The sequence below is a fragment of the Phocoena phocoena genome, chromosome 4, assembly GCF_963924675.1.
Source record: "Phocoena phocoena chromosome 4, mPhoPho1.1, whole genome shotgun sequence".
Lineage (NCBI taxonomy): Eukaryota > Metazoa > Chordata > Mammalia > Artiodactyla > Phocoenidae > Phocoena > Phocoena phocoena.
The window spans coordinates 8,560,316-8,632,404 of record NC_089222.1 but is presented as its reverse complement, the minus strand read 5'-3'; the positions used below and the strand labels follow the sequence as shown (position 1 = coordinate 8,632,404).

Below are 72,089 nucleotides of genomic sequence, written 5' to 3'. Positions count from 1 at the left end.
TCTTTCTGTGAATGTGGTTTTTGTTCCACAGGCTGCAGGATTATAGTTCTTCTTGCTTCTGCTGTCTACCCTCTGGTGGATGAGGGTATCTAAGAGGCTTGTGCAAGTTTCCTGATGGGAGGGACTGGTGATGGGTAGAGCTGACTGTTGCTTCCGTGGGCAGAGCTCAGTAAAACTTTAATCTGCTTGACTGTTAATGGGTGGGACTGGGTTCCCTCCCGTTAGTTTTCTGGCCTGAGGCAACCCAACACTGGAGCCTACCTGGGCTCTTTGGTGGGGCTAATGGCAGACTCTGGGAGGGCTCACACCAAAGAGCACTTCCCAGAACCTCTGTTGCCAGCGTCTCTGTCCCCATGGTGAGCCATAGTCACCCCCCGCCTCTGCAGGAGACCCTCCAACACTAGCAGGTAGGTCTGGTTCAGTCTCCCCTGGGGTCACTGCTCCTTCCTCTGGGTCCCAACGCACACACTACTTTTTGTGTGCCGTCCAAGAGTGGAGTCTCTGTTTCCCCCAGTCCTGTCGAAGTCCTGCAATCCAATCCCACTAGCCTTCAAAGTCTGATTCTCTAGGAATTCCTCCTCCTATTGCCGGATCCCAAGTTGGGAAATCTGACGTTGGGCTCAGAACCTTCACTCCGGTGGATGGACTTCTGTGGTATAAGTGTTCTCCAGTCTGTGAGTCACCTACACAACAGTTATGGGATTTGATTTTACTGTGATTGCGCCCCTCATACCATCTCATTGTGGCTTCTCCTTTGTTTTTGGATGTGGAGTATCTTTTTTTATGAGTCCCAGTGCCTCCTGTCGATGATTGTCCAGCAGCTAGTTGTGATTCTGGTGTTCTCACAAGAGGGAGTGAGAGCACGTCCTTCTACCTAATATAATATTATATTTCAGTTATACATCAATAAAAGTTTTAACATTTGGGAAAATTATAGCGCCGTAAAAAAGTACATAAAAAATAAATGGAGTAATTTATAAATACTTCTTTGCAAATAATTACATCTCCATTGTTCTTTCCTATATTCATTATTCCTTTTGTGTTTTGTTTTAATTAATGGATTTTATTTTTCAGAGCAGTTTTAAGTTTGCAGAAAAGTTGAGCAAAAAGTACAGGGAGTTCCCATAATACTCCCCTGCTCCCTCTTCCCTTATTATTAACATCTTACATTACTGTGGTACACTTGGTACAATTAATGAACCAATATGGATGCAATATGATTAACTTAAGTTCATAGTTAACATTAGGGTTCACTCTTTGTTTTCTGCAGTTCTACAGGTGTTGACAAAGACATAATGTCATGCATGCACCATTACAGTATCATACAGAATAGTTTCACTGCCCTAAAAATCCCCTTTGTTCCACCTATTCACCTCTCCTTCCTTCCCTCTCCCAGAACCCCTGACAACCATTGATTATTTTATTATCTCTATATCTACAATTTTGTCTTTTGCAGAATGTGATATAGTTGAAATTATACATTATGTAGCTATTTCAGATTGGTTTCTTTTAATTTGTTTTATGCAGTCAAGATTCTTCCATGCCTTTCAATGGCTTGATAGCTCATTGCTTTTTATTTATTATTTCACTGTACAGATATGCCATAGTGTTCATCCACTTACCTGTTAAAGGACAATTAATTAGTTGTTTCCAATATTTGGAAGGTTTCTCATTCCTTTTTTCTGTCTTTCAGTGTGAATTTCATTAGTAAATAGGAAAGATGACAGTGGGCATCACTGTCATATTGCCCTTGAATTTAAAAGAATGCCTATACTTCATTCAAGTATTATGGTGGCTTTGTGCTTACAAAAGTTCATCATTCTTCTGGATTCTTAAAACTGCATATGGTTTTAAAATATATTTGTTGTAAAATGTCAAGAAGGGAGATTCTTCCAAGAATCAGTTTTATCTTTATTCAAATCTGCTTTAAATATGTCAATAAGGTTTTATACTTTTTAAAAAATCTACATAGGTAACTTTTTAAACAATATACATTTTCACCTATTTGAAATTTATGTTTTTTTGAACAATTTTACATATTTGTTTTAAAAAACTTTAAATGCTTGGAAGAATTAATATCATTAAAATGGCCATACAGGGCTTCCCTGGTGGCACAGTGGTTGAGAGTCCGCCTGCCGATGCAGGGGACATGGGTTCGTGACCCGGTCAGGGAAGATCCCACATGCCACAGAGCGGCTAGGCCCGTGAGCCATGGCTGCTGAGCCTGCGCGTCCGGAGCCTGTGCTCCACAACGGGAGAGGCCACAACAGTGAGAAGCCCGCGTACCACTAAAAAAACAAATACAAAAAACAAAAATGGCCATACAACCCAAAGCAGTCTACAGATTTAATGCAATACCTATCAAAATATCCATGACATCTGGAAACATTGTATAGATGATCTTATTGGCAAAGCAGAAATAGAGGCACAGATGTAGAGAACAAACGTATGGATACCAAGGGGGAAAGGGCGGGTGGGATGAACTGTGAGTTTAGGATTGACATATATACACTACTATGTATAAAATAGATAACTGATGAGAACCTACTGTATAACACAGGGAACTCTACTCAGTGCTCTGTGGTGACCTAAATGGGAGGGAAATCTAAAACAGAGGGGATATATGTATACATAAAACTGATTCACTTTGCTGTATAGAGAAACTAATACAACACTGTAAAGCAACTATATTCCAATAAAAATTAATTAAAAAAATACCCATGACATTTTCCACAGAACTAGGACAAATAATTCTAAAATTTATGTGGAACCATAAAAGACCCAGAATTACCAAAGCAGTCCTGAGGAAAAAGAACAAAGCAGGAGGCATAACCCTCCCAGACTTCAGACAATGCTACAAATCTTCAGTAATCAAAACGTGTGGTATTGGCATAAAAACAGACATATGGATCAATGGAACCAAGTAGAGAGCCCAGAAACAAACCCACACACCTGTGGACAATTAATCTTCGACAAAGGAGGCAAGAATATACAATGAGGAAAAGACAGTCTCTTCAGCAAGTGGTGTTGGAAAGTTGGACAGCTGCATGTAAATCAATGAAGCTAGAACATACCCTCACACCATACACACAAATTAACTCAAAATGGCTTGAAGACTTAAATATAAGTAAGACACCATAAAACTCCTAGAAGAGAACATAGGTAAAACATTCTCTGACATAAATCATACCAATATTCTTAGGTCAGTCTCCCAAGGTGATAGAAATAAAAGCAAAAATAAACAAATAGGGGGACTTCTGCAATGGTCCAGTGGTTAAGACTCCATGCTTCCACTGCAGGGGGTGCAGGTTCAATCCCTGGTCAGGGAACTAAGATCCCATATGCCGCACGACATGGCCAAAAAATAGAATAAAATAAACTTTTTAAAAAAGAGTAGGAAATTTCAGCATATGTAGGCATTAAAAAAAATGGGACCTAATCAAACTTATAACCTTTTGAATAGCAAAGGAAACCTAAACAACATGAAAAGACAACCTACAGACTGGGAGAAAATATTTGCAAATGATGAAACAAACAAGGGCTTAATTTCCAAAATATACAAACAGCTCCTATAATTCAATTACAAAAAACTCAAACAACCCAACTGAAAAATGGCAGAAGAACTAAATAGACATTTCTCCAAAGAAGAGATACAGATGGCCAATAGGCACATGAATAGATGCTCATCATTGCCAATTATTAGGGAAATGCAAATCGAAACAACAATGAGGTACCACCTCACACTAGTCAGAATGGCCATCATCAAAAAGTCTACAAATAATGAATGTTGGAGAGGGTGTGGAGAAAATGGAACCCTCCTACACTGTTGGTGGGAATGCAAATTGGGGCAGGCACTATGGAAAACAGTATGGATGTTCCTCAAAACACTAAAAATAGAGTTGTCATATGATCCAGCAATCTCACTTCTCGGCATATACCCAGACAAAACTATAATTTGAAAAGATACATGCACCCCGATGTTCATAGTAGCACTATTTACAATAGCCAAGACATGTAAGCAACCTAAATTTCCATTGACAGATGAATGGAAAAAGAAGATGTGGTATATATATACAATGGAATACTACTCAGGCATTAAAAAAAATGAAATAATGCCTTTTGCAGCAACATGGATGGACCTAGAGATTATCATACTAAGTGAAGTCAGACAGAGAAAGACAAATATCATGTGATATCACTTATATGTGGAATCTAAAATACAACACAAATGAACATATCTACAAAACAAAAACAGACTCACAGATATAGAGAACAGACTTGTGGTTGCCAAGGGGGAATGTGAGTGGGAGAGGGAAGGATCGGGAGTTTGGGGTTAGCAGATGCAAACTATTATATACAGGTTGAATAAACAACAACATCCTATTGTTTGGCACACGGAACTATATCAATATCCTGTGATAAACCATAATGCAAAAGAATATGAAAAAGAATAAATATATGTATAACTGAGTCACTTTGTTGTACAGCAGAAGTTAAACACAACATTGTAAATCAACTCTACTTCAATAATATTTTTTAATTTAAAAGTTTATCAGAGCAAGGTGATATATAATCTATTCATATTTTCTATCATGACTTTGAAACTTTCTAGTTTTTATGGTTAGTAAAATTCAATTTGTGTGTCTGTATATGTATATATATGTGTGTGTATTCATACATTATGTTCTTACAAAATTTTTCTAGTTACTTTCTCAAGTATTTCCATTAACTCTATGGGTTTTTTTTTTTCCCTTTAATTCTTACACTGTGATGTTTTATCAGGTTTGGGACGTAAGATTACATTTCCTCTATAGAAAATACTTTTGGAAGCTTCCAGCTTCCAAAATGAGCTGTGTAACATACCTTTTACTTTGTTGAGTGTGCTTTGTTTTTCCATGTATTTAATTTTTTCTCATTAGATCTGTAGTAGATTACAATGAATTAAAATCCTCTCCTTTTCCTTTTATTTCACATAATTTTGCTGCTGTTATTTTGTGCATACATCAGTGTTTTATTTGTGCATGTGTTAGTGCATTAGTGTTACACACTCATTATCATTTATACCTTATATGGTCATGATTATCTTTCATTTACAATATCTTTTCTTTGCATTTTACTGTGACATTTTTGCTACCCTTTTATACATTTGGTCTATTTGTTTCCAGCACATATCTCAGAGCAACCAATCACTGGGACCATACTCACCATAGTAGTCAAATCTCAGCCGGGCATGGCATTCTTGCATCACATCCTTTCCCTGAGAATATTTAAATACTATTCTATAACCTTCTGACTTTGATAGTATGATAGAGAAGTAAAAGCTATAAAAATTTTAATTCCTTTGGTCTTTAATTTTAAGATGGGAAGGGGATAAGAATTTTATACTCTGAAAGATATGAAACAGCCAGAATGTGTCTTGTAGAGTATTTTTCCTTTTTTTCACCTAAGATAGAGTAAGACACTACTGTCTCCTACTTCAGTTATTTTTTTAACATTTGTATTCCTCATGTATACTATTATCAATATATTCTCTTATTCTGACTTTTCATTAAGGAACTCCTATTTTCTCTCATAGTTATCTTTTAGTTAATTTCCTATGTTTCACCACATTATACTCCACTAGTCCAACTTTCTGAATCATTGTTTCTGCTGTGTATTGTTTTTAGAGATGATGTAAATTGATTAACAAGAGAATTCCTGCCTTTTCTTCCATATCTTCTTCTACCATTGCAAATAGATAACTACCTTCTTCTAAAATTCTATACAAAATGCATTTCAAGTATTATTATCTGAGTATTCAGAAAATTATCTTAGGAAATTTGAGGGAAAAAGTCAATTACCTGGTCTCAGTCATAAGTGAGTTCTACACTACAAATGAGAAAGGAAAAGGGAAAATGGAAAAAATTTAAAAGGACATCATTGTAGGGTACATAATCTTAATTTAATTAAATTTAGTTCAGTGGGTATATCATTGAAAGATAGGCACACTCTCAGTGTTGAAAGTCAAACCTAAGTCCTAACCACTTCTGGATGTTACCTACAGACTAGATATTGGAATGATTTATCCCATATCATCATGCCACACTGGTTTTGTACACTTAAGTTTGGGGCCACAGTTTTGAAAGACCTTGCATCAACTCTTGCCTGGAGAAGTGAGCAACCTGGAGCTATGAGGTCTGGGGGCGGTTTGCTACCAAAGCAAAGCTGACTAACACTGTTAGGTTTGGGGTTGTATCTGTTTGCTAGGACTACCATGACAAATTACCCCCAACTGGGTGGCTTAATCAACAGAAACATTCTTTCACAGTTCTGAAGGCTAGAAGGCCAAGATCAAGGTAATGGCAGGGTTCACTCCTACTGAGGGCTGTGAGGGACAATCTGTTCCATGTCTGTCCCCTAACTTCTGGTGGTTTGCTAGAAATCTTTGGCATCCCTTGGCTTGTAGATGTATGACCCTGATCTTTGTCTCCATTTCATGTTCTCCCTGTGTATGTGTCTGTCTCTGGGTCCAAATTTCCCCTTTTTATAAGGACACCGGTCATATTGGATTAGGGTCCACACTATTGACTTCAACTTAACTTGATCATCTGCAAAGAGACTATTTCCAAATAAGGTCACAGTACCGGGGGTTAAGATTTCAACATCCTTTTGTTGAATATAATTCAACCCACAACAGAAGGGGACATCAGATTAGCAAAGTTAAGTAAGGGTTTCAGTTTTGATCAGTAGCAAACTTCCCAGACTGTGTTTAGTCAGTTGTCACCAAGATAGGGACTAAATCAAGTTAGCTATTGCAGATGATTTTAATCCTGCTTCTTCAGTATGAAGTGTATAGAAATCCCTTCTGTGATTTTAAATATTCTTCAATGTTTTTATTTAGGCCAATGAAAACATTTTCCTTCTAGATTAAATGATCTCCTATGCTTTTTTGAGAAATTAGGAGAGGAGGCCTACTGGTGTTTTTCCCTAACTCAGCCATCTTCCTAGACATTATTCATTGGAGATTATTGTCAGGAAGAACAGTTCTCTGCCAATGTAAATCAAATTAAAACCGCAAACACATGGTATAATTTCTACTTTCAAAAATCCAATAGGAATGCTTAAGACAACATCAATGGTGATTATATAATGATTTTCATCGACTCATCTAACATTTTATTATGCCCTGCATTCAGTAAGGTGCACACACACACACACACACACACACACACTCAATTGGTAGTAGCCAATCCAAATTAAGTGGAAAAGGTCTGTATTCACCTGTAGCCTTCAAGCCAATTAAAGATAATAATAATGGAAACCCTCAAAGATACTCATTTTCTTTTTCTTTTATACTTTTATTTTGGCATGGATACTTTCATGCAGATACTTTCTTCCATGCCTTATTTCCACAGTTTCATCACATTAGACTCCAGTATTTAGGACTTAGGTTTTAGTGGTTGTGCAAGGAAATGGTTGTAAAGTAATAAGTGAATAAATGAATGAATACAAGATCAGTTTTACTGAAGAATATGGTTTTCAGCCAACATCATCAGTTCCCATTATTCCCTGTGATAGCACTAATTTCTAGGGCCTTCTATCATTAGAATATTCCTGATTAAATAAATTGAACTGATACTTATAAAAATACTAGTTTTGATTTAGGTTAAATTTATAAATCTTTCTACTAAGTTAACACATACTATATTATATGGAATATTATACCATCAAATTTGTATTCTGCCATCACATTTACTCTATATTAAAATATTTATTATTGGCCTGAAATCATAGGAACCCTTACCTCCACCACGGTTAAGTGAAGTGTATCATATCATTTACTGGGTTTCCAAAGCTCTAGGACCTAGAAGATAATTGGATGTTGGAAAAAGCAGTCTTAGTTCCAAGGTTTTCCCTCTACTGTGCAGAAAGATTGGCAGTCCCAATTCCATCACCCAGAGGCCACCCTGAGTCTGGAATTTCAAATGCAGTCAGAGTGGCTCTGTCTCTGGTGGTTGGAAATGATCATTGACATTCAGACAGATAGTCATCTTTTTAGCATTTCTTTTCTTTTCTTTAGTGTTTACCTTCAATATGACTGTCATTGCTGAAACGACCTAGGAAAACAAAAAGGATGAGGATAAAGAATGACAATGCAGTAGCAAGAATAAGGGCTGAGCAGTCAGAGCATGACTTTACATAATGTATGAAAGGTTATAATGCAGTTATCTTCCAGAATTATTTTCTGTACATACCTAATTGACTGCCATGTCATTAAGTAGAAGTCTCATTTATTTTATTGTTTTTTTTCTCAAGCTGCTACATGAATTCAATATTTCATATTCATCATATAACGTAGAGATACTTTCATTTGTCATGGATAGTACAAGGAATGAAAGAGGGGTAAAGATTCAGAGGCAAATAAAAGAAAGGAGAAAAACTCAGGATTCAGAGAATTCTAACTGTACAATCCAATACAGAAGAGGGTGTGGAGGTGGCTGGGAAGTAAACTCTAGAAGCCAATCTGAGACAAAACTTCCTCCTGTGCTTTCTGGGAATCAAAATCCTACCTGTCAGAATTATATTATTGAAATGGGATAAATGCCTGTGTAAACAGGTTAGAAGTGGCTCCTAGGAGTGATGAATGTGAAGCAGAGGATGGTGTGCAGAATCTTGGTCAGGGTCCATTGCCCTCAGATGATGTCATGGCTGTGAAATACAATTTATTGTGATACTGTTTCAATTGATTAAGGAGTCTACAGTGAGCTCAGAGCTCCCTCTAGCCTGTTACACTGGTCTGTTACACTGCCTATGAGTCATGAAATTGAAGTGCCAGTGATGTCATGTTGGTGTGACCATCAAAGGTTTCTGTGGGTTATAGTAATGTTGCACAGACAGACATACCCCTTTTGGGGGGTGGTGACAAAGCTATAGCAGTGAAGGAAGAAGCCTTTCCATATGCATATCTTCTATTCTAAGGTCATCTCTGTACGTCTCTGACTCCTAGGCACTGGTGCTCATGGACACTAGGGCTGAATATCCCTGAAGAGACCTTCTTGGGGTGAGAATGCCTCACTTGTCCCCAAATAATACAACCTAGACAACAAGACACCAACCTGGTCATTTCAGGTGTCCATCAAATATGCAATAGAGGACACTCAAGCATAGCCAATTGCTTCTTCACATCATGTAGACTTCTTGGCTGGACTGAACATAGATATTCCATTTCTGGGAATTCAAATGTTATTTCTTTAGATGGGTTCACTGGTGGTTCTACCACAGTTGCCACAGAAATACTCAAACCAGAGTTCCACATGAGGATATATTTATCAAGTAAACCCAGCAGGAGACCTGCAGTGGAAGCCCTCATAGAGGTAGGATTTGAACATGGTGGGCAGCCAGGTAGACATACTAATTAATGCCCTTCCTTTTATCACAGGCTGTACTTAGTTGGTACAACTACCCTGAATGCAAACCTACAGAAATGGTTCCAGGTTGAGGAACAATGGGATAGCAGAACTAGACTAGACCAGTTCCTTTCCACTAGTAGATTTGGTGGATTTCCCTGTGGTGAGGGTAGTTTCTCTTGAACCATGCAACCTGCCTCACCACAAATTTCACCTCAGCACCCTCCCATATTTGCCATCACTTGCAATGGACCTACTTTAGAGATGCCAAGAGCAAGGAGGAATGAACAGATACACTCATGGGATTTTTCTCTCTCTCTTCCTTGGACAGGGACCTGCCACATCTTCATGCTCCTGCAACTGAACCACCATCTCTGGCTGCCCTTCAGAGGAGGTGAGAGGAGATCCCTATTCTAGCTACTGTCTAGCTTCTCAAATGCCTATCAGTTCAGAAAATGCAGAGGTTAATAATAGTAGCAGTAAGATAGTACTGTAAAATAATGAAAAGAATAATAAATGTTACTAAAAGTTTATTATATTCCAAGAATGTGCCAGGTGCTTTACATATATTATCTTTCTTATTCCCACAAAAATTCCGTGAAGTAGATACTACTGTAATCTCAGGAATATGAGATGGATAGGCTGAAATCACTTCCCTGAGGTCACATATCTAGTAAGTAGTAGAAGAAAATTGAAATTCAATTCTGTCAGATACCAAAGCCCACACTCTTAAACATGTTCAGGAAATACACACACACACACACACACACACACACATTTTATATATACATATAATATACAGAAGAGAAAGATTATCCTCTGAAGAGCAATTTTGCAGGGCACTCTAATTACCTACTAAATATCCATTCTCCCCTTCTTTCTTACTAACAAAAAGCCTAATCTAGGGAGTATGTCAGATTTGTCCAACTAAAAATCTTGGTTTCCCAGCCGTTTTTGCAACTATGGGTGATCCCATGACTCAGTTCTGGCCAATGACACATAACTGGGAATGTACTGCGAATTTCTTTCGGGCTAGCATATGGATTTGTTGCTTGGAGGTGCAGAGCTATTCAGAGACCAGGAGGAGGGTATTCACACAATAAAAATGGTAGAGTGGGAAAATGGAAGAAACATGAGACCCTGATGGCATCGTAGTCCTACTGAATAATTTCTGGACTTTGTGTGAAGAAAACAAAACCAACCTTATTTGTTTACACCATTGTCTAATGGATTTTCTTCTGCTTTTAGCAGAGTACATTCCTAACCAATATAAATATTAATGAACACTAGTTTCATATCTCATAGCTCAAATTTTAGAATTGAAAACTCTTGTTTCCTAAGTCGTGTTGTAGTTGGGTCATCCTTGGTAGCGGGCATTTCTAGACTGCAGCATTACCCGTCCCAAACTACAAAACTTTTCTATATGCCTCTCACCGTGGTTAAAACAGCAACACAATTATGAATGAAAAAACACCATGTCACAGGCACATAACAGCTTTGGTGCTGCCACCTGATTAGTTAAACTAAATTACCAGAGACTGGTGGGGAAGAAATACTGTGATAGCTCCTGCTGCTCTCCAGCCAATTTGAATTTTTTCCTAGAATTATTTTAGATGTTATTATCACCCAAACACCTGCTGCTATGTAGGCAGGAAAACAAGCCCAAAACAAATGAGGAAGCAAAACATACTAAGTTAAAAACAAATGAGCACAATCCCTAAGTATAGGATACAAATCATAGCCTTCAAATTTGAGGGCCAGTTCTCCTAGTTATGAACCAGTCTCTAAGCTACTGTAAATGCCCAAACTGAAAAAAGGAGAAAAAAATCATCCAGGTAATTTCCATGTTGGTTTCTCTTCTTTTTTCTCTACGCTTTTTGTAGAATGGAAAAAAATATTTCAAAGGGTACATTCTTACCTCCTTTCCTCTTTTTGCAGCAAACTCAGCTGCAACTTTATTTACAGCAGTATTTTTGCCCAAAACATCTTTAAACTTCTCAAAAACCACACACATACAAAATAGTAGGTAGTAGGGGAAAACTGTTGATATTAAATATAACTTTATATGATTTGAACATGGAAAATTGTTGGGGTCTTTTTGAGCTCTGTTGACTCAGTGGACAGGGGCGGGGAGTTGGGAGAACTACTCAGAGCTTCTAAACTGAATAATTTAAGACTGGTTCTTAGAATAAATACTACATTTCCAGAGCCTTTCTTTATTCCTAAGACTGCCCATGAAAAGGGTTCTTCTTCACTTCCTTCTTAATCGAGTTTGGGAGAAAGGAACCAAAGGAGAAAGAAATCAAGATCCAGGGTTGGATGACCCGACTACAACACGACTTAGGAAACAAGAGTTTTTAATTCTAAAATTTGAGCTATGAGATATGAAACTAGCATTCATTAATATTTATATTGGTTAGGAATGTACTCTGCTAAAAGCAGAAGAAAATCCATCAGACAATGGTGTAAACAAATAAGGTTGGTTTTGTTTTCTCCATACAAAGTCCAGGGCTGTTTCTTGATGACAGCCCTTTGTATAGAGATAATTTTGTTCATGATTGTTCCAAAACAGAGTTGATGCCTGGTTATCATGCGAAAGGCCATCAGAACAGGGTACCAAACTATCTTCTCAAGGGTCACACACAGCTGTTCTGGGAAACTGTATTGCATACCGTGTACAATTGGGGAGGAGAAAGTCAGTGGAACACAGGGAGGTGGTGATGGAATCATATGAATGACAGAGATGGGGAAAGGTTTTTAGTAGTTGCCATAGTAGGAAAAAACTTCAAGGACAGAGAGATCAAAAGAGGATCGTTATAGAAAGCTTTCTGTATTGGATGAAAATGGTTGTGCTGTCCCTTGAAAACCTGCAGTGATGATAGACATGATCCTTTAAAGTTTCTAGTAATGAACAGTAATTCTTTGAATGTAACGTGAATCCTTAGGTGACCAGGATTACACTGGTTGTATATTGGGGGCCACCAGACAGGTTGTATGAATGTAGGTGCAGAGCTGGCCTATGCTGAAACAAAGCACTAACAAAAATCCAAGCCCCACCAAGCACACCAACTCAACTCCTAGAAAAATAGTGTCAAACAGTGTCAAAGAACAGACGCCAAACATATACAGTGATGGTTTTTGGAATATCATTGCAAACCCAGACAGACAATTTGGGAAGGAATACCATTTTAAATTGTGTGTTCTTGGTAGAAAACCAGATGTGGGCAGCATTATATGAATTTTCTAAATTTATGGGAGTCTAAAAATTTGCTTATGAAGTTACCTCCTGAAAATTGGTTTTTAACCTAGACTTGATGATCTTTCTCTTTCTTCAGAAATTAGTCTTCTTTTCCTAGAAGAATTGAGGGGGCAAAGGCAGATATCCTGAGACTGGATCCAGCCTTTTGCTCTTCCTAGCATACTGAGACCTGATAGTTTGGACTTTACTTCTACTCCAGATATTGCAGTTAAGGAGACTTTTGAATTGCTGGTCCTGTCTGCTGTCTTTCTTCAGAAACTGAAGAAAAAGATTTCGAAGCATGGTTAAAACATGTGGTAGGGCCAATAACAGCCCCATGATCCCTGCTTCCTTCATGCCTTTATATAAGTTTCCCCCCTTGAGTGTGGACTGAACCTAGTGACTCACTAGTGAATAAAATATGGCAAGACCCACATGATGTCATTTTCGAAGGTAGGTTATGAAAAGACTATGGCCTCTGTCTTGGGAAGCCTCTCTTTTTCTAACTTGCTGTGAAGGAATCCAGTTGCCATGTTGTGAACTGCTCTCTGCTGAGACCTACACGGCGAGGAGCTGACGGCACCAGTCAGCATCCAGGGGAGACCAAGGCCTGCCAGGATACATGTGAGAAAAGCTGGAAGCAGTGTCTCCCTCAGTTGAGCCATGAGGTGACTGCAGCCTTGGCTGACACTTGACTGCAGCTTAAAAACAGTCACTGAGCTAGAGGCATCCAGCTAAGCTACACCTGGTTTCCAGCCCATGGAAACTGTGAGTTAAATACATGCTGTTTCGAGTGGCTAAATTTGGGGGTATGCAGCAATAGATAACGAATACCACTATCATGAATGTAAATCCTCAAAGGCTGAGAAGTGCTACAGACTAGATAACAATACAGTTGACCCTTTAACAACATGGGAGTGAGGGGTGTTGAACCTCCATGCAGTTGAAAATTCACATATAATTTATAGTCAACCTTCTGCCCTCTGTACACATGGATCCTCCATAAACATGGTTTCGCATCCACAGATTCAAGCAACTGCAGATTGTATAATACTGTAGTATTTACTATTTAAAAAAACTCTCATGTAAGTGAACCCATGCAAGTTCAAACCTGTGTTGTTCAAGGGTCGGCTGTACACAGAATTCAAATTTCAGTGTTAGTTATGGACTCAGGTCTACCCACTAGGACTTCTAGTTTATTGGCAAGTTTTCTCTCCACCCTGGAGGATGTACCCTACAAAGTAGCAAATAGAGATTCAGGTCAAGCACAAGGGGAGGTGTCTTGTGTTTGGTTCCTACTGAACTTCTATAGCGAGCTCTCCACCAGGACTGTGGATCATGCTTACAGAACCAGAGAATCATAGTTCAAGTCCAGGCCCAGGTGATTTATGACCAGTGGTGTAGGGTAGCTGGCTGCAACTGGTCTGGGAGGACCTATGGTGCACATTTCTTCCCACTCCTACATCAGTGTCATGAAATGGATAGTTGGAGATTGAGTATGGTGGCAGTATTTTTACCAAAAAAATTTTTAAATGCTACAAATCAAGGTTTTCTCCAAAAAGTCAACTATTAAACATTTACCAGCAAACCACTGTTTGTAACCAAGAGCTGCTAATCCTCACAGACCCAAGGAGCCACCTGAATTCCATTTCTAGTGAAGTTAATCAAGGCTGAGGGAGAGAAGAAGGTGATCACAGCTGCCCTCAGGGAGGAAGACAAAATAGAAAGTTGAGCTGGGACTGGAAACGTCACTGCAGACTTGGGAAGCCTAAATTGATGCAAGATGCCTCAGTCTCTTGAATTTGGATTCGTATAAACATGATCCTGGTAGCTACTCTTATCACCATTTAGAAGATACGGATACTAAGAAGTAGAGGCTTTTTTTTTTTTTCTCTTTCAGCCATCTTTTTATTTATAGTTTGTGTTTAATGCAAATCAATTCCATAACAAGAGAAGTTACTATGAATCAAAACATAAATACACAATATACAATCCAAAATAGATGTACAGCATTCAGGTATGAAACAAAAGAGAATGTTCATTCACACACACAGTAGCTTGAGATCTGTTGGATATGGTTGTTCCAGTGTAGATTTCTAAAGATGGAAAAAAAAATGACTTTGGTTATCAAGACTATTGTGGCCATATTAGATTTCAGAACATCTAAGCATCAGTGTGTGACCATGTGTGACCAAGAGTGACCATGACTATTCAACAAAAGACTTTAGGGAGTGTCTATTTTAAAAAAGGTTTCTGTGCATCAAGGCAGTTGTGAAAAGATTTACTTTCCAAAATCAAGCCCACTTTAGGCTTTGGACCAGGTTCTAACTATCTAAAAATACTGAATGATAACATAAAGTGTTCCAAATGTGGCTATTCTGATTTAGTTTAAAAAGAAGTATTTACAGAAAAGAGTACAAAAGTTTTTCTGAATTTAATGTAAGCAAGCTTCCAGTCTTCTCTTACCAAGTATATTTGATTTATAGTTTAGCTCCCCCACATATTTGCCTTTTTAATTTCAAGATTTGTCAATCTTACCGTCAAAACAGATCATTTTTTAAACTGTAAAAAGTATTCGACATATGCAGAAATAAAAAGCATTTTGAAATTAGTTGAGATCAATGTAATTCTACTCTTTGTTATCTGTTTAGCTAAATGAATCTACTGCTCTTTTTGAATAAGAATAGTTGGTAAGTATATAAGCAAAATGTACTCATTATGCTTGGATTTGGGGTAGATTCCAATCCATCATTGCCCTGGTACATATCAATGACTATATAAAAATTCAAATGCAATGTCAAACCCAAACCCTAAGGGAAAGAGTTCAGTTCCCAAGAGAACAGCGATAGCTTAACATAAAATTTTCTCTAGAGTACATCAGCATTAAATTAGTACTGCTGAAACAACACATTGAGCATTTACAGTAACACCTGGAAGTTCCTTCTAATGTACATATAAATAGAATCACAGAAGCTTTGTTTTGCCTCATTGTTTTATGGCCTTATAAATTTAATGAACAAATGAAAACTGAATCTCTGTTCCACGTCCCAGTCTTTATCTCTAGGTAAGATAAAATCTATTCTCACTTTCAAGGTAGAGTTTTATGTGTCCATACTTCTTAAGCCACATTTAAGGAAATCATCTCTTAAATAATTTTGGATGTTGTCTCTCTTCATCTTGTACAGGAAACTCCAGCAGATTTAATATTGGCATTCATCTAGTCAAACCCTTCACATGCTCTTCAAACCAATCAAATTTGGGATCCTCAACAGTTTCTGTCAATAAAATAAGGTGTGTAACTAGCAGATTCATTCAATGAAGACCTGTTTTGTTTTTTGTTTTTCCCTTGTCACACTGGATGTCTGGATGCCATCTGAATTGGGTTTAGAGGATGGGAAGTATAGATGTTTCTTGGCCTGAGTCTCTTAACAGTAGAGATGTAGAAGGGAGACCGAGATCGCCAAGAGACTGGCTGTTGACTGCAGAGCACCGTCACTTGCCTTGGTGGTGGCATTTGCTGGATTGGGGGCAGCTGAGGTATGCTGGGAGGAATTACTTGAAGGTGTTACAACAGTTGTTTGATTTGAATTAACCTGCATAGGTAAGAGTAGTGCCAGGAGCAGCAGCCCCAGTCCGAGCCTGGCCACCATCGCTCTGCCCATGTCCGCTCCGTCGGTGCACAGCGCGTCTCACTGGATGCGGGGTGCGTGAAGGATTGCTGGCTCCCGGCGGACGCAGGCAAGGTCAAAGTAGAGGTATTAAGTAGTGTTCCAGGGCCACAGAATTAGTAAGGGCAGAGCCTACACCTGAAGCCTGGTCTGTGTGGCACAGCAGCAATATTAACAAGATGCTCTACTTGCCCTCACGCTGCTTTGTCTTCTGGCCCTCTGGCATTTTAAATCACAATAAAAACTGTAGGATCAATGGAAAAGGAGAAGTGGTTACAATGAAAGAGTCATTATGGAAACCTGGAACACGTCTGGGGACAATACCAAAATTAAAGAATTCCATTCAAGATGTTTTATAAGAACAGAGCATAAAGCCCACTGTACAGAAACAGCTTTGCAAGATGAGCCAACACAGCATATCCAACGGCTTTAGTTTTCCGTGTTCTCAAAACGAGAATGTGGCAATGTGTGGAACTCTCTCTGAAGTCATCAGAATCTGGACCGCATTTTCTAAGGTTCATAGTTCTGTCATTTGGAGTCCTCACTAGTGAATTTCATGAGCTACACAAACATAAAACTAATTTTTTAAAATTCAAAGTTCAGAAAAAAATTCAAAGCCATATAACAGACAAACATTAAGTAAGACCTGAAAGTCATACTAGCTTGAAGGCAAAACAAAATGAAATCAGATACTATTTGGCCTTTTTGGTTGCATTAGAACTATAAATGAAGCAGAATTCTCTAAGCCCAACCTTAATGACAAGAGAAACATGCATATATATGAACATGAATCAAGATTTCCATGGACAGCTACTGAGAAAGTGTGCTGCCTGGGTGACCTGAAGAGATAAAAGCTAAAGGTAGGATATCTAGGTGCTATATTTGTACAGAAAACACTAGAGATACCATAAGCAGTTTTTCTGATACTACAACATTTTTAAAAGGAGATTATAGAAAAAAGTATTTGCTAAAACACAGAAACTCAGATATCATAGGAAGATACAAAAAACAAAATTAAAAAAATTAATCCAATCAGATAAAACATAACAGAATGCTTTGCTTTCCATTGAGCCACCACTAGCCCCAATAAGAGGCCAGAAAATTACTTAGTCTGTGTGCAAGCCCATTCCAGGAACTAGATGATCCATACATCTTTAATATCCTTTCACGAGAGCATTCTTGGCTGAACACCTCATTAGGTTTTTACTCCTTGCTAGATTCTGCCCTGTAGCACAGCCTTAGATGCTTGTGAAGCAAAGTGTCAAAAGCTTACATCATGGGGGTCTTTTGAGCACATTGATGTAGGGATTTTATACCGTTAGAGAGCACATATTAAAAGATACGATACCTTTGTCAGACATTATTTAAAACAATAGCATCTTATAATGGTTACTTCTAGGAGTAGTGATTACAAAAGGCACAAAAGGGCTTCAGGGGGTACTGCTATGTTGTTTTTTGATCTAGGTGGCTTACATGGGTATTTTCCAAATTGTGAGACTACATCAAGCTATATACTTATGATTTGTGCACTTTTCTGTATGCACATCATACTTCAATAAACATGTCACTAAAAGCAAACAAATGACAGCTACTTGAAATCACTACCCTACCCATTTGGGGAAGACTGATATTCAAATATTTATGAAGCACTAAATAAGATCGGGGGCTATTCCAGGTGCTATGTGACAGGGCTTCTCTTCCTCCAGGAGCTTTCTATTCAATAAAAGAGAAATAACCCACCATTAATCCATGCAGTGTCAATAAATAACATGGAATAATAAGCAACAAGTTTTATAGAAGTGATGTAGTTGCAGCAACTGGGTTATACAAGTTGGAAGAAGGAAAGATCACTTTTGGTGGTGAAAACCATGTTATGAAATATTCTATTGCCTCTCTCCCCACCCAGTGTCCTGAAACAAATTACATGTTGATGGGCATTAACTAGATCAATGGAGGCTGATAGGGAAACAGCAAAGGCTTTAGGACAAAGACAGAGCAGACTAGTTCTATTTCCCAATATTTACAGATTGTGTAAGACCATGGGTGAGTTATTCAGAGTAATCTATTATTGGTTTTGTTTTCCCAGCCCTTCTCTCCTCTTCAAATCGAAATCATTATGGAGAAGTGGGTGGACCCTTTCTTTCCTGACTCAAACTTGAGGCTATAGTGGAAGCAACCAGTCTTAGTGCCCAATCCCCTGCCATGGTCCAAGAATGGGCACATGGCTCAGCTACTCAGAGTTATCACCTATGTCTCTTGGGAGGAAAAACTCTGAGATAGAGAGCAGCCATGAGCCATGTTCCCCCATATGCAAATGCCAATGTGAAAGAATGAAGTTGATATGCAGAAAGATGCAGGGGGAGTAAAGAGCCAGCAGGAGGATGGGGCCCAGCAACACTACTCTCCCTTGTTCCAGAAAACTCTGGGACTCAGCATTGTTCCTACCCTTTACATAGTTTGGGGTATTTATGCCAATTAATTTCCAATTTTGCCTACACTAGTTCAACTGGGTTTGCTTACCTGCAATCAAGAGCCATGACTAAAACATTCCCCTCACTGAAATCTGTTTTCTGACTGCAAAACTGAGAATACAAATACATAATGCAGAAGTTTGTAATAAAGGTGAAATACTTTACTATGTATAAAGACAATTGTTCAATATTAATTCCTTATCAATGTCCCATCAATGTGAGAATTTACATCACCCATTCAAGGATTCTCCAAACTAGGATCGACCTACATTGCCTCTGACTTTATACAGCAACTGGATAATCCATAAACCATACTCCTAGCACCCAATAAAGGCAAAGGGTAGACTGATCTCACATATTTCCTATGACCCTCCTTTCTTTTTCCCTAATCGGCTCTCATTCCAAACCCATTCTCCTCTGGTTCACCAGATTGTTCCCTGTTCCAAATCTGACACGACCTCTGATCTGTTACAGGATTTCATGCTTGTTCTCCACAGCATTTTACTTTCCAATATCCCAAAGAATTCTTTTACTTGATCCACCTCAAACGCCACCCCTCTTCCCAGAGGCAAATTAAGCATATAGTACTTAATTTGGTCCCTTGAATTTCAACCCCTGTCGAAAGCTATGTGGTCAACACATCTCCTGGTTGAGTTACTAAGCCAGTTTTCACCCTTTTCCAAGGAAAGAGTACCAACAGCCTCAAATGACCTCCAAAATACCACAAGATTTAACAATTATAGCTAAAATTCATTGAGCACTTATGTGAGAGGTTCCATGCTAAAGCTTCATTTTTTTTTTTTTTTTAATGCTGAATCCTCCCCCACCAGGAGATTTTTTTTAATTAATTAATTAAATTTATTTATTTTTGTCTGTGTTAGGTCTTCGTTGCTGTGCGTGGGCTTTCTCTAGTTGCAGCGAGTGGAGGCTACTCTTCTTTGCGGTGCGTAGGCTTGTCATTGCAGTGGCTTCTCTTGTTGAGGAGCACGGGCTCTAGGCACGCCGGGCTTTGGCAGTCGTGGCACACGGGCTCAGTAATTGTGGCACATGGGCTTAGTTGCTCCACGGCATGTGGGATCTTCCTGGACCAGGGCTCGAACCCATGTCCCCTGCATTGGCAGGCGGATTCTTAACCACTGCACCACCAGGGAAGTCCTAAACTTCATGTTTATGTTATTTCATTTAATCCTCATTGCAACACTATAATGCAGGTCCCATGATTGATATGGCTAGGATGGCCCTAGACAATGGTAAGGTCATCTGGATAACCTAGAGGATAATGCAAATACCTTGTCACTGACTCAGAAACCATGCCACTGATAAAGTGGTTATTACTATTAACCATGGAAGGAAATGTTATAGGGAAGGCATTTTAATGAGCTCAGACACCTCTGTTTATCCTTAAAAAAGACAGCATGGTCCTGCTGAAAGAACATGGACTCAGGGAGGCTGGACCTGAGTCGTGACTCCATAAATTACCAGAGTTTGATGCTGACAAAGTCACACTGTGACTTTGAAATATAATGATTTCTTTTGTTGATGGAGTAGAATAAAAGTAAGAATGAAAAATAAAACCAAAACAGAAGTAATAAGTCCAAACATATGTGTATTGTCAAAAGACTCAGATTGTGGAGAAGGGCAGTGCAAAATAAATAAATCAATATCTGTAAAGTGCTTAGAGCGGTACCTTGCATATATACCAAGCACTCAATCAATGCTACCTATTGTTATTAATTTTTTAGCTGTACAAAAACTTTTCCATTTTTAATTGAAAGTTGGGGCTTCTAACTTATAAGGAAGTCTCAGTATGCATTACCTGAATTAATTAAATATAAATTTGATAGAATGTTAATCATAAGTGTAGACCTGTGCTACATTTGGTTTATTACTTCAACTTTTATCCAGTCATTAGCATGAATGATATTTGTGAGTATTCAAATAATTTCTCAAGAAAAAGACATTATATTTCCTCCATAACTTGTAGCTTAATGAAATTTCTAATATGTGAGAAATCATTTCAATTGCCAGAAAAGCCATTCTGAGTAGCCTTATTTTAAAATCATTGTCAATAGCTAAAGACACTGTGAAGAGTTTGTATTTTACTCTTATATGTAGATCACTTTGCTTAGTAAAGAGATTTCCAAAGAAAGTTGCCTATCAGTCTAATTATTTTAAATCAAATATTATCTTCTTGACTTACGTTATAATTTTAGAAACATGCAACCATTTCTAATGGGCTCATTAATTGACTATGACTACTATTCGTTAGATTTAAGATTCTCTACATAGTGATTGAGCAGTAAGCAAACATTTACCTGCCCAGAAAAATCTGCATATTAAAGGAAATCTGTATACATTCATTTTAAATGTGGGTCTTCCTAAAGATAACTATCCCTTAATAATTCAAGTTTGAGTTTTCACGTAATTTTTTTTCTTGGTAGCACACATTTATGCCCTATTTTTGGCTTTGTTTTCCATTGCCAGGTTGGTAATCGCTCACACAGCAGGGGCCCAATGTAGGGATATTTTCCCACCACACAGAAGTACAGCCACTGAAGTAAACTATTTCACATCCATGGGAGGCTGAGAGGACTTTCAATCACACAAGCTGTTAATTTCCCAAATGGGATTTAGTCAGGGCAGTGAAGTTCATGGATTTGGAGAAAACTTAGTGAAGCTTTAACAGTCATCAAGACCTCACCTTGGCCATCTTATTTTAAGACTAGAAGCAAAGCCAAGAAAAGGCTGTGTTAGGGCAGATAGAGTCAATTCTATAAAGGAGGTCCTGATAGAATTGCCATTTTGTAGCCCCCGCATATTCTTAACTTCTTTACACTTGAAATTATGGAGAAAATCCAAAAATTTTTGTTTACGTGAGTTACATCCATCAATAGTTACAGTATTAGAAATTAAGAGAAATATTTTAAATATTTATTAATCGATTTTAAAATACGTTTATTACATGTTATGGCAAAAATAACATATTTTGTGAAAAATAACTATATTTTCCCAAACAAAAAGATGAAGAAGAGTAGCATCATCTTATATTTTTGCAAATCCCTTTAATGTCCAGCTTAATAAAAGACAGCTGGATACTTACATCAGCTTCTACGTTCAGCCAAATACTATGTGCTTTTTGATTGAAGTATATGAAGAAAATCAGGCCTCACCGAAATATGTAATTGGAAAAAGAGAAGTATTTTAATAGCCTTTTTAGATATTTGTGTACTTTCTTCTTTGATGCTATGTCAGAACTGAACAAGTTGCAATAAGGAATCTGAAAAAATCTCAGTGAACTTTGCATATTCTGTGACATTAAAATCCATTGGTCTTTCTTGCACTCTGAATGGACCTTTTAAACATGAATCATTTGTAACATGAGATGGTCATTTGGAAACTACTGGTTCTCTGAGTTATGCAGATCTCCAAAATATCAACACATTTTATTACAGAATATCAGAAAATAATACTAGTTGTATCACCACTGATTTCATCAGAAAAAAACTCTGGGAAAATGTCAAGTTCACGTATCCCATGGAAGTTCTCTAAAATTCTGATTGTCATATGAAAATTTGAGTGACAGCTCACTTCACTTACTTTGGAAAAAATATCTGCCAAACACCCAAGTCTGAATAACGAAATCGTTTGTTGGTCAATAGATCTTTCAAGAAAAAACGGAACTCCCAATTTCCATGAAAACAGCTTTAAACTGAAAATACACACGTGCTTTATGTTTACTTCCCATGATTTTAAAGTGTACTCTAGGGTGATGTAATAAGATTAACAATTTTACTAGCTCTTAATGGATATTCTTAAGTAAAACTGACATTTGTGAGTGTGCAGCAATGAAGCATACAATGACTGCGAACTAATACAGTTTGGTGGAACTGCCTCGATTTGCACTCAGGCATCAGCAGTTTTCCATATAACAGCTTCGGCACCATCAGCACAAATGTCAACACGATGCAAAAGGCAAATATAGTCTTATATTATTATAAAAATAGCTTTAACCTCACAGACTTCCTGAAAGTCTTTTGAGTACCCCAGGGGCCTGTGGACCAGATTTTGAGAACTGCTGTTCTAGAGAATTCCAGTCCTATTTACTGGGACCAGTTTTAAAAAGCCTCTTTAGAAGGGCCTGATGGCTTTGGTTTCAGCTTTCCTTTCAGGATCTAACTGAGGGCCAGAAAACTGGGGTTCCTAGTTGCCTGATGATATGAGGATACTCAAATATTTTCAAAGTAGAGAAAAAAAACAAAAACTTAGCTCATCTTTAAAAACAAAACAACTGAGTCATTATATCATCTAAAACTTTTTAGCCTCATTAATGTTCTACCAAGAAATTTTACGTCACTCGGTATAAAATTCTATAAACACTGAAATAATTAAATGAGAACAAAAATTAAAATGACACCATAATTTAGGAAATCTTTAGTGTAATAAACCAGGTATCTTGCTCCACCATTTTGAACTTGCCTAAACACATCCACTGTTTATGCACAAAATTTTATGTAGATATACATTATCTGTTCTGAAAACCCTTATTTTACAGACAACAAAAACTGAAGCTCAAGGAATTTCCTTTTAAATCTTAGATACTTCGAATTTAAACATTCTTTCAGATCACCAAGTTCAACCTTCCTTCTAAGTGAATTTCATCCATCTTAGATGAACTTGCAGGCTTGCTTTCAACCCTACCAGTGACAGCTCACTGCCTCAGGAGGCATTACTGCATTTCAGACTGGCTATCATCAGCAATTCAGGTGTTTTTCTTTAGATTGAGACAAACAATTCTTAGATATACTTCATAATGTAACGCAATATTTCTCTTTCCGAAGACCATATTAGCTTTTTCAGCAGTCAAAACATAACGTTAGTTTATGGTGGCCAGGCAGATTGTGAAACCCAGAAGTCTTACATGATTTATTATCAAGTCTATTTAAGCCCATCTTTGGATTGTACTGTTGATATTTTTCCCTAGTGGTTAGGTTTTTTTTTTTTTTAAACATCTTTACTGGAGTATAATTGCTTTACAATGGTGTGACAGTTTCTGCTTTATAACAAAGTGAATCAGTTATACATATACATATGTCCCCATATCTCTTCCCTCTTGTGTCTCACTCCCTCCCACCCTCCCTATCCCACCCCTCTATGTGGTCACAAAACACTGAGCTGATCTCCCTCTGCTATGCAGCTGCTTCCCACTAGCTATCTACTTTACATTTTGCAGTGTATATGTGTCCATGCCACTCTCTCACTTTGTCCGTGCTTACCCTTCCCCCTCCCCGTATCCTCAAGTCCATTCTCTAGTAGGTCTGTGTCTTTATTCCCATCTTGCCCCTAGGTTCTTCATGACCTTTTTTTTAGATTCCATATATATGTGTTAGCATACAGTATTTGTTTTTCTCTTTCTGACTTACTTCACTCTGTATGACAGACTCTAGGTCCATCCACCTCACTACTAACTAAATTTCGGTTCTTTTTATGGCTGAGTAATATTCCATTGTATATATGTGCCACATCTTTATCCATTCATCTGTTCATAGACACTTAGGTTGCTTCCATGTCCTGGCTATTGTAAATACAGCTGCAATGAACATTTTGGTACATGACTCTTTATGACCTTTGGTTTTCTCAGGGTATATGCCCAGTAGTGGGATTGCTGGGTCATGTGGTAGTTCTATTTTTAGTTTTTTATGGAACCCTCATACTGTTCTCCATAGTGGGTGTATCAATTTACATTCCCACCAACAGTGCAAAAGGGTTCTCTTTTCTCCACTCGCTTTCCAGCATTTATTTGTAGATTTTTTGATGATGGCCATTCTGACTGGTGTGAGATGATATCTCATTGTAGTTTTGATTTGCATTTTTCTAATGATTAATGATGTTAAGCATTCTTTCATGTGTTTGTTGGCAATCTGTATATCTTCTTTGGAGAAATGTCTGATTAGGTCTTCTGCCCATTTTTGGAATGGGTTGTTTTTTTTGAATTTGAGCTGCATGGGCTGCTTGTAAATTTTGCAGATTAATCCTTTGTCAGTTGCTTCATTTGCAAATATTTTCTCCCATTCTGAAGGTGGTCTTTTCATATTGTTTATGGTTTCCTTTGCTGTGCAAAAGCTTTTAAGTCTCATTAGGTCCCATTTGTTTATTTTTGTTATTTCCATTTCTATAGGAGGTGGGTCAAAAAGGATCTTGCTGTGATTTATGTCAAAGAGTGTTCTGCCTATGTTTTCCTCTAAGAGCTTGATAGTGTCTGGCCTTACATTTAGGTCTTTAATACATTTTGAGTTTATTTTTGTGTATGGTGTTAGGGAGTATTCTAATTTCATTCTTTTACATGTGGCTGTCCAGTTTTCCCAGAATCAATTATTGAAGAGGCTGTCTTTTCTCCACTGTATATTCTTGCCTCCTTTATCAAAGATAACGTGACCATACATGCGTGGGTTTCTCTCTAGGTTTCTATCCTGTTCCATTGATCTATATTTCTGTTTTTGTGCCAGTACCATTCTCTCTTGATTACTGTAGCTTCGTAGTACAGTCTGAAGTCAAGGAGCCTGATTCCTCCAGCTCCATTTTTCATTCTCATGATTGCTTTGGCTATTCGGGGTCTTTTGTGTTTCCACACAAATTGTGAAATTTTTTGTTCTAGTTCTGTGAAAAATACCAGTGGTAGTTTGATAGGGATTGCATTGAATCTGTAGATTGCTTTGGGTAGTATAGTCATTTTCACAGTGTTGATTCTTCCAATCCAAGAACGTGGTATATCTGTCCATCTATTTGTATCACCTTTAACTTCTTTCATCAGTGTCTTTTAATTTTCTGCATACAGGTCTTTTGTCTCCTTAGGTAGGTTTATTCCTAGATATTTTATTCTTTTTGTTGCCATGGTAAATGGGAGTGTTTTCTTAATTCCTCTTTCAGACTTTTCATCATTAGTGTATAGGAATGCAAGAGATTTCTGTGCATTAATTTTGTATCCTGCTACTTTACCAAATTCATTGATTACCTCTAGTAGTTTTCTGGTAGTATCTTTAGGATTCCCTATGTATAGTACCATGTCATCTGCAAACAGTGACAGTTTTACTTCTTCTTTCCAATTTGGATTCCTTTTATTTATTTTTCTTCTCTGATTGCTGTGGCTAAAACTTCCAAGACTACGTTGAATAATAGTGGTATGAGTGGGCAACCTTGTCTTGTTCCTGATCTCAGTGGAAATGGTTTTAGTTTTTCACCATTGAGGATGATGTTGGCTGTGGGTTTGTCATATATGGCCTTTATTATGTTGAGGAAAGTTGCCTCTCTGCCTATTTTCTGGAGGGTTTTTATCATAAATGGTGTTGAATTTTGTCAAAAGCTCTCTCTGTATCTATTGAGATGATCATATGGTTTTTCACTTTCAATTTGTTAATATGGTGTATCACACTGATTGATTGATTTGCGTATATTGAAGAATCCTTGCATTCCTGGGATAAACCCCACTTCATCATGGTGTATGATCCTTTTAATGTGCTGTTGGATTCTGTTTACTAGTATTTTGTTGAGGATTTTTGCATCTATGTTCATCAGTGCTATTGGCCTGCAGTTTTCTTTCCTTGTGACATCTTTGTCTGGTTTTGGTATCAGGGTGATGGTGGCCTTGTAGGATGAGTTTGGGAGTGTTCCTCCCTCTGCTATATTTTGGAAGAGTTTGAGAAGGATAGGTGTTAGCTCTTCTCTAAATATTTGATAGAATTCACCTGTGAAGCCATCTGGTCCTGGGCTTTTGTTTGTTCGAGATTTTTAATCAGACTTTCAATTTCAGTGTTTGTGATTGGTCTGTTCATAATTTCTGTTTCTTTCTGGTTCAGTCTTGGAAGGTTGCATCTTTCTAAGCATTTGTCCATTTCTTCCATGTTGCCAATTTTATTGGCATACAGTTGCTTGTAGTAATCTCTCATGATCCTTTATATTTCTGCAGTGTTAGTTGTTACTTCTCCTTTTTCATTTCTTATTCTATTGATTTGAGTCTTCTCCCTTTTTTTCTTGATGAGTCTGGCTAATGGTTTATAAACTTTTTTTATCTTCTCCAGGAACCAGCCTTTAGGTTTATTGATCTTTGCTATTGTTTCCTTCATTTCTTTTTCATTTATTTCTGATCTGATCTTTATGCTAACTTTGGGGTTTTTTTGTTCTTCTTACTCAAATTGCTTTAGGTGTAAGGTTAGGTGGTTTATTTGAGATGTTTCTTGTTTCTTAAAGTAGGATTGTATTGCTGTAAACTTCCCTCTTAGAACTGCTTTTGCTGCATCCCAAAGGTTTTGGGTCTTCGTGTTTTCATTGTCATTTGTTTCTAGGTACTTTTTGATTTCCTCTTTGATTTCTTCAGTGATCTCTTGGTTATTAAGTAGTGTATTGTTTAGCCTCCATGTGTTTGTATTTTTTACAGATTTTTTCCTGTAATTGATATCTAGTCTCATAGCGTTGTGGTCAGAAAATATACTTGATATGATATTAATTTTCTTAAACTTACCAGGGCTTGATTTGTGAGCCAAGATATGATCTATCCTGGAGAATGTTCCATGAGCACTTGAGAAGAATGTGTATTCTGTTGTTTTTGTATGGAATGTCCTATAAATATCAATTAAGTCCATCTTGTTTAATGTATCATTTAAAGCTTGTGTTTCCTTATTTATTTTCATTTTGGGTGATCTGTCCATTGGTGAAAGTGGGGTGTTAAAGTTCCCTACTATGATTGTGTTACTGTTGATTTCTCCTTTTATGGCTGTTAGTATTTGCCTTATGTATTGAGCTGCTATGTTGGATGTATAAATATTTACAATTGTTATATCTTCTTCTTGGATTGATGCCTTGATCATTATGTAGTGCCCTTCTTTGTCTCTCGTAATAGTTTTTGTTTTAGTCTATTTTGTCTGATATGAGAATTGCTACTCCAGCTTTCTGTTGATTTCCATTGGCATGGAATATCTTTTTCCATCCCCTCACTTTCAGTTTGTATGTGTCCCTAGGTCTGACGTGGGTCTCTTGTAGACCGCATAGATACGGGTCTTGTTTTTGTATCTATTCAGCCAGTCTATGAGTTTTCATTGGAGCAGTTAATCCATTTACATTTAAGGTAATTATCGATATGTATGTGCCTATTACCATTTTCTTAATTGTTTTGGGTTTGTTATTGTAGGTCTTTTCCTTCTCTTGTGTTTCCTGCCGAGAAAAGTTCCTTTTAGCATTTGTTGTAAAGCTGGTTTGGTGGTGCTGAATTCTCTTAGCTTTTGCTTGTCTGTAAAGGTTTTAATTTCTCTGTCAAATCTCAATGAGATCCTTGCTGGGTAGAGTAATGTTGGTTGTAGGTTTTTCTCCTTCATCACTTTAAATAATATGTCCTGCCACTCCCTTCTGGCTTGCAGTTTCTGCTGAAACATCAGCTGTTAACCTTATGGGGATTCCCTTGTGTGTTATTTGTTGTCTTTCCCTTGCTGCTTTTAATATTTTTTCTTCATATTTAATTTTTGATAGTTTGGTTAATATGTGTCTTGGCATGTTTCTCCTTGGATTTATCCTGTATGGGACTCTCTGTGCTTCCTGGACTTGATTAACTATTTCCTTTCCCATATTAGGGAAGTTTTCAACTATAATCTCTTCAAATATATTCTCAGTCCCTTTCTTTTTTTCTTCTTCTTTTGGGATCCCTATAATTCGAATGTTGGTGCATTTAATGTTGTCCCAGAAGTCTCTGAGAATGTCCTCAATTCTTTTCATTCTTTTTCTTTATTCTGCATTGCAGCAGTTATTTCCACTATTTTATCTTCCAGATCACTTTTCCATTCTTCTGCCTCAGTTATTTTGCTACTGATCCTTTATGGAGAATTTTAAATTTCATTTATTGTGTTGTTCATCATTGTTTGTTTGCTCTTTAGTTCTCCTAGGTCCTTGTTAAATGTTTCTTGTATTTTTTCCATTCTATTTCCAAGATTTTGGATCATCTTTACTATCATTATTCTGAATTCTTTTTCAGGTAGATTGCCTATTTCCTCTTCATATGTTAGGTCTGGTGGGTTTTTGCCTTGCTCCTTCATCTGCTGTGTGTTTCTCTGTCTTCTCATTTTGCTCAACTTACTGTGTTTGGGGTCTCCTTTTCACAGGCTGCAGGTTCGTAGTTCCCATTGTTTTTGGTGTCTGTCCCCAGTGGGTAAGTTTGGTTCAGTGGGTTGTGTAGGCTTCCTGGTGCAGGGGACTAGTGTCTGTGTTCTAGTGGATGAGGCTGGATCTTGTGTTTCTGGTTGGCAGGTTCACATCTGGTGGTGTGTTTTGGGGTGTCTGTGGCCTTATTATGATTTTAGGTAGCCTCTCTGCTAATGGACGGTGTTGTTTTCCTGTCTTGCTAGTTGTTTGGCATAGGGTGTTCAGCACTGTAGCTTTCTGGTCGTTGACTGGAGCTGGGTCTTGGCATTGAGATGGAGATCTCTGGGAAATTTTCACTGTTTGATATTGTGTGGAGCTTGGAGGACTCCTGTGTACCAGTGTCCTGAATTTGGCACAGCCCTGATGCCTTGCTGGAGCACCAAAAGCCTGTCATCCACACGGTTCAGAATAAAAGGGAGAAAAAAAAGAAAGAAGACAATAAAATTAAATTAAATCAAATTAAAAAGTTATTAAAATAAAAATAATTATTAAAAATAATTTTTTTACGTAATTAAAAAAAAAGAAAGAAGAGAGCAAACAAACCAAAAAAACCAAATCTACCAATGATAAAAAGTGCTAAAAACTATACTAAAATATAAAACGATGGACAGCCCGAACCCTAGGACAAATGGTAAAAGCAAAGCTATACAGACAAAATCACATACAGAAGCATACACATGCACACTCACAAAAAGAGAAAAATGGAAAAATATATATATATATATTGTTGCTCCCAAAGTCTGCCTCCTCAATTTGGCATGATTCGTTTTCTATTCATGTATTCCACAGATGCAGGGTACATCAAGTTGATTGTGGAGCTTTAATCCGCTGCTCCTGAGGCTGCTGGGAGAAATTTCCCTTTCTCTTCTTTGTTCGCACAGCTCCTAGGGTTCAACTTTGTATTTGGAACTGCTTCTGTGTGTAGGTCGCCTGAGGGTGACAGTTCTTCCCTCAGACAGGACAGAGTTAAAGGAGCAGCTGCTTCGGGTCCTCTGGCTCACTCAGGTGGGGGGAGGGAGGGGCACGGATTGCGGGGTAAGCCTGCGGTGGCAGAGGCCAGCATGACGTTGCAGCAGCCTGAGGTGTGGGAGGGGGGGAGGGGAGGTGTGGAGAGTGACCTGTGCTTGCACACAGGCTTCTTGGTGGTTGCAGCAGCAGCCTTAGCGTCTCACGCCCTCCTCTGGAGCTCCTTTAAGCGGCGTTCTTAATCCCCTCTCCTCGCGCACCAGGAAACAAAGAGGCAAGAAAAATCTCTTGCCTCTTCGGTTGCTCCAGAATTTTCCCCAGACTCCCTACCGGCTGGCTGTGGCGCACTAGCCCCTTCAGGCTGTGTTCACCCCGCCAACCCCAGTCCTCTCCCTGGGGTCTGACCTCCGAAGCCCGAGCCTCAGGTCCCCCCTTCCCTGCCCGCCCCAGTGGGTGAGCAGACAAGCCTCCTGGGCTGGTGAGTGCCAGTCGGCACCGATCCTCTGTGCGGGAATCTCTCCCCTTTGCCCTCCGCACCCCTGTTGCTGTGCTCTCCTCCGCAGCTCCGAAGCTTCCCCCCTCCGCCACCTGCAGTCTCCGCCCACGAAGGGGCTTCTAGTGTGTGGAAACCTCTCCTCCTTCACAGCTCTCTCCCAGAGGTGCAGGTCCCGTCCCTATTCTTTTGTCTCTGTTTTTTCTCTTTTCTTTTGCCCTACCCAGGTACATGGGGAGTTTCTTGCCTTTTGGGAGGTCTGAGGTCTTCTGCCAGTGTTCAGTAGGTGTTCTGTAGGAGTTGTTCCACGTGTAGATGTATTTCTGGTGTATCTGTGGGGAGGAAGGTGATCTCCACGTCTTACACTTCTGCCATCTTGAAGCTCCTCATAGTGGTTAGGTTTTAAAATTAAATTTCGTATGGATCACTTTGATCCATAGTCCAACTTCCCATGATCAATTTCAATTTAGATTTATTCAAAAGTGATATTACTTACAGGCAGTTTGTGTCATCATCAGTTTTTGTGTAGGGGTTAATCATGTCTTCATCTAACTTTGTTTCTAACAGAAGAATAACGGAGAGGAGGACAGAGGGCTATGGCATGACTTTAGAGCTACTCATTTATTCAATCACATTTGTTTTATAGTGTCCGGTCCTACATTTAGGTCTTTAATCCATTTGGAGTTTATTTTTGTGTATGGTGTTAAGTAGTCTTCTAATTTCATTCTTTTTTGGGTAGCTGTCCCGTTTTCCCAGCACCACTTATTGAAGAGGCTGTCTTTTCTCCATTGTATGTTCTTGCTTCCTTTGTCATAAATTAGGTGACCATATGTGTGTGGGTTTACCTCTGGGCTTTCTATCCTGTTCCATTGATTTATATTTCTGTTTTTGTGCTAGTACCATTCTGTCTTGATTACTGTAGCTTTGTAGTATAGTCTGAAGTCAGGGATCCTGATTCCTCCAGCTCTGTTTTTCTTTCTCAAGATCGCTTTCGCTATTCGGGGTCTTTTGTGTTTCCATACAAACTGTAAAATTTTTGCTCTAATTCTTTGAAGAATGCCATTGGTAGTTTGGTAGGGGTTGCACTGAATCTGTAGATTGCTTTGAGTAGTATAGTTATTTTCACAATATTGATTCTTCCAATCCAAGAACATGGTATATCCCTCCATCTGTTTGCATCATCTTTAATTTCTTTCGTCAGTGTCTTATAATTTTCTGAGTACAGGTGTTTTACCTCCTTGGGTAGGTTTATTCCTAGGTATTTTATTCTTTTTGTTGAGATGGTAAATGGGATTGTTTCCTTAATTTCTCTTTCTGATCTTTTGTTGTTAGTGTATAGGGATGCCAGAGATTTCTGTGCATTAATTTTGTATCCGGCAAACTTACCAAATTCATTCACTAGTTCTAGTAGTTTTCTGGTGGCATCTTTAGGGTTTTCTATATATAGTATCATGTCATCTGCAAACAGTGACAGTTTTACTTCTTCTTTTCAAATTTGTATTCTTTTTATTTCTTTTTCTTCTCTGATTACCATGGCTAGGACTTCCAAAGCCATGTTGAATAAGAGTGGTGAGAGTAGAAATCCTCATCTTGTTCCTGATCTTAGTGGAAATGCTTTCAGTTTTTCACCATTGAGTATGATGTTTGCTATGGGTTTGTCATATGTGGCCTTTATTATGTTGAGGTAGGTTCCCTCTATGCCCATTTCCTGGAGTTTTTAATCGTAAATGGGTGTTGAATTTTGTCAAAAGCTTTTTCTGCCTCTACTGAGGTGATCATAGGGGTTTTATTCCTTAATATGTTAATATGGTGTATAACATTGCTTGATTTGTGTATATTGAAGAATCCTTGCATTCCTAAGATAAATCCCACTTGATCATGGTGTATTATCTTTTTAATATGTTGTTGGATTCTGTTTGCTAGTATTTTGTTCAGGATTTTTGTATCTATGTTCATCAGTGATATTGGTCTGTAATTTTATTTTTTTTTTTTTTGTAGCATCTTTGGTTTTGCTATCAGGGTGATGGTGGCCTCATAGAATGAGTTTGGGAGTATTCCTTCCTCTGGAATTTTCTGGAAGAGTTTGAGAAGGATCAGTGTTAGCTCTTCTCTAAATGTTTGATAGAATTAGCCCGTGAAGCCATCTGGTTCTGGACTTTTGTTTGTTGGAAGATTTTTAATTACAGTTTCAGTTTCATTACTTGTGATAGGTCTGTATATATATATATATATATATATATATATATATATATTTTTTTTTTTTTTTTTTTTTTGTGCGGTACATGGGCCTCTCACTGCTGTGGCCTCTCCCATCGTGGAGCACAGGCTCTGGACACACAGACCCAGCAGCCATGGCTCACGGGCCCAGCCACTCCATGGAATGTGGGATCCCCCTGGACCGGGGCACGAACCCGTGTCTCCTGCATCAGCAGGTGGACTCTCAACCACTGCGCCACCAGGGAAGTCCTGTATATATTTTCTAATTCTTCCTGGTTCATTTTGGAAAACTGTACCTTTCCAAGAATTTGTCCACTTCTTCTTGGTTTTCCATTTTATTGGTGTCTAGCTGTTTGTAGTAGTCTCTTTTAATCCTTTGTATTTTGGTGGTGTCAGTTTGGGATTTCTCCATTTCTAATTTTATTGATTTGCGACCTCTCCCTTTTTTTCTTGTTGAGTCTGGCTAAGGGTTTATCAATTTTGTTTATCTTCTCAAAGAACCAACTTTTAATTTTATTGATCTTTGCTACTGTTTTCTTCATTTCTAGTTCATTTATTTGTGCTCTCATCTTTATGATTTCTTGCCTTCTACTGACTCTGGGTTTTCTTTGCTCTTCTTTCTCTAGTTGACTTAGGTGTAGGATTAGATTGTTTATTTGAGCTTTTTCTTGTTTCTTGAGGTGAGATTGAATTGCTATAAACTTTCCTCTTAGAACTGCTTTTGCTGTGTCCCATAGGGTTTGAGTCATTGTGTTTTCATTGTCATTTGTTTCTATGTAATTTTTACTTCTTCTTTGATTTCTTCAGTGATCTCTTGGTTATTACGTAGTGTATTGTTTAACTTCCATGTGTTTGTAATTTTTACAGTCTTTTTCCTGTAACTGATTTCCAGTCTCATAGCACTGTGGTCAGAAAAGATGCTTGATACAACTTCAGTTTTCTTCAATTTTCCAAGGCTTGATTTGTGATGCAAGATGTGATCTATCCTGGAGAATGTTCTCTGTGCACTTGAGAAGAAAGTGTATTCTGCCACTTTTGGATGGAATGTTCTATAAATATTAATTAAATATATCTGGTCTATTGTGTCATTTAAAGTCTTGTGTTTCCTTATTTTGTTTGATCTGTCCATTGGTGTAAGTGGGGTGTTAAAGTCCCCTACTATGATTGTGTTACTGTCGATTTCCCCTTTCATGGTTGTTAGCATTTGCCTTACGCATTGAGGTGCTCCTATGTTGGGTGCATAACCATTTATCACTGTTATATCTTCTTCTTGGATTGATCCCTTGATCATTATGTAGTGTCCTTCCTTATCTTTTGTAACAGTCTTTATTTTAAAGTCTATTTTATCTGATATGAGTATTGCTACTCCAGCTTTCTTCTGTTGCCCATTTGCATGGAATATCTTTTTCCATCCCGTCACTTTAAGTCTGTATGTGTCCCTAGGTCTGAAGTGGGTCTCCATATATATGGGTCTTGTTTTTGTATCCATTCAGCCAGTCTGTGTCTTTTGGTTGGGGGCATTTAATCCACTTACATCCAAGTTCATTATTGATATGTATGTACCTATTACCATTTTCTTAATTGTTTTGGGTTTTCTTAATTGTTTTGGGTTTTTGTGGGTCTTTTTCTTCTCTTGTGTTTCCTGCCTAGAGAAGTTTCTTTAGCATTTGTTGTAAAGTTGGTTTGGTGGTGCTGAATTCTCTTAGCTTCTGCTTGCCTGAAAAGCTTTTGATTTTTCTGTCTCAATCTGAATGAGATTCTTGCTGGGTAGAGTAATCTTTGTTGTAGGTTTTTCTCCTTCATCACTTTAAGTATATCCTGCCACTCCCTTCTGGCTTGCAGAGTTTCTGCTGAAAAATCAGCTAATAACCTTATGGAGATTCCTTTGTATGTTAATTTTTGTTTTTTCCCTGCTGCTTTTAATTTTTTCTTTGAATTTAATTTTTGTTAGTTTGATTAGTATGTGTCTTGGTGTGCTTCTCTTAGGGTTTATCCTTTATGGGACTCTCTGTGCTTCCTGGACTTGGGTGACTATTTCCTTCCCATATTAGGGAAGTTTTCCACTATAATCTCAGACACCTTTTTTTTTCTCTTCTTCTTCTGGGACCCTTATAATTCAAACGTTGGTGTATTTAGTGTTGCCCCAGAGGTCTCTAAGATGTCTTCAGTTCTGTTCATTTTTTTTTCTTTATTCTGCTCCTCAGCAGTTATTTCCACCATTCTGTCTTCCAGCTCACTTTTCGTTCTTCTGCCTCTGTTATTGATTCCTTCTCGTGTATTTTTCATTTCAGTTATTGTATTGTTCATTTCTGTTTGTTTGTTCTTTAGTTCTCCTAGATCTTTGTTAAACATTTTTTATATTTTCTCAATCTGTGCCTCCATTCTATTTCTGAGATTCTGGATCAACTTCACTATCATCACTCTGAATTCTTTTTCAGGTAGACTGCCTATTTCCTCTTCATTTATTTGGTCTTGTAGGTTTTTACCTTGCTTGTTTATCTGTGACATATTTTTTTGCTGTCTCTTTTTTTTTTTTTTTTGATGGGTGGGATTGTGTTCCTGTCTTACTGGTTGTTTGGCCTGAGGCTTCCAGCATTGGAGTTTGTAGGCTGTTGGGTAGATCTGGGTTTTGGTGCTGAGATGCGGGCCTCCATTTATTGGACCTCACTCCAATAAATATTCCCTGGGGTCTGAGGTTCTCTGTGGTTCGGACTCAGAGCTCCCACTGCAGAAGCTTCGGCCCAACCCACAGCTCATACACCAAGATGCCAGGAGCCACTGTGGGGTGGCAAAAAAAGAAAAAAGAAAAAGAAACGGAGAACAATAACAAAGAGTAAAACATAAAATTAGACTAGGAAATTAACAGATATGTTAGAAAGAATATAAAAATAAAAATACAGATGAAACAGCAACTGGAAGGTGAAACAGAACCACAATTGTAAAAAAGAGGAGAAAAAAAAGGCAGAAAAGGCCTTGATTGTGGGGGCGGGGCTTAGGGGTGGTGTTTAGACAGTGGGCAGTGCCTTTGCTTAGGACCCACAGGGCTGGAAAAGGCCCTGTGGGAGTGGGGGGGGGGGTGGGGGGCTGGGGGCTTAGGCTCAATGGAACAGAAGGGGCCAGGCATGCCTCTAGTCTCAGCAGGCTTCCCGGGCTGAGTGGGCGGGGCAAATGCCCTGCGTGCCTCTCCTGCTCCTCTGGTCCTGGAGGGCTTCCCCCCACACCTGCCTGCCTCTCCTGCTCTCCCCCAGCCTCCTACCTATGCCCCCAGGGTCAGTGCAGCCTGGAGGGAGCGTTGGAGGGTGGGGGGCCTGGCCTGGGAGCGGAAAAACACTCTTTGACATAAACCACAGCAAGATCTTTTTTGGTCCACCTTCTAGAGTAATGAAAATAAAAACAAAAATAAACAAATGGGACCTAATTAACCTTAAATCTTTTGCACAGCAAAGGAAACCATAAACAAGACAAAAAGACAACTCTCAGAATGGGAGAAAATATTTGCAAATGAAACAATGGACAAAGGATTGATCTCCAAAATATACAAACAGCTCATGGAGCTCAACATCAAAAAAACAAACAACCCAATTAAAAAACGGACAGGAGACCTAAATAGACATTTCACCAAAGAAGACATGCAGATGGCCAAGAGGCACATGAAAAGCTGCCCAACATCACTAATTATTAGAGAAATGCAAATCAAAACTACAGTGAGGTATCACCTCACACTGGTCAGAATGGCCATTATCAAAAAATCTAGAAACAATAAATGCTGGAGAGGGTGTGGTGAAAAGGGAACCCTCCTGCGCTGTTGGTGGGAATGTAAATTGATACAGCCACTATGGAGAACAGTATGGAGGTTCCTTAGAAAACTAAAAATAGAACTACCATATGATCCAGAAATCCCACTACTGGGCATATACCCTGAGAAAACAGTAATTCAAAAAGAGACACATACCACAATGTTCATTGCAGCACTATTTACAATAGCCTGGACATGGACGTGACCTAAGTGTCCATTGACAGAGGAATGGATCAAGAAGATGTGGCACATATATACAACAGAATATTACTCAGCCATAAAAAGAAACAAAATTGAGTTATTTGTAGTGAGGTGGATGGACCTAGAGTCTATCAGACAGAGCGAAGGAAGTCAGAAAGAGAAAAACAAATACCATATGCTAATGCATATATATGGAATCTAAGGGAAAAAAATGGTACTGATGAACCTAGTGGCAAGACAGGAATAAAAACACAGACATAGAGAATGGTCTTGAGGACACAGGGTGGAGAGGGGGAAGCTGGGGTGAAGTGAGAGAAGTATTGACATATATACACTATCAAATGTAAAATAGATAGCTACTGGGAAGCAGCAGCACAGCACAGGGAGATCAGCTCTGTGCTTTGTGATGATCTAGAGGGGTGGGATAGGGTGGATGGGAGGGAAGCTAAAGAGGGAGAGGATAGGGCATATATGTATGCATATGGCTGATTCACGTTGTTGTACAACAGAAACTAACACAGCATCGTGAAGCAATTATGCTCCAATAAAGATGTATTAAAAAACAAATCACTGTTAAGATTTCACAGTATTGTTCTAGGACCTTAGCTAACTACCTAAAGGAGAAGCGAAGGAAAGAGACAGAAAGTCTATTAAAGCAATAATAGCTGAAAACTTCCCAAACATGGGGAAAGAAATGGACATCCACATTCACGAGGCCCAAAAGATTCCAAATAGGTTGAGCCCAAAATGGAGTACACTAAGAAATATAATTAAGTTGTCAGAACTCAAAGACAATTATGAAAGCAGCAAGAGAAAAGTGACTCATTACATATAAGGGACTCCTCATATGACTATGGATTTCTTAACAGAAACTTTGCAGGCCAGGAGAAACTGGGATAATATAGTCAAAATATTAAAAGAGAAAAAGGCTATCAACCAAGAATACTATGCCCAACAAAACTTCTTTAGAAATAAAGGAGAAATAAAGACTTTCCTGAACAAAGAAGAGCTGAGGGAGTTCATCACCACTAGACCTGTCTTCCAAGAAATGCTAAAGGCTGATCTTCAAGTGGAAATAAAAGGATGCTAATTAACATCATAAAACATGAATGTATAAAACACATTAGGAATGGTAAACATATAGGCAAACTCAGATTCTCTAATATTGAATGGTTTTATGGAAATCACTTTCAACTCTAGTTGAGAAGTTAAAAAACAAACATGTTAATGTTAACCATAACTACAATAATTTTGGTATTGGATACACAACACAAAAAAGATGTAAACTGTAACATCAATCATCTAGTATGTGAGGGAAGAGGAAGTATAATGTTTCTGTATGCTATCCAAGTTCAGTTGTTACCACCTTAAAATAGAGTGTTATATATAAATATAAGCTATATTACCTAAGCCTCATGGTAACCACAAAGGAGAAACCTGTAGTAAATATACAAAAGATTATGATAAAGTATTCAAAGCATACCACTGCAGAAGGTAATCAAATCACAAAATAAGACAGCAAGAGAAGACACAAGGTAAAAAGTCAGAAAACAAATACTAAAATGACAATAGTTAAGTCCTTACTTATCAATAATTACTTTAAACATAAACGGATTACATTATCTAATAAAAAGACATAGAATTGCTGAATGGATAAAAAGAACAAGATCCAACAATAAGCTGCCTATAAGGAACTCACTCTAGCTTTAAGGAAACTCATAGACTGAAAGTGAAGGGATGAAAAAAGAGAATTCAAGCAAATAGTAATCAAAAGAAAGCAGAGACAACTATGCTTACACCTTTAGACTTTAAGCTAAAAATGGTTGAAAGGGACAAAAAAAGGTCTTACATAATGATAGAGAGGTCAATCCATCAAGAAGAAATAACAATTATAAATATTTATACACCCAACATTGGAGCATGTAAATATATAAAACAAATATCAACAAAACTAAAAGGAAAAACAAACAGCAATATAATAATAGTTGGGGACTTTAATATCACACTCTCAACAATGGACAGATCATCCAGACAGACAATCAATAAGGAAACGGTGGATTTAAACTACAGACCAAATGAACATAAAAGGCATATATAGAACATTCTATCCAACATCAGCAGAATACACATTTTCCCTGAGCACACACAGAACATTTGCTAGGATAGATTATATATAAAGCAATAAAATAAGCCTGAACATATTCAAGGAGATGGAAATTACATAAAGTATCTGTTCTGAACATAATGGTAAAAAACTAGAAATAAATAACAGGAGAAGAGTCAGAAAATTCACAAATACACGGATTTAAGGAAATTAAACAGTACATTCCTGAACAACCAATGGATCAAAGAAAAATATCAATAGTAAATTTTTAAGAAATATCTTGACAAATGAAAACACAATATACCAAAACTTATGGGATGTATCACAGGCAGTACTAAGAGGAAAGTTTATAGTAAGAAATCAATACATCAAAAAAGAAAATCTCAAATAACAACCTAACTTTTCACCTCATGGAACTAGAAAAAAAAGAACAAACTAAGCCCAAAGTTAGCAGAAGAAAGGAAATAATAAAGATTAGAGCAGAAATAAATAAAATAGAAAATAGGAAAATAATAGAAAAGATTAAAAAAACTACGAGTTGGTTCTTTGAGAAGATTATTTTAAATAACAAACCTTTACCTAATCTATTCAAGGAAAAAAGAGAGAGGAGAAAATATTTGCAAAGCACATATCAGATAAGGGTTTAATATCCATATTATAAAAGGAATATATGCAACTCAGTATCAAAAAACGTTCATTTTAAAAATGGGTAAAGGGGTGGGATAGGGAGTGTGAGAGGGAGACACAAAAGGGAGGGTATATAGAGATATATGTATATGTATAGCTGATTCACTTTGTTATACAGCAGAAACTAACACACCATTGTAAAGCAATTATACTCCAATAAAGACGTTAAAAAAAAAAAAAAAGGAACACTGGGCTAGGTGCCAACTTAATGAAAAAATTGATTCTGTTAATTTAAGAATTTAATAAATATATGAGTCATATATAAAATAAATAAATAAATAAAAATGGGTAAAGGACCTAAAACAACATTATTCCAAAGAAGATTTTCAAAATGCCAAAAGGTACATGAAAAGGTACTCAACAACATTAATCATCAGAGAGATGCAAATAAAAACCACAATGAGTTATCACCTCACACCTATTAGAATGGCTGCCATTCAAAAGACAAGAGATAAGTGCTGGTTAAGTGTATAAAAGGGAACTCTTGTGCACTGCGAGTAGGAATGTAAATTGGTAGAGCCACTACAGAAAACAATATGGAGGTTTCTCAAAATAATGAAAATAGAACTACCATATGATCCAGCAATCCCACTTCTTAGTATATATTCAGTGGAAATGAAATCACTATCTTGAAGAATTATCTGCACCCCCATGTTCATTGCAGCATTACTTACAATAGCCAAGACATGGGAACAACTTAAGGGTCCATCAATGGATGAGTGGATAAAGAAGATACGTTTTAGGGTGTGTGTGTGTGTGTGTGTGTGTGTGTGTGTGTGTGTTTAAAATGGAATTGTATTCGGTTATAAAAAGAAGAAATCCTGCCATTTGCAACAACATGGATGAACCTTCAGAGTTTTATGCTATGTGAAACAAGACAGAGAAATAAACATACTGTATGAATTCACTTATATGTGGAATCTAAAAAACCAAACTCATAGAAACAGATAGCAGACTGGTGGTTGCCAGGGCTGGGGAGTAGGGATGGGGTAGAAATGGGTGAAGGTGATCAAAGGGTACAAACTTCCTGTTATGAGATGAATAAGTTCTGGGGATGTAAGGTACAGCCTGGTGACTATAGTTAAGAATACTATATTGTATACTTGAAAATGCTAAAGAGTAGATGTTAAAAGTTCTCACTACACACATACAAATGTAAATATGTGAGGTGATGATATATAAACTAAATTTACTGTGCTAATCATTTCACAATATACACATATTTCAGGCTTCCCTGGTGGCGCAGTGGTTAAGAATCTGCCTGCCAATGCAGGGGACATGGGTTCAAGCTTTGGTCCAGGAAGATCCCACATGCCGCGGAGCAACTAAGCCCATGCGCCACAACTGCTGAGCCTGCGCTCTAGAGCCCACGAGCCACAACTACTGAAGCCTGCTCACCTAGAGCTCGTGCTCTACAACAAGAGAAGCCACCGCAATGAGAAGCCCGTGCACCGCAACGAAGAGTAGCCCCTGCTCACTGCAACTAGAGAAAGCCCGCACGCAGCAGCAAAGACCCAACACAGCCCCAAATAAATAAGTTTAAAAAAACCAATACGCACATATTTCAAATCATTATGTTGCACATCTTAAACGTACACAATGTTTTATGTCAGTTAGCTCTCAGTGAAGCTTGGGGGAAATAAAATGAGAAGCCCAGCTTAACTCAAGTGTCCTTTATATTATGTATAATGGTGTCATTTTATAATATAAAGTGAACAATAATTGCACAGAATAGAGAAACTCCCCAATTATAGCTATATTTGTTGGCATGTGTTGTTTGTAATTCCACAGGCTGAGATGCATAAAGATGACATAGATGTCATTAGTAGTCATTTGAAAATCACTCCATTTTTTTCCCCCAAAGTATGAATACTGTACTTGGGATTGATGGCTGTCATTTTTCACAGTAAAACAGACACTGCTATTTCTTAGAATTTATATTACTCCACCCATAACTCCCCTTCATAATGTATTCCTTTTTCATCCTTTGTGCACTAGCGTCTCTGTAATTGAGCCCTGAATTTGAATAAATGGTTTCCCTCCTGATGAATATCATTCACATATATATTCATTTACTCATGACTCCATTCCTTTCATGCATCTATCCAATCATTCATCGAGTGCTTACTATATGCTTGTTTCTAGGGACTCCAAGAATAATGCAGAAAGCCACTAAAGATTAAATTTGTTTTCAAGAAAAGGGAGAGCCAACATTTTTTTCAAGTACTTAAATAAAAGACTGAAAGAAAAACTATACCAAGATGTTACTAGTAGTTATCTCAAGTAGTATTTTTATTAACTCTTCTGTTCTATCCAGATTTCTCCAAAACATGTTTAATTTTATAATCAGTAAAACATAATGAATTAAAATTTTTCTAGTTTAAAAAGTATCAATTTTTCAATTAAGTGATATATTAAATAGTATGATGAGATGAAAGTCATATATATGGGTAAATGTATCTCTACAGTACCTAGTACAGTAAGCTGGAAAACCGGTCATACAACAGTTCAATAAGTTTATTGATCATCCAGAAAATTAGGTATGTTTTATCTCTTTCATATTAACAACATAATATACTTTCATTTTTTCCCTGTAGTTTATTTTCTCCCAAATGTCCAATATTGTTCTCTTTTCATCTCTACTAAGAATACATGATTCCATATTCCCATATAGGAACCACTTTTCAGATCATGTGATTTGATTTGGGCTTCAAAGAATATGTCCCACCAGGGGATTAATTTGTGGTGCTTTCGCAGGAACCTGATTGCAGTTCCCAGGGAGAGAGGTGGGAGATGGAAAAGAAAGGCAGATGAAGAAGAATATGTCACTTCCACCAAGTTCTTGAGTCTTAATTTCAGATTCCACTGAGGAGTGAAAACTGACAGTGCATCTCTGAGTAGGATTATGAAGACATGCTAGAGCATTCTCCCCAGAGACCAGAGTCAAAGGGCTATCAGGATGATTAAGAACATGCTGATATGTGAGATCATGTGATCTTTATTTCTATAGTTTCACAGGCAAAACTGAGAAAGACTTGAAGATGCCACCAGAAGAATCAGTAAATATCATGCTGTAAACTATACTCTCTTTTTCTACCATCTTATTTTTCACCTACTTTCTCTTTGGCTGCATTTTGTTGGATTAATAAATGTTTTGGATACTTCCTTTTTCCCCCTCTTCTGGAGAAAAATAGAGGTTACTCTTAAATTGTTTAACATACTTATTTGGGTCTTCATTTTCCTAAATTTGAAGCTATTCAAGATTTCTTTCTTCCTCCTGAAAATGACATTGACCTTAACACCCTTTAACTTTCCACAGAACAATGTGCCCACATTGCCATTGCTACCTAGAATATAACTCTTTTCCTTTTTATTCACAGACAATATTTGTTCTGCATTATTTTTACATCCAATAGTTAATGAAAACTATAAAAAATTCACACTAAATTTCTGTGTACAAATATTTAATATCTTGTATCTCATTCCCCTCAGGGTTTAATTGTCAACTTCCTGGAGAAAACTATTTAATATTTTTACAGCAAAAGGCTATGGCTGGAAAACACTCGTAGTCACTGTTTGTCTTAAATGTTTTTTTACCCTCTTCTCCCTCTTTCATGATAATCTAGCTAGATATAAAAATATGTCATCAGTTATTTTCCCTCACTACTTTGAAGATATTCCATTCTTGTTTTTGGCATCTCCCATTAATGATATGAAGTTGGCTGTGTCATTATTTGATATTCTAAATAGTCTTTTCTCTATGGTACTTTTAAGAATGTATTTTTTATTCTTGATATTCTGCCATTTCACTACCAAGTATCAGGTGTGGGGTTTTAATTTTAGTCAGCATTGAGCATGTCCTTCCATTCTCAATACTCATATCTGGGGCTTCCCTGGTGGCGCAGTGGTTAAGAATCTGCCTGCCAATGCAGGGGACATGGGTTCGAGCCCTGGTCCGGGAAGATCCCACATGCTGTGGAGCAACTAGGCCCGTGCAGCACAACTACTGAGCCTGCGCTCTAGAGCCCGCAAGCCACAATTATGGAGCCCACATGCCACAACTACTGAAGCCCGTGTGCCTAGAGCCTGTGCTCTGCAACAAGAGAAGCCACCACAATGAGAAGCCCAGGCACCACAATGAAGAGTAGCCTCCGCTCACCACAACTAGAGAAAGCCTGTGCACAGCAACGAAGACCCAACATGGCCAAAAATAAATTAATTAAATAAATGAATTTTTTAAAAAACCTCTTATCTGTCTTTCATTCTGCCATTAGTGTTTCAAATCTTATTTCCTCACCTCAACCTTCTCTTCATTTTCTTCCTCCAGAAATATTAGTAGGCATATATTGAAAGTTCTCAATTTATTCTCCATAGCTCTCAAGGTGTAAGATTCAGAGCTCTGGGAATTCCCTGGCGGTCCAGTGGTTCGGCATGGCACGGCCAAAAGAAAAAAAGATTCAGGGCTCTCAGGGAGATCAGAATGAGGCTTGCCTCATCCTCACGTCAGGTGGGTCATCACCTGAAACTACACCCTTGTTCAGCTTCCCCCCTGCCCTGCCCTGTTCCCCCCACTCTCTTTCTCCTGGGAACACGTTCTAATAAAATCACCTGCACACGGTCCTCACCCCAGTGTCTGCTTCTGGGGACTTAACCTAAGACATACTATGCGTAACACTTGGGGCTGGATGCTAAGAATATTTGTAGCAGTGAGCAAATGAGACACAGACACTGCCACTTGGAGCTCATGGTCTAATGAAGAAGATGGGACATTGAACTGAGTTAATGTAGAAGCACAAACAGTGCCTTGGGAAAAGGAGAACTTAATCTTTTAGGGTGGCAGTTGTCAGAGGTGGCTTACCAAATGAAATGGCATTGAAATTGAGACCAAAAGCTAAACAGGAGTTATGCATGCAAAGGGCAATGTGGAATATGGGACGGGAACATCAAGGGCAAAGGCCAGAGGGGAGACAGTGAACAGCTGGATCATTTAGTGAAGAAGTCTATACGGAGCCTGTGTATTGCCATATTGTCCTATAAATCCCAGAAAGATCTATAGGCAGGACTTAATTTAATGAGACTTTCTGGGATGGTCATTCTTGCATTCAACAAACACATTTGTGTACTTCTGTTTCTGTGCTTCGTGTAGTTTACAATAGAACAAGAGAGCCCTGGCAAGAACTACCTTATCAAGTACCTATGGGGAGCAACAAATCAAGACTGTTAAAAGTTCAAAATCACAAAGGATGTCTTTGAGCTACAGTGGTCTATCTAGGGCTCAGTTATTCAGCTCAAGACAGGAAGGATGTTGGCTGGTAGAGAGGTGAAGACTAACATTCCAGTTGGTAAGAGGCAGAAGAGGGAACTATATATCCTCAAAGGTATGGAAGAACAGATCCCAATAAAACTTCATCACCTCCCTACAGGCATGGTCCCTGGCTCATCTAGGCAGCTAATCACGCTTTCCTCTATACAAACACTAACGTACACACTTTTCTGCAATCCCTTTCCTTAACTCTTTGACTTCTTCAATAGATTATGAGCTCTTCACAAAGGAAGTGGTACTTATGTTTAATATGCCCAATGATTAGCATATAGCACATGTTCAAAAATGTCTATTGGATGGAGGAATTAAAGAATAAATGAAAAATTATTTCTTTTAGCTTCTGTTCTTTTCCATATGAGCAGGATAGCTTATATCCAAAATCTCTAATGTGTGTTTTACACATGCACACCTCAATTCAGACTAGTCATATCTCAAGTGCTCAATAGCTATATATAGATAATCAATACTCCACTGGACTATGCAGTTCTACACACTACCTCAAAATATGAAGCTAACATTTTTCCAATACAAGATATTTTCCAATACGAGACTCCTGAGAAACAAGGGATTCTCAGACACATTATTTAGATCAGGATTTCTCAACAGTGACGCATTGACATTTTGGCTAGATACTTCTTTGTTTTGGGCTGGGGGGCTTTCCTGTGCCTTGTGGGATGTTTGGCAGCATCTTTGGCCTCTACTCACTAACAACCCTCTCCTCAAGTGTGACATCAAAAACATCTCTTGGCATTGTCAAATGTCACCTAGGGGGTAAAAATGCCCCATGTGAAAACCACTGAATTAGATTATCCTTTTCAGCTCTGGGAACCAGAAGTCTGGGGGCTCCGGCAATCTAGCAGAAAGGTAGGTCTCAAGAAGACGCACATCCGTGAGAACTATCATCCCACAGAGGAAACCCTGCACCACAAAGGGCTCGTTCTGGAATCTCTGGTTGCTGAGGCTTTGCTGATCTGCCAAGAGCACCCACACCTTCCCACCTCTGGCCATGGCAGGACATGGCATTTGGTTTCACTGGTGTTTGTTCAGAAAGTACACCAGAGAGAGACTTTTCCTGGCATTTTCTGTCACATTTCATATGGCAGTCCAACATTTCCTGCTTGTAAGCAATAGGGATTGATTCTGGGTAAATAGAAAAATAATTTACTGGGAGGTTAACAGGAAGGTTACCTAATAACCTTCTAAAATGCTTTGAGAAATGATCTGCATCCATACTATAAGTTCATTAAGAAGCTGAGTATTATTAACCTTTTAAGTTAAAGACTGGGAGTTAAAACCTCCCCTTAGTAACATGCCACAACTAGATACATCAACGTGATTTATCACTATTATATCAATAATTCTAGTTCTATTTATTGTATCTCAACTGAAAAATTTCAAAATATACATATCCTTCAGTTCTAAAACTAAAATCAACTAAAACACCAAAACACTCTGCCCCTTGAGAAACAAAATGAATAAAAAATTGCCTCTTTCATCACCCCAACTATAATAAGATTACCTATTGCCATTTTAGTCATTATATTTCCAAGCTTTCTATTGCCCACACACAACCAAATGTTTTATAACTGCACAATCTCTATTCAACAGTGACGAGTTCAACTCACATCAAAACAGATAATGGCTATCCACAACTATAAAGGACAAACTTGAACACTAAATCTCATGTCAGTAATCTTATTTATTGGCTCAACAAACTTGCTAGGTCTCTTACCACACTCATTTATGCCCACGAAACAACTTTCAAGAAATTTAGTTATAGCAATTCCTTTATGAGCAGGAGTTGTAATCACCGGCTTCCACCATAAAACAAAAGCATCTCTGGCCCACTTTACCACAAGGAACACCAATTCCCCTTATCCCCATACCAGTAATTATTGAAACTATTAGCTTACTTATTCAATCAATAGTCCTGGCCATATGGCTAACAGCTAAGATTACAGATGGTCACCTATTAATCCATCTAATCAGAGGAGCAACCCTGGCCCTAATAAGCATTAGTATTACCACAGCCCTCATTGCATTTATTATTCTTATTCTACTTAGCGTTCTTAAAGTTGCAGTATTCCTTATTCAAGCTTTCATGTTCACCTTATTAATAAGTCACTTCTCACATAACGCACAATGACCCAAAAACCCATACATATCATGTAATAGTAAATCCCAGCCCCAGCAGGAAGACTGAAAAAGCAGACTCAGAAAACAGCTAAGAACCAAGGGCCTCTCCTCTCAGTCCAATACTTTATTACACGAAAACTCTGATTAGGATGCTGTTATTGTGGCCACAACCACGGGACATTCTTGCTGCCCCCGGATACTTGACCCCAATGCTGTCACTATGAATATTTTCCAATTTCACTGTGATTTTGCATCAGTCTCCCACTGCAATCTCTAATAGGTTTTATCCACACTTGGTAGCTCTTGCATACAGAATGTAGGAAATGTTGAGTGTGGTCAGATAGCCCTGATCCATCCTCACACCACACTTGATCCATTTTCACTGCCTCTGTGAGCCTCTTTCCTGGAGGTTTGCCCTCCAAGCTGCTATAATTGCTTCCTTCTCAAAATCCATATCAGATATGCAGTGATTCTTGGTGCTTAGAAGCTCTCAACCAGTGGCAGCTAACTATAACTAATCCTATCAGTGGGGAGGAATTCAATTGGTTTCACCAGAACCACTGCACTTTTTTCCTTTGACCCTCTCCCTTTTCCTTATCCTCTCAGGGTTGCTTCTTATGGCCCTTGGGAGTATCCCTACCCCACCAGAAATATTTCTCTCTCTCTGGGTCCTATTGGCCTGTACCTACTTGCTAAGTTGTTCCCTGCAGTTACTAAATGATAACAAACCAGGATCGTGGCTAAGGTGATTCATTATGATGACATTGCAGTGCTATAGTTCATTCATCCATTTATTCGCTCAACAAATATTTATTCAGTGCTCACCATGTGTTAAGTTCACTGCCAAACACTGCAGATGCAAAGTAACAAAAACCAGCCCCTGTATCTGGGGAGCATACAGTCTAGTAAGGGAGACAGACATTAAACAAGTGATAATGGAAGGAAATATTGAATCACAACCTGGACAAATCTATGAAGGAGAGCTTATATCATGTGAAGTCCTATATTTGGAAGGCTATTGTCATGCTCTAGTAGACAGGAAGTCAGTGAAGGTTTCTCTGAGGGAGCAACCCCTGGGGAGAGCTGAGAGCTGAGCAGAAGGGAAGTAGAAAGACAATAAGAAGGAGCATTCAGGAAAAGAAAAGAAAAAAAAAAAGACAGCAGTGGCAGGAAGAAATGTGGGATGTGGGGAATTCAAGGGAATAAAAAAGGCCAGCAGGGCTGAGGCAGAAGGAGTGAGGGACAGCATATGTGTTTACCTCCCAAATCTCCAGCTTTACTAAGTCAAATGTAAGGCAAGGCAAGAGTTTTGTGTGTGTGTGTGCGTGCGTGTGTGTGCGTGCATACACTTTTTTTTTTTTTGAAGTACAGTTGATTTACAACATTGTATTAGTTTCAGGTATCGAGTAAAACGGTTCCGTTTTATAAATATAACATAATATATAGTCTTTTTCAGATTCTTTGCCATTATAGGTTACTGTAAGATAATGAATATAGTTTCCTGTGCTATACAGTAGGACCTTGCTGTTTTTCTACTCTATATATAGTAGTGCGTATCTGTTAATCCCCAACTCCTAATTTATCCCCCTCCCCTTTCCCCTTTGGTAACCATAAGTTTGTTTTCTATGTCTGTGAGTCTATTTGTTTTGTAAATAAGTTCATTTGTATCATTGTTTTAGATTCCACATATAAGTGATATCATATGATATTTGTCTTTCTCTGACTTATTTCGCTTAATATGATAATCTCTAGATCCATACATGTTGCTGCAAATGGCATTTTTCATTCTTTTTTTTACAGCTGAGTAATATTCCACTGTGTGTGTGTGTGTGTGTGTGTGTATACACACACATACCACATCTTCTTTATCCATTCATCTGTCAGTGGACATTTAGGTTGCTTTCATGTCTTGACTACTGTAAATAGTGCTGCTATGAACATTGGGATGCATGTAACTTTTCAAGGCAAGAGTTTTGATTAACCAAAGAAAGAAGTCGTTTGGCTGGTTACAAGGAAAGCATTGAGGCCAACTTGAGGCAGTGATCAGATGAAAGACCCTCTTGCATACTCAATCATGATTTAAACAAGATGTCCCCTAGATGGCCCAGAACGAGTTCCTTTTGTAATTTACAAAACAGGAAAAGACCTTGGTACCTCCTGCAAACACATTTTCTTCCAAGTTCAGTTGCTATGAGTAGCTGATTTGCACCTACCTCACCAGAGAAAGGGGACTCTGGGACCTTTCAATTATTGTCGGCACTGCCAGCCATACATCTGAGCCCAAGCATAAATATGATGACAGAATGATGGGTGTCTAATTGAGAATGAAGAACATTTGCTTCTAAAACATTCTAAATTTTTGAGCAGCCTGAAGAGAAACTAAGTAAGCCTTTCCCTTGAACGCCTGTGGCTGGTCCATGCAACCCGGTCCAGAATAATTCAAAGCAAAGTAGGTTGTGTCAGGTAGGGCAGCTTCCTCACTGCTGAGAATCTGAAAGCAAGGCTGAAAGCAAGCAAGGCATAGCCAGCTTTATTTCCTCATTTACACATCCTCATCCCTACTGTTTTCTCTGGCTGGGCTGGTGGGATGTTACAGCCAGACTCATCTCCCCCGAAGCTTCTTCTGACCCAAGAAGAGTGGACTCCATGGAAACTAAAATAAGCAGCTGTTTGACTCTAATCTGCAGCAGGAAATTCCACCTTGATGAAACTAGCTTGTTTCCTAATATTAAAAAGAGAAAGAATAAGAAGAGGCAAGCTGCCACCAGAGTCTCCTGAGGCTGAAGGTCAGTAACTTTTTTTTTTTTTTTTTTTTTTTTGCCGTACGTGGGCCTCTCTCTGTTGTGGCCTTTCCCGTTGCGGAGCACAGGCTCCAGACGCGCAGGCTCAGCGGCCATGACTCACGGGCCCAGCCGCTCCGCGGCATGTGGGATCTTCCCGGACCGGGGCAAGAACCCGCATCCCCTGCATCGGCAGGCGGACTCTCAACCACTGCGCCACCAGGGAAGCCCGTCAGTAACTTTTTTAATGGCCTTACCTTGGTGCTTTGAGAAAGGTTTCTGTATTTGGAAGCACCTGCCACTCATTCTCCAACCTGGATCCACACCTTGGAAAGAGGAAAATCCTGAAAGCATCCGACAAAGAAACAATTGGAAAATTAAGATTAATGTGTCACACCTCTTGCTGTCTCAATTTTGTGGATTCGAAAGCTCCAGTGGGGGGAACAGACAATCAAGGGTAGAGCTAGAAATAGTGAGCAGAGTAAAAAGTGAGAAAAAAGTGAAAGAGGGAAATGGAAGCAATTCACAAGGGACGAGGAGATGCTGTGAGAGGAGGAGTGAGGAAAGATAGATGAAGGAAGAAAGAAAGAGACTGAGAAAGACTCAGAGGCAAACAAGGTCAAAGAGAGGCAAAAAGAGAGGGGGGTTGAGAGGGAAAAAAACATGTAGAAGTAGAAAGAAAAAAGACACCTGTAGTTGGAATATGAGAGAAAGAATATTCCTTCAACAAGAATCTACTGAGCAGCTTCTCTGTGAGGGTTCTGTGTTGGCAGGCCCTGGGACTGAAGATAAATCAATTACATAAGCCACTGCAGTGAAGAGCAGTCATGGGCAAAGTCAAGTGCTCTCTGAGAAGAGGAACATAGTAGGAATACCCGGCTAGTATCAGTGGTCTGGCACCCTTTGGGGAAAGATACAGACCTGTCCTCTTAATAAATGTGCAAAAAAAGTAGTTTAGAGTTTATAAACAATGGGCTCATAAAGCTGAATTGTATCTGATTTTCGGCCTTCTTACATATTCTCCTTTGAACTCATACTTCTCCTCATCAGAGTTGCCATTAGCCCAGACAGTATGTAAAAAACAAGCAAAAAACAATTTCTTCAAGGCAATTTACTTCCATCTATTGAAAAGTTGTCATAATGTGCTGGCTTTCTAAGAACAAAATACTTTACTGTTATCTGCCAAAAAACTATCTGAATAAAACATATACATCCTTCATGTGGACCATGTCAATGGGGACTCATGGTATGTGTGTTCTTGGGCAGTGCAATCTATACAACCATACTCAACAGCCCTAACTTGAATGCTAATATACACCTCTTCCTTAGGCCAGGGCCTCAGGGTTAAAATAATGCAAACATTTCTGCATCATTTGTTTTCAGGGCTTCTAAACTAGAAGTCTACAGGTTGGTATGCACCAGACCTATGCTTGCTTTTATCTGAAACTTTTAGAAATCAGAGTAGTTAAGATAAGAATCCAAATTCTCAGCTTCTCTTGAAAAATTATTTCTGAAAATAAGCTTTGTTCCCTCATTGCAATAACCTTCAGGAGCAGGGTAGCCCTGTCCCTTGAGCCAAGGTATACCCTCTGAGGACAATTTTCCTCCCATTCTCCACTAATCCTTGTCAACCTCTGGAACACTGAGGCCAAAGAGTCAGTGTCATTGATCATAATGCTTCCACTGTTGTCTTGTTTATATTTGATCAGCTTCTCATATTTAGATATCTTGGCTGGCAACTGAATTTGCAAATTTTGATCTAAAGCTGTGTTGTCAACTGGACAGCAACATGTAAAAGAATGAAATTAGAACACTCCCTAACACCATACACAAAAATAAATTCAAAATGGATTAAAGACCTAAATGTAAGGCCAGACACTATCAAACTATTAGAGGAAAACATAGGCAGAACACTCTATGACATAAATCACAGCAAGATCCTTTTTGACCCACCTCCTAGAGAAATGGAAATAAAAACAAAAATAAACAAATGGGACCTAATGAAACTTCAAAGCTTTTGCACAGCAAAGGAAATCATAAACACGACGAAAAGGTAACCCTCAGAATGGGAGAAAATATTTGCAAACAAAGCAACTGACAAAGGATTAATCTTCAAAATTTACAAGCAGCTCATGCAGCTAAATATCCAAAAAACAAACAACCCAATCCAAAAATGGGCAGAAGACCTCAACAGACATTTTTCCAAAGAAGATATACAGATTGCAAAGACACATGAAAGGATGCTCAACATCACTAGTCCTTAGAGAAATGCAAATCAAAACTACAATGAGATATCATCTCACACCAGTCAGAATGGCCATCATCCAAAAATCTACAAACAATAAATGCTGGAGAGGCTTTGGAAAAAGGGAACCCTCTTGCACTGTTGGTGGAAATGTAAACTGATACAGCCAGTATGGAGAACAGTATGGAGGTTCCTCAAAAAACTAAAAATAGAACTACCATATGACCCAGAAATCCCACTACTGGGCATGTACCCTGAGAAAACCATAATTCAAAAAGAGTCATATACCACAATGTTCACTGCAGCTTTATTTACAATAGCCAGGACATGGAAGCAACCTAACTATCCATCGACAGATGAATGGATAAAGAAGATGTGGCACATACATATGACGGAATATTACTCAGCCATAAAAAGAAACGAAATTGAGTTATTTGGAGCGAGGTGGATGGACCCAGAGACTGTCATACAGAGTGAAGTAAGTCAGAAGGGGAAAAACAAATACTGTATGCTAACACATATATATGGAATCTAAAAAAAAGTGGTTCCGAAGAACCTAGGGGCAGGGCAGGAATAAAGATGCAGACGTAGAGAATGAACTTGAGAACATGGGGAGGGGGAAGGGTAAGCTGGGATGAAGTGAGAGAGTGGCATGGACATATATACACTACCAAATGTAAAATAGATAGCTAGTGGGAAGCAGCCGCATAGCACAGGGAGATCAGCTCGGTGCTTTGTGTCCACCTGGAGGGGTGGGATAGGGAAGATAGGAGGGAGACACAAGAGGGAGGAGATATGGGGATATATGTATATGTATAACGGATTCACTTTGTTATAAAGCAGAAACTGACACACCATTGTAAAGCAATTACACTCCAATAAAGATGTTTAAAATAAATAAATAAATAAAGCTGTGTTGTCCAATATGGTAGCCACTAGCCACATGTACCTATTGAAATTTTAAATTAAAATAAAATTTAAATTTCAGTTCCTCAGTTTCACCAGCCACAGTTCAGATGCTCAGTAGCTATTGGAGGAGGTCATCAAGAGGATGTGACCGCTGGTTGACCTGAGAGCTGGACCCAAACAGTCGGAGGCTCCTGACCCCCTCCCTTGTCCTTGGAAAATACATTCTGCCCACTGTTCCCACAGGGGGAGCTGTTCCAAGGATGAAGCCTTGAGAGAGTAAGGTGCTGCTGAGACCACCTGGACCGTATATGCAACTGAACCCAGTTAAGGCCTCTGTGTAAACTTTTAAGGTGTAGGCAAGCAGGTAGGGAGATCTACTTCTCTTGTGATGCCCAAGAGAAGCCTCAGATGTAAGTTTCCTTGCTTATTAATGTGGAGTGTTCCCCTCTTTCTTCAGTCTCTGCTTGCCCTCCGTGTACAGGGGCGAGTTCATATCCAGGAAGCTCCTTGGTTGAGAACTAACAGTAGTTACCTGTAGCTGTGGTTACCTATTGAACAGCACAGAAATAAAACACTTCCATCATTACAGGAAGTTGTGTTGGATGTGGCTAATCTAGAGAAGAATGAAGGTCTGAGACCAGCATTCCCCCCAGATTTTGTCCCAAATTTGCACACAAGACCCAAGACACAACATGATCATATAACTTTGGAAAATACTGTATTGGGATCTTACGGCTGCTGTAACAAACTACTACAAACTTCGTGGGTTAAAACAACATATATTTATTATTTTACAGTTCTGGTGGCCAGAAGTCCAAAGTGGGTTTCTCTGGGTTAAAATCAAAGTGTCAGTGGGGCTGTGTTCCTTTTGGAGGATCTAGGGTAGAGTCATTTTCTTGTCTTTTCTAGCTTCTAGTAGTCCCCCTTCCATCTTCAAGGCCAGCAACAGCTAGTCAAGTCTTTCTCTGACTCTGAAACTGACTCTTCTGATTTCATCTTCTACTTTTAAAGACACTTTAATTACATTAGCCCCACTCAGATAATCCAGGATAATCTTCCCATCTCAAGGTCAGCTGATTAGCAGCCTTAATTCCATCTGTAAACTTAATTCTCCCTTGCCATGTAACATAACATAATAACAGGTTCTGGGGATTAGAACATGGACATACTTGGAGACAAGTATTCTGCCTACCATGGTGTGTTAAATAAAATTAAGCAGGGATCTTTACAGAAGGATATCAATGAACTTTTAGTATCCAAAGAACAAAGTGAATTGGTAGAGGACTACATGATACAGTGTTTGTTAAATCTACTTCATTACAGAACTTTTTTATGAAGAACATTTATTAAACGTTTCAAGGAACAGAACTGAAAAATACAACTGTTGGAAGTCAAAAAGAATGACTCAGTAAGAAGTAATCCTTCCAATTAAAACCATGATAATAGGAGAACTCTAAATAGCATATGCAAATTGTTTTGCAGGTACTTACACGGTCCTGTTGAGACCTTGTTCCTCTAAATAGGACTAGATGGAGGAGGTGGGAATGATCTAGACACACAGAAGGTTTATTGAGCCTATTTGGTCAAACCTATTCGGTTTGGTGTTGTATAAGCATCATGCTCTTGCCTGGGCCCCATACTCCCAACTCTTGTAGAATAGTCATGGGACATTATAGCTATAAGGAAACTTTGAGGTAATCTAATCTAAAGGCCTGGAGCATTAATTCGTCTTATGTCATACAGCTAATATGTATCTAAGGACCAACTAGATTTCTATATTCCCAAATAAATATTCTTCCCAACCTGTAAAGCTGCATCTTACCAAAATGTAGAAAACCTAGTCATCTAAGTTGTTGGTAACTAAGGTATGACTTCTGTCCTTTCTAGAGATTAAGAAATGAAGGCTTTCATTAGAAAGAAGCACAGTATCATTTTGCTGTTGGCTCCTTCCCTCAGAAATTTCCCAGGAATTCACACGGAGATTTTAGATTTGGCTTCCCTGTCCATATGCACACTCTAATAATAAAAAAAAAAAAGGTGATTAGGGACTTCCCTGGTGGTCCAGTGGGTAAGACTCCGAGCTCCCAAAGAAGGGGGCCCAGATTCGATCCCTGGTTGGGGAACTAGATCCCACACGCATGCCACAACAAAGAAGTCCGCATGGTCCAACTAAAGATTGTTGCATGCTCCAACGAAGATCCTGTGTGCCGCAACTAAGACCTGGCACAGCCAAAATAAATAAATAAATAATTTAAAAAATAATAAAATTAGTTAAAAAAAAAAAAGGTGACTAGGTCTCTGACCTGACCTCCCCACCGAAGTTCTTCCAATGGACCTGCCTTTCATGAAGCAAAGAACCAAAAGTATACTACAAAAAGGATGAAATTAGACAGCTGATGATGTGGGAAGTCCATACATAAGAATATGAACAAGAGGACCATTTATTTCGAAGGATGAGAAGTAAGAATAAATGACTTCGTTCTCAGCTTCAAGTGGGAAATTAATTTCCTGTTGATGTGTCTCCACCAGGTCAAAAGATATCTGTACAATATATGCTACAAGACTGAGGCCCATCCCCATTTGGTTCCCGACAAAGATTTTATGGTGGATTTGAAACCTTTTAAAGTTGTTAACAAATAACCTTCGTTATTTTAACAGTACATTTTTCAGACTTGCAATCTGTCTCACTGGTTGTTGATAAGCAGGCCCTTTGCAGAGGAAAAATATTAATCATAGTACTGATGTTTACACTGGAAATGAAATCAGAAATATTCAGGAAGTCATAGCCATCCAGAAGTTGAGGGAGACAGTTTTTGGTTAATTCTTACTCTTGGAATCATAAAAAGACACAGAATATTCTATTTTTGAGTATTTGGGAGTAAACTGACATAGGAAAGTAATACAGACCTTCTGAAAGACCCCACACTCATTCGGATTAATTTTACAGAATTTAGAGTTCATGCAATTTGTTCACATATATGACTGCAGAGGGACTGGTCCATTTTCTAAACATGGTCTGAACTCCCCTCACTCACTAGAACCAAGCCTCATTTAGGGTTAAGTGCCTGAAATTCAGCAATAACAGCCAAAATTCACCCCCCCTAAAACACTTCAATAATTAAAACTGAGTCTTGGGAAATTATGTAGATTACTAGGTAAAGACAGACTAAATGTTGTTAACACATTTTTTAGTATGACACAGAAGAAGACTATACGCTCAGATTTAAAACACTCTAACCTGCATCAAAACCACATTATTCATCACTGGAACTTAACCAAACCACAGTCAAAAAGACAAAGCATAAAAGGAAAGGAAGGGGCTTCCCTGGTGGCGCAGTGGTTGAGAGTCCGCCTGCCGATGCAGGGGACACGGGTTCGTGCCCTGGTCCGGGAATATCCCACATGCCGCGGAGCGGCTGGGCCCGTGAGCCATGGCCGCTGAGCCTGCGCGTCTGGAGCCTGTGCTCCGCAACGGGAGAGGCCACGGTGGTGAGAGGCCCGCGTACCACAAAAAAAAAAAAGGAAGGATGGAGAAGAACCTGCCAACTCAGCAAGACTTGACAGGAGTTCAAGGATTTAGGCTAATTAATTGACCACATGGTTGATGAATTAAGACAGTATCCTTGTTTGGAACAAAGTACACTCGCTATGCAATTTGTGGGCGGTGGTGATGAGGAGAAACAGGGGAAACAATTGAGGTTGAAATAAAGTAATGAAAAGCATTAGTAAAAGAAGAAAAATTAAAGAGTAATGAGCAAGTGGGAAGTCCAGCAATTTAGATGGCCATCCCACAGGAGAACACATTATGGATCTAATACCTGGACTCCTTATAGAGCTGGCAAAAATTGTCTTGACTTTCAAGTCTTTTACAGAGAACTGCATATTTGAAAATGATAATGAAAACTGAAAGCTAATAGACTGAAAATATATTTACCACTCACCACACCCTAAGCCAGTGCTCTTTGGGACAACCTCTTCTTTCAGAAGCTAAAAATATTCAGATTGCCCAAGGAAAGGTTAATAACACAAATAGCCTCTAATAGGCTTACTGAAATGCTCTGACAATGGGCAGCAGAACACAGGGAGGAACATCTAGCCCAGGAAGCTCAGGACACAGTAAATCTGACCTGATTTGAATATCTTTGCACTTCTTTCAGGCTCTGTAGCTCAGCCAAAATAGAAACAACTTGACCATTTCAGTTTCCCCAAAGTAAGATAGCTTTAGGGAAAATGCACCATCTTAAACCTGGGTCCTGAGTCTGTTTCTGCCAGTAACCAGTTTTGTCACCTTGCAAGAGTCATAACCTTTCTGGACTTCTGTTCTCTTACCTGGAAAATGAAAAGAGCTGCACAAGAGGTTAACTTCAACGTGTAATATTCCTCTTTTTGAAAGCTGCAGCAATCATTCTTACACATGAAAATGACAAAGTAGGATGACTCAGTTCATATCGCATAGCAATCAGCTCTATTGATGGCTGGGTCAACTGGTTTGACTCAAAAGTATTTCATATAAACATAGTTTCTATGCTACTGAGTACAGCTTTTTTCCTTCTGGATCTCACTCGGCATTAGTCTCACTGATAATAGATCATTAGATTCCTTCTGCTATTATTAAATAACCAGTTAACCCCTAAGTTTATGTGGTCTAATGGAAAGAGCACGGCATTGTGGAGCAGAGGCCCTGAAATCTAATTCCTGCCTTATTGCTATTGGATTTTCTGGACATTGGGAAAGTCACTTAACTCTGGAAAGTAACCATAATTGATTTGTCTTCTTCATAATATTATCAGGGTCAAAACATATGAAAGAGAGAGCAATTTGAAACTGCTGTCTTTGGTAAACTTGAATCTCAGGCCACAAAGTGAGATTTGCCAAGCTATAATTTTATTTCTACAAATGAATTTAATTTCTATTTTGAGCTCTCATCCTACTAGGTGTGAGAAATTAACCTCTGTCAACTCAGGTCCTTTCATACTTCTGCTGTGTTTGTGCCCATAGTCCGAGAAGGGCTATGTACTGCCAAAGCATTGGGGAGGTCTTCACTTGTCACTTGTTCTTACTGACATCTGCCATGACTGCTCCCTGCCTGCCTCCAACTGGTCTCTGGTCAACAATCCCTCCAGGTCACTCACTCCTCTTCATAACTTCAAAGCCACTCCAAGGCAAAATGAGTAAAGGAGAAAGAAAAAAAAACAGCCAGAGAGGTTAAAAAACAAAAAAAACATTTTAAGATGTGTTATGGAAGCCAAGGGAAGAGAAAATACCAAGAAAAAATGGTGGCCAAAGGCTTTAAGTGACTCAGAGAAGTCTATAATAAGGAAGACCAAAATGAAGCCATAGATAACTTTTGCAAGAAGTTTCCATTGAGTTATAGAAATACAATCCTAACTGCAGAGGTAGAGAAGGAATACTAATAGTGAATGCGACAAGTTCTTTTTTAAGTTTTTTTCTAAAAAGAAAAAAATTTGATTAAAATTATCTTCACTTTGGAAAAGGATGACAGTGGTACTCAAAATTTTAATTTAGAATGCAATAATTTGCATACATGAAAGGATAAGACTTTTTTTTTTTTTTTTTTTTTTGCGGTACGCGGGCCTCTCACTGTTGTGGCCTCTCCCATTGTGGAGCACAGGCTCCGGACGCGCAGGCTCAGCGGCCATGGCCCACGGGCCCAGCCGCTCCGTGGCATGCGGGATCCTCCGGGACCGGGGCACGAACCCATGTCCCCTGCATCGGCAGGCGGACGCTCAACCACTGCGCCACCAGGGAAGCCCAGGATAAGACTTTTTGTACTGGTCAGTGAGACCTGACCACAAGAGTGATTAAAATCCAGCCTTACCAAATTTTATCTCCCTAAGTATGATAAAATATTTAAGCCCATAAAAATTAGGCCACCACTTCTCTGAAATAGTCTTAGGAGTAAATAGCCCATGAAAATCAAATCACTTCTGCTGTACAACCTGAGACTGAGATGCCAGTGAGGAATGAAACAGGCAATATTTCACATGGATGATGGAGAGAAGGTAAGTGGAATTGCTCTGGTTGTCATAACTTTTTACTTCGCACGATTTCATAAGACCAACCTGATTCCTTGTAAAAATTTTTTAACATCTTTATTGGAGTATAACTGCTTTACAATGGTGTGTTAGTTTCTGCTGTTGATTTCTTATAACTTGAAAGAGTACCAAATAAAATCAAGTTGATTACGTAGGAGTGATCATTATCAGAGCATTTAATGCCTGACATATCCATCTGGGATGCCCAGATTATGAGAATATTCTACCCTAAATTATACTCCTAGGGCTGTGAAATGGAGAAGGGAAGAGCAGGTATCACCATGACTTTCTTCTCTTTCCATCGTGCCCCACTAATCCCAATAAATATTCATTTTTAAAGGTTTAAACATTTAATGTGAAGAGTATTCAATTCATTTGTAAAGTGGAGTGGTAACTTTAACTTTTCATCTAATTTTTCTGCTTAGCTCAGATAAGTCATCCAGAATAGTAGGAGGGGAAAGAGCTTTGGCAATTCATGTCAAGTTGGCTCAGTCTTATACTCACAGGGTAAGTAGGATGCAAAAATGCTTGCATATCGTCTAGACTCAATGATTTATTTTCATCTTCTCAAAGAACCAGCTTTTAGTTTTACTGATCTTTGCTATTGTTTCCTTCATTTCTTTTTCATTTACTTCTGATCTGATCTTTATGATTTCTTTCCTTCTGCTCACTTTGGGGTTGTTTTGTTCTTCTTTCTCTAATTGCTTTAGGTGTAAGGTTAGGTTGTTTATTTGAGATGTTTCTTGTTTCTTAAGGTAGGATTGTATTGCTATAAACTTCCCTCTTAGAACTGATTTTGCTGCATCCCAAAGGTTTTGGGTTGTTGTGTTTTCATTGTCATTTGTCCCTAGGTATTTTTTGATTTCCTCTTTGATTTCTTCAGTGATCTCTTGGTTATTAACTAGTGTATTGTTTAGCCTCCATGTGCTTGTATTTTTTACAGATTTTTTCCAGTAATTGATATCTAGTCTCATAGCATTGTGGTCGGAAAAGATACTTGATAAAATTTCAGTTTTCTTAAATTTACCAAGGCTTGATTTGTGACCCAAGATATGATCTACCCTGGAGAATGTTTCATGAGCACTTGAGGAGAATGTGTATTCTGTTGTTTTTGTATGGAATGTCCTATAAATATCAATTAAGTCCATCTTCTTCAATGTATCGATTAAAGCTTGTGTTTCCTTATTTATTTTCATTTTGGGTGATCTGTCCATTGGTGAAAGTGGGGTGTTAAAGTCCCCTACTATGATTGTGTTACTGTCAATTCCCCATTTTATGGCTGTTAGTATTTGCCTTATGTACTGAGGTGCTCCTATGTTAGGTGCATAAATATTTACAATTGTTATACCTTCTTCTTGGATTGATCCCTTGATCATTATGTAATGTCCTTCTTTGTCTCTTGTAATAGTCTTTGTTTTAAAGTTTATTTTGTCTGATATGAGAATTGCTACTCCAGCTTTCTTTTGGTTTCCATTTGCATGGAATATCTTTTTCCATCCCCTCACTTTCAGTCTGTATGTGTCCCTAGGTCTGAGGTGGGTCTCTTGTAGACAGCATATATACAGATCTTCTTTTTGTATCCATTCAGCAAGTCTACGTCTTTTGGTTGGAGCATTTAATCCATTTACAGTTAAGGTAATTCTCGATATGTATGTTCAGTGGTGCTGAACTCTCTCAGCTTTTGCTTGTCCGTAAAGGTTTTAATTTCTCCATCAAATCTGAATGAGATCCTTGCTGGGTAATCTTGGTTGTAGGTTTTTCTCCTTCATCACTTTAAATATGTCATGCCACTCCCTTCTGGCTTGCAGAGTTTCTGCTGAAAGATCAGCTGTTTACCTTATGGGGATTCCCTTGTGTGTTATTTGTTGTGTTGCCCTTGCTTCTTTTAATTTTTTTGTATTTAATTTTTGATAGTTTGATTAATATATGTCTTGGCGTGTTTCTCCTTGGATTTATCCCTTATGAGACTCTCTGTGCTTCCTGGACTTAACTATTTCCTTTCCCATATTAGGGAAATTTTCAACTATAATCTCTTCAAATATTTTCTCAGTCCCTTTCTTTTTCTCTTCTTCTTCTAGAATCCCTATAATTCAAATGTTGCTGTGTTTAATGTTGTCCCAGAGGTCTCTGAGAATGTCCTCAATTCTTTTCATTCTTTTTCTTTATTTTGCTCTGCAGTAGTTATTTCCAATATTTTATCTTGCAGGTCATGTATCCATTCTTCCACCTCAGTTATTCTGCTATTGATCCCTGCTGGAGAATTTTTAATTTCATTTATTGTGTTGTTCATCATTGTTTGTTTGCTCTTTAGTTCTCCTAGGTCCTTGTTAAATGTTTCTTGTATTTTGTCCATTCTATTTCCAAGATTTTGGATCATCTTTACTATCATTATTCTGAATTCTTTTTCAGGTAGACTGCCTATTTCCACTTCATTTGTTAGGTCTGGTGGGTTTTCGCCTTGCTCCTTCATCTGCTGTGTGTTTCTCTGTCTTCTCATTTTGCTTATCTTACTGTGTTTGGGGTGCCCTTTTCGCAGGCTGCAGGTTCGTAGTTCCCATTGTTTTTGGTGTGCCCCCAGTGGGTAAGCTTGGTTCAGTGGTTGTGTAGGCTTCCTGGTGGAGGGGACTAGTGCCTGTGTTCTGGTGGATGAGGCTGGATCTTGTCTTCGTGGTGGGCAGGTCCACGTCTGGTGGTGTGTTTTGGGGTGTCTGTGGACTTATTATGATTTTAGGCAGCCTCTCTGCTAATGGATGGTGTTGTTTTCCTGTCTTGCTAGTTGTTTGGCATAGGGTGTCCAGCACTGTAGCTTGCTGGTCGTTGAGTGAAGCTAGGTGTTGGTGTTGAGATGGAGATCGCTGGGAGATTTTTGCCATTTGATATTACGTGGAGCTGGGAGGTCTCTTGTGGACCAGTGTCTTGAAGTTGGCTCTCCCACCACAGAGGCACAGCCCTGACACCTGGCTGGAGCACCAAGAGCCTGTCATCCACATGGTTCAGAATAAAAGGGAGAAAAGAAAAAAACAAAGAAGAAGATAAAATGAAGTAAAATAAAACTAAATAAAGTTGTTAAAATAAAAAATAAAAATAGATTATCAAAAAAATTTTAAAGAATAAAAAAAATAAAGAAATAAGAGAGTATCCAAACTGAAAAACAAATCCACCAATGGTAACGAGTGCTAAAAACCATACTAAAAAAAAAAAAAAGAGACAGAGAGAACCCTAGGACAAATGGTAAAAGCAAAGATATACAGACAAAATCACACACAGAAGCATACACATAAGAGAAAAAGGGAATATCGTTGCTCCCAAAGTCCTCAATTTGGGATGATTCATTCTCTATTCAGGTATTCCACAGATGCAGGTACATCAAGTTGATTGTGGAGATTTAATCCCCTGCTCCTGAGGCTAATGGGAGAAATTTCCCTTTCTCTTCTTTGTTCACTCAGCTCCTGGGGTTCAGCTTTGTATTTGAACCCATCGCTGTGTGTACGTCGCCTGAGGGCATCTGTTCTTTGCTCAGACAGGACAGGGTTAAAGGAGTAGTTGCTTCACGGGCTCTGGCTCACTCAAGCTGCGGGAAGGGAAGAGGTATGGAGTTCGCAGCGAGCCTGGGGCAGCAGAGGCCGGCGTGACCTTGCACCAGACTGTGGCACACCGTGCGTTCTCCTGGGGAAATTGTCCCTGGATCACGGGACCCTGGCAGTGGCGGGCTGCACAGGCTCCCGGGAGGGGCGGTTTGGATAGTGACCTGTGCTTGCACACAGGCTTCTTGGTAGCTGCAGCAGCAGCCTTAACATCTCATGCCCATCTCTGGGGTCCGCGCTGATAGCCATGGCTCACGCCCATCTCTGGAGCTCCTTTAAGCAGTGCTCTTAATCCCCTCTCCTCACGCACCAGGGAACACAGAGGCAAGAAAAAGTCTCTTGCCTCCTTGGCAGCTCCAGACTTTTTCCTGGACTCCCTCCCAGCTAGCTGTGGCGCACTAGCCCCCTTCAGGCTGCGTTCACGCAGCCAACTCCAGTCCTCTCCCTGCACTCCAACCGAAGCCCGAGCCTCAGCTCCCAGCCCCTCCTGTCCCGGCAGGTGAGCAGACAAGCCTCTCGGGCTGGTGAGTGCCGATCGGCACCGATCCTATGTGCAGAAATATCTCCACTTTGCCCTCCGCACCCCTGTTGCTGCGCTCTCCTCCGCGGCTCCGAAGCTTACACCCTCCACCACCCGCAGTCTCCGCCAAGAAGGGGCTTCTAGTGTGTGGAAACCTTTCCTCCTTCACACTTCCCTCCCACTGGTGCAGGTCCTGTCCCTATACTTTTGTCTCTGTTTTTTCTTTTTTCTTTTGCCCTACCCAGGTACGTGGGGAGTTTCTTGTCTTTTGCGAGGTCCGAGGTCTTCTGCCAGCGTTCAGTAGGTGTTCTGTAGGAGTTGTTCCACGTGTAGATGTATTTCTGATGTATCTGTGGGGAGGAAGGTGATCTCCACGTCTTACTCCTCTGCCATCTTGAAGCTCCCCCCCACCCCCGCCGCAATGCATTATTTTCAGATGGATGAAATGAGGCTCAGGGAGATTGTGTGTCTTACCCAAGATGTCACAGTGATTAGAGCCAGGAATAGAACTCAAATTGTCTAACATCAAGACCAATAGTCAACAGATATTTATTAAGTTCTTAGTCTACGCTAGACAATGTCCTAGCCTCTGAGGATTAAGAGCTGAAACATATCACCTGGGATATGGAAACCAAACTGATATCTGGCACAGCCACTTATAATAGCAGCACAAATATGAAATACTTAGGTATAAATCTAGCAAAATACGTTCAAGATCTATGTGCTGAAAATGGTAAAACGTTGATCAAAGAAATCATCAACGACCTTAGTAAATGGAGTTTTATACCATGCTTGTGGATTAGAAGACTCAGTAGTGTTAAGATGTCAGTTCTCCCCAATGGGCCTATAGATTCATTACTCATTACAATCCCAATCGAAATCTTTGTAAGATTTTTGTAGATGTTGATAAGCTGATTGTAAAATGTATATGGAGGGGTAAAGGAACTAGAATTGTCAAAATAATTTTTAAAAAGAAGCTGCAAGTTGGAAGATTCACACAGCCTGACTTCAAGTCTCACTATAAAGCTGTGGAATTGGCAAAACCATACAGAGATCAACAGAGCAGAATAGACGGTCCAGAAACACACCCTCAAAAATATGGCCAATTGATTTTTGACAGATGCAGCAATTCTATGGAGAAAGAATAGCTTTTTTAATACATGAAGCTGAAGCAATTCAATATCTACTTATAAAAAAAGGAAACTTGATCCATGCATTACACTATATATAAAAATTAACTCAAAATAGGTCCAAGGCCTAGATATAAAACCTAAAGCTCTAAAACTTCTAGAAGAAAACAGGATAAAATCTTTGTGACCTTGGGTTAAGCTAATCATTTGTAGATAAGACACCAAAGGACAATCTGAAAAACAAACAAAAGAAAACAATAACAAACAGAAATATAGATCAGTGGAACAGGATAGAAAGCCCAGAGATAAACCCAGGCACATATGGTCACTTTATCTTTGATAAAGGAGGCAAGAATATTAATGGAGAAAAGACAGCCTCTTCAATAAGTGGTGCTGGGAAAACTGGACAGCTAAATGTAAAAGAATGAAATTAGAACACTCCCTAACACTATACACAAAAATAAACTCAAAATGGATTAAAGACCTAAATGTAAGGCCAGACACAATCAAACTCTCAGAGGAAAACACAGGCAGAACACTTTATGACATAAATCACAGCAAGATCCTTTTTGACTCACCTCCTAGAAAAGTGGAAATAAAAACAAAAATAAACAAATGGGACCTAATGAAACTTAAAAGCTTTTGCACAGCAAAGGAAACAATAAACAAGATGAAAAGACAACACTCAGAATGGGAAAAAATATTTGCAAATGAAGCAACTGACAATGGGTTAATTTCTAAAATTTACAGGCAGCTCATGCAGCTAAATATCCAAAACACAAACAACCCAATCCAAAAATGGGCAGAAGACCTAAATAGACATTTCTCCAAAGAAGATATACAGCTTCCCAACAAACACATGAAAGAATGCTCAACATCATTAATCATTAGAGAAATGCAAATCAAAACTACAATGAGGTATCACCTCACACCAGTCAGAATGGCTATCATCAAAAAATCTACAAACAATAAATGCTGGAGAGGGTGTGGAGAAAAGGGAACCCTCTTGCACTGCTGGTGGGAATGTGAATTGGTACAGCCACTATGGAGAACAGTGTGGAGATTCCTTAAAAAACTAAAAATAGAACTACCATATGACCCAGGGATCCCACTACTGGGCATATACCCTGAGAAAACCATAATTCAAAAAGAGTCATGTACCACAATGTTCACTGCAGCTCTGTTTACAATAGCCAGGACATGGAAGCAACCTAAGTGCCCATCAACAGATGAATGGATAAAGAAGATGTGGCACCTATATACAATGGAATAGTACTCAGCCATAAAAAGAAAGGAAATTGAGTTATTTGTAGTGAGGTGGATGGACCTAGAGTCTGTCATACACAGTGAAGTAAGTCAGAAAGAGAAAAACAAATACTGTACACTAACACAGATATATGGAATCTAAAAAAAAAAAAAAGGTCATGAAGAACCTAGGGGCAAGACGGAATAAAGACACAGGCTTACTAGAGGATGGACTTGAGGACACGGGGAGGGGAAGGGTAAGCTGGGACAAAGTGAGAGAGTGGCATGGACATATATACACTAAAAAATGTTAAATAGATAGCTAGTGGGAAGCAGCCGCATAGCACAGGGAGATCAGCTTGGTGCTTTGTGACCACCTAGAGGGGTGGGATTGGGAGGGTGGGAGGGAGGGAGACGTAAGAGGGAAGAGATATGGGGATATATGTATACGTATAGCTGATTTACTTTGTTATGAAGCAGAAACTAACACACCATTGTAAAGCAATTATACTCCAATAAAGATGTTAAAAAAAAAAAAGACTTCTAGAAGAAAACAGGATAAAATCTTTGTGACCTTGGGTTAATCTAATCATTCATAGATAAGACACCAAAGGACAATCTGAAAAACAAACAGCCTAATTAACCATGAGCAAATACCAAACTCTGGAGAACATACAGAGAAACTAGATCACCCGTACATTACTGGTAGAAGTGCAAAATGGCACTGCACTCTGGAAAACCATTTGGTAGTTTCTTTTGAAACTAAACATGCATTTACCATATTACCCAGTAATCATATTGCTCAGCATTCGCAGGGAAATGAAATCTATGGTCACACAGAAACCTACACATTAAAGTCCACAGCAGTTTTATTCATAAGAGCCAAAAGCTGGAAACAATCCGAATGTTCTTCAGTGGGTGAATGGTTAAAACGGCAGCTCCTCCATACCCTAGAATACTGCTCTGCAATAAAAATGAATACACGCAGCCACTTTGGTGGAGCACAAAGGAATTATGCTGAGGTAAAGAAGACAATCTCTAAAGGTTACATACTCTATGAGTCCATTTCTATTACCTGTTGATACACACTGCAACTCTGTGGAACTCAAGAGAATTATGCTGAGCGATTAAAAAAAATAATAATAAGAAGAAGCAGCCAATCTTTCTTCACCAGGCTCTCAGGCAGGAAACCAAAGCTCCTTCTTGCTGGAATCCGAGCAGCCCATGAGGCAGAATCAGAGATTATGATACTAAGAGTTTCCCAACAAACTTCCAACTGGATCATTCTACACCGCAGTTCTCAGTCTACAAGCTCTACATATGTCCTCAGAGCTTCTAAAGCAGCTTTTTCATCTCTGACTCTTAAATAAGAATTGGCAAACAAGGATTGCCAAACATCTGAGGAAAGTCTATAACCCAAAAGACAGAGACTACAACAAATAAATAGAAAAAAAGAACAAACTGAAAAAGAAAAAACCTAGATTGCTAGGAGAAGAAAACTTCTTACATATACATACACCAATATACGCAGAGATCACAGAATACACTGCATACATGGAATGAGAACGAGATGCTATCAAAAAGGAGCATTCAGGGAATAAGAAAGGAACCTCAGGGAAGAAAAACATGATATCAGAAATAAAGAAGTCAAGAGAAGGGTTGGAAGATAATGCCAAAGATGTGTGCGTGTGTGCGTGCATGTGTATGTGTCTCTGTGTGAGAGAATGAGAGAGAGAGAGAGGAAAAAGGACAAAGAAATAAAAAAGACGGGAGAAAAGAGAAAAAAATGAAAGGATCAATCCATCTAACATGTCCAGGAAAAGAGATTAGAGAAAATGAGGGGCAGGAAGCCTTCAATAAAATCATGCAAGCAGAAGATATATATATCTTCCATTATAGGTTTTTACACGATATTGAGTATAGCTCCCTGTACTATACAGTAGGACCTTGTTTTGTATCTATTTTATGTATAGTAGTGTGTATCTGCTAAATCCCAAACTCCTAACTCATCCCTACCCACACTTTCCCCTTTGGTAACCATATGTTTGTTTTCTATGTCTGTGTGTCTATTTCTGGATAAACATATTTTTATTGCAGCAGTTTCATAATATACTCTCAAGGGGAAAAAAAGCCTATGGCAAGAATTTGTGAGAAATAACCACATCACAGAAAACAGGATGTGAAAAGATGTCTTTTGAGCATATTAAGGTGACAAAACACACCTTATCACTTCTTGAAAATGCACTGTCACTGTTATCAGTGTTGGGTAGGAAGGGCAGGGAGAATCACAACTTCTTTCTTCTTCTCATCAATCTTATACTTTCATTTTATTTTTTTTAAAAGTGTGTCTGTTTCAGGTTTTAACCACAACTTAATTTAAAGGAACTGAACAAGTTATAACGGTGAAATCCAATGATTGATTGTGGCATTTTATTTTACAGCAAAGGCCTATTTTTAAGGAAGAAAAAGCACTACACAGCTTTCAGCTTGAAAATACGTCAGGCTGCCTACAGCTCTGTTCCCTGTGGACGGCTTGTGCTGCTCTCCATTCTGAAAAAGATGTCTTTTTTGATATTCAGGATTCTTACAATGAGTCTGATGGCATCGGTTGGCAGCTCACTGTGGTTCTGAGGTGATGACATGGGAACACCACCACCAAGCAGGGGCCATCTCCACATGCCCCCCAACCCTCCAGTTCTGACAGCCTCATCAAAGGACATGGGGCCATCGCCGTGATGAAGCCTAAGAGGCCAGGGTCTCAGTAAGGCAGATGTTGAAAACATTTTCATTTTATCACTACGGTAATATTTAAATCTGATTTTTTGGAACAAATTGTTCATATGCAGCCAAGAGTCTGTTCTGTCTTCTGCTCTGAATTCCTTTTCTTCAATAAACATTCCCAGGAAATGCATGCACAGTTTCTTACTGTTTGAAGAGGCATCATTGAACAAAGAAAAAGTAAAACCCAAGAAAAGCCCCTAAATTGATGGATGGTCGCTTTAGAGTTTAAAGTGACAGATTCATGTCACTCTCCCTCTTCAAAATCCTTTGTCTTCTCTCTGGATGGATCTAGAGACTGTCATACAGAGTGAAGGAAGTCAGAAAGAGAAAAACAAATATCGTATATTTATGCATATGTGGAACCTAGAAAAATGGTACAGATGAACTGGTTTACAGGTCAGAAATAGAGACACAGGTGTAGAGGACAAACGTATGGACACCAAGGGAGGAAAGTGGTGGTGTGGGGGGGTGGAGGGATGAACTGGGAGATTGGGATAGACATATATACACTAATATGTATTAAATGGATAACTAATAAGAACCTGCTGTGTAAAAAAATAAAATTCAAAAATTAAAAAAAATCCTTTGTCTTCTAAATTAAAAAAACATATATATATCATACGATATCACTTATATGTAGAATCTAAAAAAACGACACAAATGACCTTGTTTACAAAACAGAAATAGATTCACAGACATAGAAAGCAAACTTATGGCTACCAAAGGGGAAAGAGGGAGTGATAAATTAGGAGTTTGGGATTAACACATACACCCTACTATACATAAAATAGATAAATAACAAGGTCCTACTCTATAGCACAGAGAACTAGACTCAGGATCTTATAACGGACAAGAATCTGAAAATGACATGTGTGTGTGTGTGTGTGAACATTGTAAATCAACTATACTTCAATAAAAAAATAAATTTAAAAAATCCTTTGTCTTCAGTTCAATTTTTCTCTGCCTTGTCCTCATTTTACTCCTTCCCTCTGAGGCTCTCCCCCAAGGCAACTTCCTGTAGACTGTTTCTTTTACATGTTGCATAGATACTAATACACACATATAGAAAATATTTATTCATCAAAAAAACCTTATTTATTCATCAAAAAAACCTTAGTCTCCACGATGACATATAATGTACTAGGAATTGAATTTTTGAATTAATCAAAAATATATATATTTCTGGGGTTTATTACCTAATGGGGATTAAAACTTGAAATTCCTATGTTATTGCTAAATCTTCCCTCCATTCATCCATACGTACATCCATCACTTTGCTCTGTATACATATTCATTGCCCCTCACCCTCTCCTGTCACAAACACATAGGACACAGAAAACAATATCATTTTAATTGATAGATTCAGGAATCAGTAATGCAAAAGCTGTCAAAATGCTAAGAATAGGTGCTAAAGCTCCCTGTTCACAGTCAAAAAGAACAAAATAAAAGATTTAAAATCATCAAACCAATCAAAGAGTACATTTCAAGCACCAAAGTTGGCCATCAGAATAGATATGACTAGAATTTTAAAAGTGTGCAAGAGGGCAGGCAGCAGAAGCAAGAAGAACTAGAATCCTGCAGCCTGGGATCAAAAACCACATTCACAGAAAGATAGAAAAGATGAAAAGGCAGAGGGCTATGTATCAGATAAAGGAACAAGATAAAACCCCAGAAAAACAACTAAATGAAGTGGAGATAGGCAACTTTCCAGAAAAAGAATTCAGAATAATGATAGTGAAGATAATCCAGGACCTCGGAAAAAGAATGGAGGGAAAGATTGAGAAGATGCAAGAAATGTTTAACAAAGACCTAGCAGAATTAAAGAACAAACAAACAGAGATAAACAATACAATAACTGAAATAAAAACTACACTAGAAGGAATGAATAGCAGAATAACCGAGGCAAAAGAACAGATAAGTGACCTGGAAAACAGAATGGTGGAATTCACTGCTGTGGAACAGAATAAAGAAAAAAGAATGAAAAGAAATGGAGAGAGCCTAAGAGACCTCTGGGACAACATTAAATGCAAAAACATTCACATTATAGGGGTCCCAGAGGAGAAGAGAGAGAGAAATGACCTGAGAAAATATTTGAAGAAGTTATAGTCGAAAACTTCCATAACATGGGAAATGAAATAGCCACCCAAGTCCAGGAAGCACAGTGAGTCCATTACAGGATAAACCCAAGGAGAAACATTCCAAGACACATAGTAATCAAATTGGCAAAAATTAAAGACAAAGAAAAATTATTGAAAGCAGCAAGGGAAAAATGACAAATAACATACAAGGGAACTCCCATAAGGTTAACAGCTGATTTCTCAGCAGAAACTCTACAAGCCAGAAGGGAGTGCCATGATATATTTAAAGTGATGAAAGGGAAGAACCTACAACCAAGATTACTCTACCCAGCAAGGATCTCATTCAGATTCCATGGAGAAATCAAAAGCTTTACAGACAAGCAAAAGCTAAGAGAATTCAGCACCACCACAACAGCTCTACAACAAATGCTAAAGGAACTTCTCTAAGCGGGAAACACAAGAGAAGAAAAGAACCTACAAAAACAACCCCTAAACAATTAAGAAAATTGTCATAGAAACATATATATCGATAATTACCTTCAACGTGAATGGATTAAATGCTCCAACCAAAAGACACAGGCTTGCTGAATGGATACAAAAACAAGACCCATATATATGCTGTCTACAAGAGACCCACTTCAGATCTAGGGACACGCACAGACTGAAAGTGAGGGGATGGAAAAAGATATTCCATGCAAGTGTAAATCAAAAGAAAGTTGGAGCAGCAATACTCATATCCGATAAAATAGACTTTAAAATAAAGTATGTTACAAGAGACAAGGAAGGACACTACATAATGATCAAGGGATCAATCCAAGAAGAAGATATAACAATTATAAATATATATGCACCCAACATAGGAGCACCTCGATACATAAGGCAACTGGTAACAGCTATAAAAGAGGAAATCGACAGTAACACAATAATAGTGGGGGACTTTAACACCTCACTTACACCAATGGACAGATCACCCAAAATGAAAATAAATAAGGAAACAGAAACTTTAAATGACACAATAGACCAGATAGATTTAATTGATATTTATACGACATTCCATCCAAAAACAGCAGATTACACTTTCTTCTCAAGTGTGCAAAGAACATTCTCCAGGATAGATCACATACTGGGTCACAAATCAAGTTTCAGTAAATTTAAGAAAATTGAAATCATACCAAGTATCTTTTCTGACCACAACGCTACAAGATTAGAAATCAATTACAGGAAAGAAAACATACAAACACAAACAAATGGAGGCTAAACACTACGTTACTAAACAACCAAAAGATCAGTGAAGAAATCAAAGGGGAAATAAAAAAATACCTACAGACAAATGACAATGAAAACACAGTGATCCAAAACCTATGTTAGTTTCAGGTATACAGCATAGTAATTCAGGTTTTTTTGCAGATTATACTCCATAGTAGGTTATTACAAGATAATGGCTATAATTCCCTGCACTATATAATATATTGTTGGCTGTTTATTTTACACATAGTAGTTTGTGTCTGCTCATCCCATACCCCTAATTTGTCCTTCCCCCCTTCCCTCTCCCCTTTGGTCACCACAAGTTTGTTTTCTATATCTGTATAGAATCACCTTTTTGGTCTAGTCTAGCTCACAGGACCTTCTTCAGAATATGGGCTATGGGCCCTTCCCAGGATAAATGCATGGAGACAAAAACTGCCAGGAAGTAGAAAATGAAGATGCTATGCCACATGTGAGCACTCCGCTCTGTAGTGGATAAATCCCAGTGAACAAAGTTTCCCCAATGTGCTTAGCTCGTCCACCTCCCTTAGCAAGACCAAGAGGAGCCAGAAGTGTTTCTGTGCCCTGCCTAAGGGAGTATGGAACAAAAGTTCATTCAATCCTCACGCCCATAACGTACTGAGATAGGAA

The 72,089-nt window shown here is 38.6% G+C and overlaps 1 protein-coding gene and 1 pseudogene across 1 annotated transcript; one reads left to right on the top strand and one right to left on the bottom strand.

Annotated features, from left to right (window-relative positions):
• Positions 1-16,049: 16,049 nt before the first annotated feature.
• On the bottom strand, positions 16,050-16,286 carry LOC136122909 (signal transducer CD24-like). The gene has a single exon (XM_065877017.1). The coding sequence runs from the start codon at positions 16,284-16,286 to the stop codon at positions 16,050-16,052; it is 237 nt and encodes a 78-aa protein (XP_065733089.1).
• Positions 16,287-46,220: 29,934 nt separating this feature from the next.
• Positions 46,221-46,875, top strand: LOC136122615 (ATP synthase subunit a-like; annotated as a pseudogene).
• Positions 46,876-72,089: the final 25,214 nt, after the last annotated feature.

Excerpts from the sequence above, each read along its gene's own strand:
- LOC136122909 (XM_065877017.1), bottom strand. The coding sequence starts at position 16,286 with ATGGGCAGAGCGATGGTGGCCAGGCTCGGACTGGGGCTGCTGCTCCTG.